This window comes from Antechinus flavipes, chromosome 6 (assembly GCF_016432865.1).
Source record: "Antechinus flavipes isolate AdamAnt ecotype Samford, QLD, Australia chromosome 6, AdamAnt_v2, whole genome shotgun sequence".
NCBI lineage: Eukaryota > Metazoa > Chordata > Mammalia > Dasyuromorphia > Dasyuridae > Antechinus > Antechinus flavipes.
Window position 1 is genome coordinate 52905162 of NC_067403.1, and position 60948 is coordinate 52966109.

At 35.6% G+C, this 60948-nt stretch overlaps 1 protein-coding gene across 2 annotated transcripts; it reads left to right on the forward strand.

The window, feature by feature from the left end:
- The first annotated feature begins 26354 nt into the window (after window positions 1-26354).
- YTHDC1 (YTH N6-methyladenosine RNA binding protein C1) lies at window positions 26355-58660 on the forward strand. 2 transcript variants are annotated; one of them, XM_051966979.1, is made up of 17 exons: window positions 26355-26740; window positions 36912-37013; window positions 37397-37701; window positions 37842-38211; window positions 42161-42250; window positions 42769-42822; window positions 43336-43430; window positions 45494-45602; window positions 45684-45801; window positions 47200-47284; window positions 48450-48616; window positions 51197-51279; window positions 53131-53167; window positions 53242-53305; window positions 53416-53478; window positions 54789-54923; window positions 57003-58660. In XM_051966979.1, the coding sequence occupies exons 1-17, from the start codon at window positions 26713-26715 to the stop codon at window positions 57225-57227; spliced, it is 2130 nt and encodes a 709-aa protein (XP_051822939.1). In that variant the 5' UTR covers window positions 26355-26712; the 3' UTR covers window positions 57228-58660. The 2 variants fall into 2 exon arrangements, with proteins under 2 accessions (XP_051822939.1, XP_051822940.1); XM_051966980.1 differs by lacking the exon at window positions 42769-42822 and having other exon boundaries at window positions 26356-26740.
- The last annotated feature ends 2288 nt before the right edge of the window (window positions 58661-60948 follow it).

Sequence of the window (60948 nt, forward strand, 5' to 3'; positions counted from 1 at the left end):
TTTGGTTCAAATCCTACCTCTCACAATTCTAAGCTAAGTGATCCTTGCCTCCTTCACACTAAATTTCTTCATTTGTAGATGAAGATAATATCTAAAGTGACAATGCTCAGAGTTGTCAGAATGAAATAAAAGAACATACATAAAACATTTTCAACCTTAAAGTGTTGCATAAATGTGTGTTCTTATTGTTTTCTTCTAAATATCACATAGATTCATCCATTGTAAAAGATTAACACATGAGAGTCCTTGAAAATCAAATGAATTAAATATCTCAAAAATGTCTTTGCACTAACTTTAGATAAACTGATGAAACCCTTTTTTAAGCTTCTCTGGCTGATGAGGTTCTGAATGGTGGTTGTGTTGGGCAGAGAGAGATTGAAGAATAGATAAAAATTGGTCCCTGGGGCAGGAAGGAAAAGTCACAGAGATCAGTTTAACTCCTTGGTCCCACTCTCTGGGAAGTTCATCCAGTCAGAAATCCAAGTAACATTAAACCCCCAAGGCTTACCCTCTGTAGGGTCTTGAGAAGCTTCATCTTGCTGTATTCTGTCAAAAATCCCAATCATGTCCCTGAGGTTAAATTTGCCCTATAAAAATCTACTTATGGCCCAAGCCAAACTCACTGCCCTCCTTGGGTCAGTCTGCCTTAGGGCTCTGCCCTCTGGTGTCTTTTCTCTTTCTTCCCCCATGTCACATAGTATCTCTCTTAACCCCATTTCTACTTCTTATCGCTAACTCAATCTTTTGGGGTGCTGAGTCCCTTTCGGTAGTTAGTCTGTCAGCTAAGGGCATGCCCTGACCTCCTAGGCTATTTTCTTTCTCCTGGTAAATGGCCAGTAGGGAACTTGCCCTTTCCATCATTAATTATTAAAACCCCTTTCTATATTCTCCCAACTCATATTTTCCATTCCTGATTTGTATTGTATCTCATCATTTTGCCTGTAACCTCTTCCCCCTAAGTAAACCTATCTTTTCCCTCAAAAAATGGACATTGTGAACTCATTAGATGATGGAACCCTAACAACTGGTACCTACCATCATCTGGCGTCTACACCAGCCACATAAGGCTAATTTAATTTCTTGTATTAAATTGATTAACACCCAGAGGACCACCTCTCATTAATGATGGGGTTGGAGTAGCAATTTCTAGTTTGAAATAAATATATGACAAATTCATAATTCACAAATTCCCCAGGGAATTCACAATTAACCAGGAGAAAGAAGGTACTCTGTGAGGTGGGAGTAAACCACTGACTGGCAGGTAGGATCCATAGAAGAATTTAACAGACAAACCAGAGTTAGCCAGAGTAAGGAGAAAGATAGAGGGAAAGCACTATGCCGAGGAAGACAGAGAGAGTAACCTCATAGTGCTGAAAAGAGCTTAGCAAAAATCCTAATCATAAGCAGATCTTTTAATAGGAGAAATATAGCTATGAGGATTCCCAGGCTAAAAGTGAACTCAAGAGGGAGAAGGGATCAAGGAGGAGAGGAAGTGCAGGAAGCTCAAAGATGGAAATCAAAGAGGAGCCAGATGGAATGTCTGGCAGAACAGGTTCCAGGCCTGTCTAAAAATATGCTAATCGATATCTGAAAAGGTTGTTTTAAGATACCCAGAGGTTGGGGGATGGACAACGGAGATAATAAAGAACTTCATTCTCATGGTCATTATATAAACAGGAAAAACTAAGAATTTGATTATATCTGATAATAGCTTTCTGAGAGGGGGAAAAAATAAATTCAAATCAATTTAGATATCTGTTCTTCAAATACTCTATTACAATTATGTCATTACAATATACTGAATATGTGTGAACTAGAGAACTATTACATCACCATACTAAGTACTAAGTAGTATATATGTGAACTAGAATATTATCTCATTAATTCAACTGAGTTAACACCTTGTTTCAAGTATACTTCCCCAGAGTTCTGGCCCTCTACACCCAACAATCCTGAATACCCCCACTCTCCATGGAGTCCTCTCGCCTGACTAAAGACAAAGGAGTTATCTCCCCCGGAGGGGGCCCACAGAATGACACTAAGAGAGGTGGAGAGAAAATATTAGGAGCAAAGTTCTCATCCTTGGAGCATTGATAAAGTTACACCTGGAAAAAGTGAAAAATAACAAGAAAGCTAGAATGAGGGAGAGAAGGACCCGGACAGTTTCACCCTTCTCTATCCAGTGTGTTTCCGGTGTTTCCAGGGGTCCTGTGGAAGAGTAGTTTCAAGTCCTCCGTGGGTTCACAGGAATATTCAGGAATGTCTGGGGGAAAAGAAGTAACAGAAATACCGCTGTTAATTCTAGAAACATGAAGCCAGCTGGGGAACCTTTTGAGGATGAGTTATTTAAGAAGTGATGGCTAGAGAGGTTTCTGTTATGTTTTGAAAAGGACACCAAAAAGAAGGTTCACTTCAGGCCAAGGGGAACAGGCTTGCAGAGTCACTTGCCCATGCTGCTGCCCTTTTACCCTTGACCATGGCACATTTAATTCCCTAAAACCTCCCCTCTTTCTGAAGCCTGTTCAGAGAAGGGGCATATATGAGGGGAAGACTGGCAAAGTTATTCTATGACAATTCAGGAAGGCATTCCTATTTATGGCATTTTTTTGGAATCATAAGTCACTAACTTACGGATCAGACAATCAAATTCAAAGCTCAAAAGATTATCAGTTACACTCCCAAGAGATTTTATCTCTAACAGCAAACTCTACTAATTGGAGTTTAGGGATAGATACCTTATTTAAAAGTTTACCAGGACTTACACACGAGATTTTTGTTTATCATGTTTTATATGTTTAGACTTACCCTGGTGCAAATCATTAAACAAGCGTATAGATTCTTAGTAAACACATTCCTTGTTTAAAAACTATAAATCCTAAATAGGCTCATTTCTCAGGGCTGATGGCCTTGCTTACTTTGATGGTTTCAAAGAAAACTGGCAAGCTTACTAATTAAGTGGAGTTGACAGAGACCCCAGGGAAGGGCCTGAGTTTGCTGTTGCCCACTTCAACTATTTTTAATGTTTTCATGGGCTGTGCTATTTGATATCTCTCTTCACTCTGTGATGGGGGAATATATTTGGAGGTGAACTGATAAAGCTTTTGACTCATCCCTCTTGTTCCACACACAGTAATTACCAATTTTAGGTTTAACATGATGACAGTAACTCCAAATAACTTAGTTAACAATTTTAGAACTTTCCCAATAGCCAAATAGTCTTAGCTGTAATTTCTATTCCTTCAAAAAAGTTTCCCTTTTGTTTTAGGGAGAAAATAAGACAATTCTTAAAATTGTGATAGAACAGATTTTTAAAATGACTTAATTTTAGTTAATGAAATTCCCTAAATTTTGATGAAATATTCTAGACATACTGAATTGGCATTTGGTTAATTTTCCAATTCACACAAATTATTTCTCTTTTGTGAGTCAGGAAAAGGGTTAAAATGCCAGTTTTTACTGATGAGGCCCTCAGAAGGCTGACTCTAGATATTACAGGGGTCCTCAAACTACGGCCCTCGGGCCAGATGCAGCCGCTGAGGACAATTATCCCCCTCACCCAGGGCTATAAAGTTTCTTTATTTAAAGGCCCACAAAACAAAGTTTTTGTTTTGACTATAGTCCGGCCCTCCAACAGTCTGAGGGATAGTGAACTGGCCCCTTATTTAAAAAGTTTGAGGACCCCTGCTAGAGATAACTTAAAAGCAGATTGTAGCCCAAGTAGCAAACTGCTTTTCTCTTTTCCTAAAGTTCCCAAACACTTCTGTTAACACTATCAGTGCAAATAGATTACAATTTATATATCCTTTTAGTGAGCTTTGTGTGGGTCAGAAACCATTAATAAAACAACTGGGTAGATCTCTAGAAGCAAAGCAAAGTTTACGTTCTCGAGAACGGGCGTCCCACCTATTGAGCAGACAATCGAAGGGAGGAAGCACCGTAGGAGGCAGGGTCAGTGCTTTTATCCCTAACGCAAATTCCCCCTCCCACCACTGACCCTCATCCTTATTGGCTGAGGATCTTACATTCTAAACTCGGGAACTGCCCAAGAAATTGAACTTGACCAATAAGTACATAGTTACCCATATTTGGCTGAAATAGGGAGGATAACAAGAAGGGGACTTAAGTATGCTCTTAGGGGATAACAGGGAGGGGATAGCAGGAAGAGACGTTAAGTATGTCCTTAAGATAGCAGGAGGAGACACTTTAAGTATGCCCTTGACTTAAAGTCCTTCAGGCCTACTCAAACTTTGAAATAGATGAAGCCTTACTCGATTTCACAACTGTCTTGAAAGATCTCATTTTATCTCGTTCAGCTTTAATTAGAGCTCCTTTAACATTGCTCTTACTATCATATCTCAAAAAAATTTCTAAATTACATTGGCAAGTAAGAGAGAATTTGAGTTTCTCTATAGTACTTTAGCATTCTCTTTCCTTAATCTGATACAAGATGAGCAAAGTTAGCAAACAGAGGGACATGGGCTACATTGATCTTGTTAGCAATCCCACAACTGAGATACACTCAGGACCACTCCAGGGAGTGGAATAGAGAAGGTCCCTTAATACCTTCTGGGGGGTTTTCCCAAAGGAGCTGAAGGGGTCTCTGGATAAGATAGGAGTCAAGGAAAGGTTAGCAAAAAGTTACTATTTATCTAATGTGTTTTTTATTTTTCTTTTCTTTCAGAATGAGTTAAATTCCTAGAATTATCCCCAATGTTTCAGGAATTTTTCTTGCAATCCTATAATGACTAAACTTCTTAATCATTGCTCTCAAAACTTTGAGAATCTCCCAACACGTTATTTTAATTTTAATTAGCTAACTTTTTTGTGTAGCCCTCAGCTTGGCCAGAGCTGAATTCCACAAGAAAAAGTTAGGCTCTTTAAGAAATCTTCCCAGCATACAGATTTTTTTATATTATTATTATTAAACTGGTTGCATTTTAAATCTTTCCAAGTAGCAAAATCTAGCTCGCAGAACAACATGACACAGACTTTCTGCACAGAGACACAGATACAGGCAAAAATGACATGAAAGATGACTATCCCATCTGTCAAAAGCAATCCTATAGTGTTTCATCTCCTCTGGCATCCCCGAGAAGGAGAAAAGGTGGCAATGGTTGCCTAGGAATTTGGCCAAAAATGGCAAGAATTTCCAAGTCTGGGCAACCCCAGTCAAAGAAAACTTGTTGAGTGTGGAGCTCATGATGAGCCAGACAAATCTTCTCCCAGAGGCTTGGGGTTTTCCAGCTATAGGATTGAGGGAGAAAAAAAAAACAGGGGGCTTACCTTAACAAGGAGGGAATCAAAACAAGAGAGGTCAGACTCTCCCCATACCGGGCCACCAAATACTGAGGTTAGGAAGGGACCGCAAAAGTTGGGGGTTGCAGACTGATGTCACAAAGTATCTCAAAAGAATTTGCAGGCTTGAATCCATATATAAGTCAAGGGGCAAAGTTTATTGTAATTGTAATGCCAATTGAAGAACCTAAAGCAAGGAGACACATTTATCTACTTCTTCATGTTATCAATATGCTAATTTTATGGCCTACAGGTAGAACTGAGGAGTGGTCTCAGGAATTTGTTTATCACTGACTAGCAGATCTAGAACTATCCTAAAGCCAGAAGACTTTCAAGTCTTTGACAGATAAGACTGTCAGAACAAAAGTTAGAAAGTCTCAGGAGCACTAATGAATCTTTCCTAAAATTTAAGGGAAGAAATAATATATTCCTAGGCCAGAAGACTTTTACAATCATTGACAGAACAATAGCATTCTTAGATCAGAGGGCCTCAGGATCACAGATTCCAAAACCAGAAGATTTAGAATCATTGACAGATTGTTAGAACAGAAGCACCCCCAAGGCTAGGGGACCTTAAATTATGTTATATGTATATATATTAAATTATAACTGGAAGAAGTGTTAGGGATTATTTCCTCCAACTGCAACCATCAAAGTTATGGTATTGCCCAATATTACATGGGTCATACAGTTAAATAAGTGTTTGAGACTGGATTTGAACTTGCATATTCCTGATGCTAGGTTTGGTACTTTATCCACTGAGCACTTAGATGTTATTATTATATTCAAGCACAGGTTCAGATCTTGGAGAAAACCTGAATAATCATTAGAATTCCAACAAGGTTGCTTAGGGAAAAATATGTCAGAGAAATAATTCATTTACTTATTGCTATCTTGTACATTCTTCTTAGACCATAAAGTTAAAGTGAAGTTAGATCCATAACCCTATACTTCCTTTAGCGTCCTAAATGTTGAATAAACTCACTTAAATAGTCAAAACCTCATGTGTCCTCTAAAGAAGAAAATTTTGTCAAACAATAGGTAAACTAAATCAGTTTACCATATGTAAAGGATTAGGCAGATATAACCAATCCCCAGACTATCTTGTTTGTATAGAGTGTCTGGAGAGGAAGAAACTCTCCTCCATTGTCTATCTTTTATCCTCTGTGCATCTTTAAATAACCTTGGGAAATATTAATTAACATATCTTTAGAAAAGTTTGGGACCTGGTCTGCCAGGTGAATTCCATCTGGCTCCTTGATCCCTCCCTCTTAATTCCCACCTTTTCTGTAGTTTCCCTCACTTTTCCCTGAGGCTGTATTTTCCCTATAAAAGATCTCTGCTTAAATTCATTCCAGGTTAATCTCTCTATGAGGCATTTTTCCTCTCCCCTTCATACTGTCTTCTTACTTTAGCTAACTCTACTCTGCTAAACTCTTCTAACTATCTAATCTACCAGTCAATGACTTACTCCCATCTCATCGAGTATTTCCTTTCTCCTGGTCAATTGTCAGTTCCCCTGGGGCACTTTTCTTTTCCTTGCTAACTATATGCTCTCCCAACTCTATTTCATATTTGCCACTCCTGGTGCATTTCTTATTTTACTACTTATTTTCCTCTTATTACCTCCTATTTTGTCAATGATCTCTTCTAAATAAACCTTCCCTTTGGCAAAAGGAATGGCCATTGTGAATTTATTATATATTTCGAACTAGGTATTGCTAGCCTGATCTCATCAAAGTGGTTTGGATTAATTAATTTGATTATGTCTTAATTAATTGTTTTAAATATGAGTTGTCCTCTTATCCAAATATATACATGGGAAGAACACATACATCTGGGATTCTGAAGATGAAACAGTCCAGGCAACACTGACTGGTATCATTATTATATTTATGTGCGCCATATTGAAAGTAATTTATGGGGCACATGGGAAAGATTGCCTATTCATCCTGAGAGATGGGAAGCCAGCTAGCTGCCTATCTAACTTGGCAGACATTCAAAGAACCACTCTTCCACCAGACATTCTATTCTGATAGTTTTCTGTTTGGTAAAAGGTGAATTTCCCTGAATTATCTTTTGACCAAATTCTTACAGAGTGAGCAGTATTAGAAGTTACTCATCTGGTTTTTTGTTTTGTTTTGTTTTAGTGGATAAACATGCTTCAGTAAGAGAGCGGGAAAATTTATTTAGAACAGGGATTCTTACTTGGGGGTCTATGAATCCCAAATGATGAGGTTTAGATTTGGGGTGCCCAAATCAAAATGAGGTCTAGTGGGCAAATTCGGGGTACAGGGAGTCAAATAGAGCTTCCCTGCAACCTCTTTGGATTCAGCGCAAGGATAGGGAGTTAAATGAAGTCTAGTAGAAAAAAAAAAGGAATTGGGGCATTGAGGTAGAATTGAAGGAGAAAAAAGTAGAGGGGGTGGGTGGGTCCTGGTCTCATTAGGTTGAGTTTTTCTGCTTTGAAAGAGACAAGTATGCTGGGTATGTTTTTGCTAGCTGCTTTTTGCCTGAGGGTAGGTGTTAATCCCAAAATTTGAAAGAGAGAAAAAAAGCACTTAAAAGGATGAACTAGTCCGGAGAGTAAGTGGGTGGAGAGATTGGAATTCAGCTAATCTATTCAGAGTTCAGGTTTGAGATGGGGGTGTTTTTCTCCAGCCCAGTGTGTCTCTGCATTAAGAGACAGCTTAAAGGACAATCTCTATGGGGAAAGGATGCTGACCCATCTTTGCGACAAGCTGGAAAACTTTCCAATTCTACGGCATAACCTTCCTTAGACATCTCCAGGAGGGTGAGACAGAGAAACTCTGTTGACCTGCAGGAATTTGTCTGCCCAGGCGTCCTGGTACCCGGCAACCGAACCCGAGCCTTGCTTCGTGGGAGGCTACCAATGATGACCAATGACGAGGCAAGGCTCTCCGGACAGTTCTGCCAGTGACCCCCCCGGGAATTTGAACCGTCCTCCCTCTATAGAAGGGTGATGTGGTGGGCTTGCCTCAGTGAAAACCTAGTGAGAGGGCCACCAATGATGAGGGCAGGGTAGCGAAGGACAGGTGTGGTAGGAATGGGTGTGTTCTCCATTCAATAGCTCCTCGACTAACTAGACAGTATTCATATTCTGTAGCCCCCAGATCCTTGAGCGTTAGTGCCAGAGACACCAGACAGAGCAAGGGAGAATTTGTCAGGGACCAACTATAGAACAGAGAACAAGTCTAGAGAGAGCTTGAGAAAAAGACAACAGGAAAGACAGACCTCTTTCCTTAAAGGTGTTCACCAAATTGAAGTTAAGGAGTTTTGAAAATAGCTTCAATTTCTCCCATTGACTCATTTCCTGCAGCAATCAGGGAATGAGGAGAAAAAAGAAAGAAGCTATCTTTACTCTCTTAACAATTTAATTGCCCTTGAATCAGAATTTTATTCCCCAGCCATCATTCCAAAGGTCTCTCTTGAAGCTGCAACCTGGCCAGGGTTGGAGCCCAGGAAAAAAAAAAAAAAAACTTTAATTGTTGGCAGGGACATAGAACGCCAACTCAGAAAAGAATAGGACAGAGTGTGCTAAGAGCAAAAGGTCTTGGAACTGAGAAAATTAGGAGCGAAAGAGTTCCTACCTGTAAGATTAGGTAAGAAAGTGAGACAGAGACAGAAAACAGAGAGAGAGAGAGAGAGAGAGCCAGGTTTAGCTAGGCTATTCATCTCTCCACTAGTAGCTGAGAAAAAGGTTTTAAGTAGTGCCCTGAGGCTAGGAAAAAACCGAGAGCAGTTTAAAATTCCCAGTCTTTGTAGACTGCCTGGTGAGCATGTAAACGCATAATTTTGAAGCTTCTACAGTTAAAAGGCCATGACGGGAGGCACTGCTCTCATGCAGGATGACCAAATCAGGGAAACTGAGTCCCGTTTTAAAATGTATGTGACGAGCATGCTTCCTGAGGGCAGCTTCCTGGAAGCTGCAGCTCTTAAAGAGGCAAAAAAGGTCTGGGAGGGGCGCGGCTCACTCGTCCATATTGCTAGCAAATTTCCATTTTAAAAGTTGATGGGAAACTTTTCCAGAGATTTGAGAAGATTAAGATTGAGTCCCCAATCTCCCCACTGTATAGTGACAGGATAGGAGCATTTAAATGGCAGGTTGCCACATGGGAGAGGTCTGAAACAGGCCTCGAGTTCTACACTCCCCACTCCATGGGAGAAGGGGGAGGAAAGGCCAGAGCGAGGGTGCCGGAGGAAGAGATGCCATTTTACCCGGCGCGGTGCGTCCCGAATGGCGAGGGCTCCTCTGGCCACTCCTCGCAGGAACTTGGGGGCGGGGTAGCTCACCTAAGCCCCCAAATCTTGCTGGGAGAGCAAGATCTGAAGGAGAGACCGCTCACCCCTGTCTAGAGAGTAGCAGCCGTGGGCAGAGACATTCTCTAAACTTACCCCAGTTCAGAGACCTTTCTCCTCGTGGCTAGAGCCTGACCATTAGAGACTCCATTGCATTTAACAGAGGAGTGGGAGAAGGGCTCAAACACAGCTCCTCTTTTCTCCGGTTATCTCCCCAGAACAGATCAAAGAGAGCGCTGGCTGGGACCCCCGAGAGAGGTGGGGTCCCCAGAACGGCCATGTGTCTCCTTGGTCTGGGAGGGGGTGTTAAAGAGACACTTCCTCTCGAGCCTCCCAGTTCCTGCCTGAGAGCAGGGCTACCTGGTGAGAGAAAAAAAGATGAGAAATGCCTTGAGATGCAAAAGAAGGGCCTTTGTCTCTGGAAGGATTTGGACAGAGGGAGTTTCCTCAAGCCTAGCATCTGCTCAAAGAATGATTTTAGAGGCAGAGACGTTTCCTCAAACTACAGCCCGCAGGCCAGATGTGGCAACTGAGTACGTTTATCCCCCTCACCCAGGGCTATGAAGTTTCTTTATTTAAAGGCCCACAAAACAAAGTTTTTGTTTTGACTCTAGTCCGGCCTTCCAACAGTCTGAGGGACAGTGAGCTGGCCCCCTATTTAAAAAGTTTGAGGGCCCCTGGACTCGATAGTGGACAGATAAAAGCTTTTAGTTTTCCCAAATTCTTGCAGCATCTCTCTTGTGTCTAGATGTCTCTAGAGAGTGAGACAAAAGGAGGCCTTTTGTCAATCCACAGCAATTCACATAGGGTGTCCCTGGGAGAAGGAATTGTGCACAAGCATAGAGCTCTAACAAAAGCCCGAATCTGACCCGGGTGGCTTGGGTGTCCACTGCAGGATAGGGAAAGAAAAAAAGTCTTTTACCTTGTCCAGAGTTCCGGATTTTCTGGTCCTGCTATCTCTAAAAATAGAGTGTGACAAAAAGAGGCCTTTTTGCCTGAAATACAAATACTCTCCACGGGAGACTACTGCCCACAGCCCAGACCCGGTCTGGGTGCCCACCACCTTTAGAGATAAAGTGAGACGAAAGAATGAACGCAGATATTCTTCCCAGAAAAATACTGCACAAACAGCTCAAAACCCAAATCGGTTCTGAGTTCGCCAACTTATGTCTAGGTTTCGGGGATTTGGTCAGGGAACCAAAATGATGAGGTTTAGATTTGGGAAACCCAAATGAAAATGAGGTCTAGTGGCAGGTTCGGAGTATAAGGTGTCAAATAGAGCTCCCCTGCAACCCTTTTGGATTCAGCACAAGGATATAGAGTTAAATGAAGTCTAGTAGCGTCTCAAGAGTCCCTTGTAAAGGAATTTACAGACCCGAAAACCTAGATTGATAAAAGAGGTTTATTATGGGGTTTGGAAGTAAGGTTAAAGTCTGGTTAAAGTCAATTTAAGGAAATGAGTGAGAGTAAAGAGAAGAGGGCACCGGAAACAGTATTTCAGTGGGCACAGACCCTTGGCATGCCAGGTGTAAGGCTGCCATGTTTGGAACCTCTGTAAAGAGAGGGCTCCAATTTGATTCTTTCATAAGGAAAGATTTAGCTAAAGGGGCCCGTGGGTAGAGTCCCAAGTTAGCTCAGATCCGGTGGGGGCTGGAACAAGCCCAGATCTCCTACTGGAATTCAAAAGGGTGCTTTTGACCAGAATTTGTGAATCAAAGGTTCTAGCTTCCTGGATTGATCATGCATCAGCTAGGTGGGGTTGGGAATCAGAAAGGAAGAAATCAATCTGAAAGGACTATAACCTGCTTCACAAACAGTCTGTGAGTAGATTTCAGATTTCCACGAACTTTGATGGAGAATTACATCTTTTGAAAACTCCTAGGAGTTTCCGAACTTCTAGGTCAAGTAGAAAATATTACAAGCATCCAGAAAGACATTGTAGTGGGGAAAGTGTACTTAAGGAGTCAGTGAATTGGGGTTCACCTTTGCCATTGACTAGCTCTGGAACCTCAGGGAAATCACTGAATCTGTCAGGAACTCCTATCTTATCCTTGAAATGTGAAGTTGGAATTCTCTATGATCTGTTTAGCTTTTAATCTATGATCCTATAGGTCTAATATAGAATGATTAAAAAAATACTATTTCTAAAAAAAAAAAGAAAGAGAATTACATCTTTATTGACACATAATTGGCTTACTTTGTATTTTTAGTATTCCAATGTGCAATTAAAGAAATGTTTCTCTGAGGTGTACAGAAGTTTCCCAAAGGGGTCTGTGACACATCAAAATGGTTAGGTCCCTAAAGTTCTTCACAACTTTAATTATTTAACAGACTCAACTGTTCAGGATGGCTTATTTGTTACATTTTTTCCTTATTTCTTTAGATTTTTACTGGAGCTTCAAAGACAGAGTCTATCTCTTATTTCTTATTGTTATCCTGGAACACAGCTCAAGATGAACTGCTTGTGGAGTTTGCCCCAGGGAGTAGATTACCTATGAACCTTTTCCCCACAGACTCATTTGCATTGACTAACAGGAGAGAGTTTGAATATTTTTTTTTTAATGGCAAACCTGTAACCCAGAGCTACTTAATAATTATTGGAGAAATGGTTATTGCCTAGTTATAATCTAGCCTGAAGAAGTAAAGATTTAAATATTTGGCAAACAATGGAGGATCACCATAAATTAGGGTAGGATCTCTAACTCTTAAATTTGATCCTTCTTCCTAATATGGGGCCGGGCCTTTAGGGAGAGAGTTCACAAAAACTTATAAGGAGTAAGTGGAAAAAGGTACAAAGGTAATATATGCCCTAGAGGAAAGTACATTTGTCTTTGATATCTTTCCCGACCTTTTCACATGCAAATGAGATCCTCAAGACTTGATTTAAATGTTTCCCCTCAAAGTTTTAGGTAATAAATAGTTCATTTAAATCTAAAAGTTCACCTTAAAGTGTAAACCCAGTATGAGAGATACATCTTTACATCTACTTCATTGTTTTTGTCAATTGCACCTTGAATGAGTTCTAGAGTATAAAATGAATACACCTTTATCTTTCCATTCACATCTCCTTTCCACCCTGTGAAATCAGATCATAATTTTCCCTTCTATCAGTTACAGTATTTCCACAAATTAAAAACTCCTCAGCATTCAATGTGCACAGTATATAAATCTTTATTAATCTTTTCTACATAATCTCAGCATAGTTATACAAGTCCTTATGTTAATATATATTGTGATACAGAATCCTTTTTGTGAAAAACTATTTGATTGGGTTTTATATATATAATGTAACAACTCTTTTTCTTAATTATTTTTTTAATAGCAAGGCTATCCCGGATTGTTGCATAAGGGAAGGGGAAGATGTTATATCCCTTGAAGAGAGACAGAATAGACATCTCTAGTCTCTTTTCTCCATATTCTTCACAGAAAGGGACCTTATTTCTTGCCAGAAGAGGATACAGAAGGTTGGGGTCCTCTTCATCCCCTTTGTCATTTCTTATTACATAATAGAGGGTACTGGGATAGAATTATATCCTTACATTTTATTAATTAAATTGTATTAGTCTAGGGGATGTGAAAATTTTTTAAATTAAATTTATTTTTTATTTATTTAAAAAAAATCTTCTTTGAATTCTGGATTCTACATGATAAGGTCCTGGATAACAAGATGGGGTTGACAGAGAAAGTCTGAAGTATTGATAAGATTATTCCCTGAGGCAAGCAATCAAGGGAATGGGAAACCTAGGCTGAGGTTTTGGGTAACTCCAATCAGAAAACCAAGTTATGATGCCAAACCCCCAAGGTTAAATTCCCCTATAAATGTCCATGATCCATCTTTGCTGAATCCCTTTTGAGTTAGGGTTCCACTGTGTTCTGTCTCATGGTGTCTTTCTCCTTCCTCCACCCCTCCTCCATGTGTCAAAGTGTCTTTCTCATTTTAGCTAATTCTTTTAGGTTGCTAAACTCTTCAATGGCACACAAAGGCATACCTTGTGGTGTATTCTCTTTCTCCGGGTTAATTGTAAGTTCCACTAGGGAATTGTCTTTTCCATTGTTAATTGTTAATGCTTCAGTCATGTCCAACTCTTCAGTAGTCCCTTTAGGTTGTTCTGTTGTTGGTGGTGTTGCTGTTTGGCAAAGATACTAGTGTGATTTATCATACCCTTCTCTAGCTCATTTTTACAAATTAAGAAATTGAGGCAAATAGGATTAAGTTGCCCATGTGACCATGGTAGTGTCTGAACATGGACTTCAATTCAGGAAAAGGGGTCTTCCTGACTCACAACTCAGGACTCTATGCACTGCACCATCTAGCTGCCCCTTCTATTTCACTAAATATCCATTTTTAACCCTTGAAGGATTAAACTCAGTCTTGCTGGCTAAGTTATTCTTGGTTACCATCTTAGATCCTTTATGTTATCAAAAGATCGTGTAGAAATCAGCAGGGTTGGGGAGAAAGCTCAGGATGAGTTGCTTCTGCCCACTGTTTCCCCAGTTGCAAGCTAGTCCAGGAGGAGTGTTACAACCAATGCTCTTTTACAGTGAGAGAAATATCCTTTATTCAGCAATTCTCATGAGAAACGAATGTGTTCATGGGTGAGACATACCAGATGCAGAATCAAATGCAAGCTTTATGCTTTTAGTTCTGTTCCTTATTCCTTTCTTCAAGCTTCAGATTGGTCAGATTTACAATCAGTTACTTGCAATTGGTTGGATTTATAGTCAGAATTACAATTGGTTATATTTACATTCAGGTTTACACTCCTCTTTATTCACCCATTCCATATGTCAAAAAGCCTGTGCCCCTGTCATTAACCCTAGTTGGTCTGGGCAAGTTTAGGCCTGTGTCCCTTTGTCAGGAACTTGTTGTTTAACCAGTTCATTGATTCACATGGTAATTGGTTGGAGTTATCTTAAAAAGACATTTCACCCCTGCTTTCATCATATTTTGGCAATATTTGTGAAAATCTAATTTTTCATACTCTTCATATTTACTTTCCAGAAAATCTTATTCTAAGCCTTCTGTTCCTCTAATGTGGAAGCTGCTAAATCTTGTGTGATCCTAACTGTGGTTCCGGGATATTTTGATTGTTCACTTTTGGTTGCTTACTATATTTTCTCCTAGACTTGGGGGTTCTGGAATTTGTTCATAACATTCCTCAGCGTTTTCATTTTGGAAACCATTTCATTCAGAAAATGATAGATGAACTCTTTCAATTTCTATTTTGCCCTCTGGATCTAAAATATTTGATCAACTATCCTCTATAATTTCATATATATATATATGATAGTTAAATTGGGGAGGGGGTAGATCATGACTTTCAGGTAGTTCAATAATTCTTATATTATCTTTCCTTTATTTTCCAGGTCATTTATTTTTCCAATGATACATTTCACCATTTTCTTCTATTTCCCTTCATTTTTGGACTTTGTTTTATTGTGTTGTTTCTACTTGCTTGATTGTGATTTTTAAGGAATTATTTTTTTCAGTGAGCTTTTAATCTTTTTTCATTTGGCTAATTCTGCTTTTAAGGAGTTCTTTTCTTCAGTGATTTTTTGTGCCTCTTTTGCCATTAGGCTAATTCTGTTATTTTAAGGTGTCATTTTCTTCAGCATTTTTTCCCCCACGTAATTTTCTTGCATCATTCTTATTTCTTTCCTCAATTTTCCCCTGTCATTTTTATTTTTCTTTAATCTTTTAGGAATTTTTGTTGGGTTTGTGTGCAATTAGCATTTTTCTCTGAGGCTTTGCTTAGAGCTGCTTTCACATTGTTGTCTTCTTTTTTTATTATTATTATAGTTTTTTTTTTATTTACAAGATATATGCATGAGTAATTTTTCAGCATTGACAATTGCAAAACCTTTTGTTTCGACTTTTCTCCTCCTTCCCCCTACCCTTTCCCCAGATGGCAGGTTGACCAATACATGTTAAATATGTTCAAGTATAAGTTAAATACAATATTAATATACATGTCCAAACAGTTATTTTGCTGTACAAAAAGAATTGGACTTTGAAATAGTGAATAATTAGCCTGTGAAGGAAATAAAAATGCAAGTGGGCAAAAATAGAGGGATTGGGAATTCTATGTAGTGGTTCATAGTCATCTCCCAGATTTCTTTCACTGGATGTAGCTGGTTCAGTTCATTACTTTTCTATTGGAACTAATTTGGTTCATCTCATTGTTGAGGAGGACCACGTCCTTCAATATTTATCATCATATAGTATTGTTGTTGAAATATATAATGATCTTCTGGTCTTGCTCATTTCATTCAGCATCAGTTCATATAAATCTCTCCAGGCCTTTCTGAAATCTTCCTGCTGGTCATTTCTTACAGAACAATAATATTCCATAATATTCAGATACCACAATTTATTCAGCCATTCTCCAATTGATGGACATCCACTTAGTTTCCAGCTTCTAGCCACTACAAACAGGACTGCCACAAACATTATTGCACATACAGGTCCCTTTCCCTTCTTTAAAATCTCTTTGGGATATAAGCCCAATAGTAACACTGCTGGATCAAACTGCACAGTTTAATAATTTTTTGAGCATAGTTCCAAATTGCTCTCCAGAATGGCTGGATGTATTCACAATTCCACCAACAATGTATCAGTGTCCTAGTTTTCCCACATCCCCTCCAACATTCTGCATTATCTTTCCCTGTCATTCTAGCCATGTTGTCTTCTGAGTCTTGATCTTGGTCTTCCTTATCAGCATAGTAGGGGAAGAAAAATCTGTACATGTTTTTACAGGGTTTTCTTCTTTCTTAATGAGGATGGAAGGTAGAGAGGGAAATGGGAAAGAGAGAAGGCAGATTTTTGTTGATTGAAAGGAATGTAACTCAAATCTCATAGTCCATTTGACATGGATTCTCTTTTCATTGGGGGGAAATTATTTCCCTATCCCCCTGTGAGTTGGTAAGATGATGAGAGGAAAGAGCTCTAAGCTCTTGAGTTTGTATAGTTTGTTGGGATTCTTGATTCTCTTCAGATTCTGTAGAAAAAAAAAAAAACTCTGTTAAAAAATGTACGGTCAAACAAAACAAATTCCCATGTTAGTCATGATATCTACATAAACATATACATTGTATGTATATATATGTATATATGCATATTTATGTATTTATGATAAATATGCATTTATATATATAAATTAGCACTCTGAGTTCATCATTTCTAAGTCAGAAGACTGTTTCTTCATAAGTCATCTATTATCATGGAAAAATATTTATTATTATTGTTTTAACCTACTTTATGCAGTTAAAAATTATCTAACCCAAAACCACAGTTCATGCTGATGCTAAAGACCTTCCAGAGAAGCTTGAGTACTTGTTTTGAGTCCACTCAGGTCTTAGATCTACCCCAGAAGGGGATTTGGATTCTCCAGTAGTTTGCCCTATTTTTATTGACTATCTACAATTTAGTTACCTGTTGGCATACATCTCAAGTAACCTTATCTAGAAAGTACCCTATTCTGGAAAATAGTCCAACTGCTATATGCCTGTCAGTCATCTATTTGTTCTTATGACCTTGTTTGAATGCTATATAATATGAGGTTTAACAGAGATTAGAAAGGAATCCATATCTTTTTCTAGCTATCTCTTCTGCTGAACTAACTTAATAAAATTCTTTTAGATTGAGGGTTTGGTTTTGACCAATAGTCATTGTATTAATCAGAGTTACTAACTCAAATTGTCATTAGAAAATTCTTGTTATATAAATTATCTTCTTTGGTCTGCTATTTTCACCTTATATCAGTTCATTCAAATCTTACTGGGTTTCTCAGTTCCTTCTTCATTTCTTTCAGAACAATAGTATTTCATCACATTCACAGATCATAACTTATTTAGCTATTCCCCAGTTGATGGGAAATCCCTCTGTTTCTAATTCTTTGTCATTTCAAAGTATTAACTCAACAAATACTCTAAGGAAAATGATTTGCTATACTTTTAAAAAATGATACAAAGGCAGTCCCGAATGGAGAAGAACATTCTGTGTCTACTTGTTAACTGAAACACTTGATATTTGGGTCTGTCAAGAGAAAAAAAAATGAGAGAAAAGCCCCTTAACTTTTGTTTATTGTGAAATAAACCATTGTATAGCTTTAAAATATTTATGACTACAGAGAGAGGAGGAAAAAACAACCACGTTTAAACTATGGTAACACGAACCATCAGCTCTGAATAACTCTGATTATCTGCTCTTCTATAAATACTTATCTTATGTTAAGGAATTTAGCATGGGACAACAGTTTTTGGTATTGGATCAGGATTAGTGGCAGCAGCGATCAACTTTAACTCCTTTTAAAATCTGGTATTTTTCATACTTTCCTGAGATTTTTATGAACCTCAGAGAGAACTAGGATTCTAGAGAGGTAGAAAATCAAATGAAAAGCAATTTTTCTTCATCTGAGAACCATAGGATTTTAGATGTAGGAAACCTAGACATCTCATTTTCCAAAATGAAATTCAGAAGGCAGAGTAACTTGCCCAGAATCAAAGGTATTGAAGTAGTTACAGCCAGAATACTAAAAATCAGTGCTCTTGCCATTGTACCTTCCTAATGCCAAATGATTCATGGATCAAATAAGGGGGGATTGTCTGAGTGATAAAACAAGAAAAAAAGAACAGAATTCAATTTTCCTAATTCATTTTCTTAAGTCACAATGAAGTCATAATGATCTCACATGGCCATTTTCCATGCAAGGGTTGTAGGACTTAACTAAGTGGATTAGAAATGTGTCTACTATTTCAGAGGAATGACCCTGGCTATGTTGTTGTGTCACTGAAGTTGTACCACATGGAATACTGTTCAAATGAGTACCTAAGAGTGAATTCACTAAGCATGTTCTGGAGCTTCCCTGGAAATTTCTGAGAACACATAGCTCAGTGCTTTGACATGAAGAAATCCCTATATTGACCAATAAGTAGGAAGAGTCACAGACTAAATTGTTTGTAATGAAGAAGCAACTGTGGCCTTTAGCTCTCTTTCTTCCTTTGACTCTTGAAGTAACTAATTCATGTTAACTCTGGGACTTTATATAAAGGATGGGAAATAGATGATTTTTGACATAATGGCAGCATGGCAAATAATTCCCATCCACATGCTAGCTAAAGCAGAAGTGCAGGTAGGCAAGCTTGAATCTGGATCTCTGGCTGCTTCTTTCAGCAGAGGTATTTCAACAGAGATCTTGAGATGGACTTTATCTAGCCATGGTAGCAGTGACTCTTCAGGAATTAGGAAAAAATTTGAAAGGAAAGGTGCCTGAAGGTATAAGAATATGAAGGAAGTAGCTTCCAGATGGTAGGAACCTGAAGGATAGAAAGGTGGTTGGAGAAAAAAAGATGGGGCAGATATCAAAAAGCCTTTTCAAGAAAGCACAGATTGGGAAGTCAGCTTAATTGAAATCAGTCAGGTAGTGCTGAATTATGTTTTAGTGTTAGCACTCACTATACAAAGAAAATGGACCAGTGGAAAGGATAAGCCACATAAACCCCAGAGAGAAGAAAGCGAACAGAAAAGCTCTGCGCCTGTATTATCATCACATCCTCCAGAGTCAGTGATTTCAGAAAGTGTGGTGCTCTGAGTTCTCAGCAACTGTGCCATATGAATAGGAAGCACGGTGAACTCATAGCAGGGGCTCTCATTGTTTTACAGCTATTGAATGAGTCCTTTGGGGTTCATTTCTATCTTAAATTAAACCTACTCTATGTTTAATGCCTTTCTTAGCTTTTAGATGCTTTTTCCTGATGAAGCAAAATAAGCTCAATTAATAATGCTCCCTGGAGTGATAGAGATTTATGTTGAAAGACCCTAAAGATAGTAGCTGCCAAGTCAGAAATCTGAGCCTTATACTTACACAGCTTATGTACTTCTTCTGAAATTATGAGGATCTCAAACAAAAAGTCACTACATTATTTCTAAGCCACAGAGATAGTTTTGTATGGTGGAAAGATCAATGAATTAGAAATAATAAGATGTGAAATCAACTTTGGGTATTGCTGATGATTAGTTATGCTACCTTAGGTCATTTCAACTTTCTCAACTTCAATTTTCTCATCTGTAAAATGATGATATTGATATTTTTACTACCTACTTATCAGGATTGTTGTGAAGGGAATCCTTTGTAAATTGTTAAGTAGTTTATAAATGAATTATTGATATTCTAAGAGGGTTTCTTAGAATCTTTTAGCTCAAATCTGAAGCTATTTAAGTCTGTTTCCATCATACCTGCTATATATTTATCCTGCTGCACATTAAAGATATATGTGTAAAATCATTCCCCAATTGATCAGTGTTCAAAGGATATGAGCAGGTAGTTTCCAGATGAAGAAATCAATGGTATCTATAGTTATATGAAGAAATGATCTAAATCACTTTTGATTAGAGAAATGCAAATTAAAACAATGCTGAGGTACCACCTCACAAATATCAGATTAGATAATATGACAGAAAAGGAAAATAAATGTTGGCAAGGATGTGTGAAAACTGGAACACTAATGCACTTTTGGTGGAGCTGTGAACAGATCCAACTAGTCTAGAGAGCAATTTGAAACTTTGCCCAAAGAGGAGTCATTCTGTTTATATCTATTGATCTAGCAATACCACCACTAGATCTGTATCCCATGGAGATTATAAAATGGGGAACAGACCAACTGCACACAAGTTTTATAGTGATTCTTTTTGTGGTGGCAAAAAAATTGGAAATTGAGGGGATGCTCATCAATTGGGGAATGGCTAAACAAGCTGTGGTATGTGAGTGTAATGGAATACTGCAAGAAATGATGAGCAGACAGATTTGTATGAACGGATGTACAATGAAATGAACAGAACCAGGAGAATACCGTGCATAGTAACAGCAGTGCTGTGTGAAGATCAACTATAAATTACTTAGTTCCTCTCAGCAGTATTATGATCCAAGACAGTTCCAGAGGACTCATGATGAAAAATGCTATCCATATCCAAAAGAACTGGTGGAGTTTGAATGCAGATCAAGGAATACTATTTTCACTTTATTATTTTTGGGGGGCCTTTTGGTCTGTTTTTTCTTTCACAAAATGACAAATATGGAGATGTTTCATATGATTACACATAACATCAGATTGTTTTCCATTTTAGGAAAAGGGAACAGAAGGAGGGCGACAAAAGACAAATAATTGGGAAAATAATATACTATTTAAAAAAGAAAGATATGTGTGTGGGAAACAGATTCTTGGAGATGAGGCCAAAAGTCAGTTTACATAGAAGCTTACAGACAACAAAACACTGTCTTTAAAAGACACTACCACTAAGAAAAGTGATAAATTCTGGGTATAGAGAGTTTAAAGTTCTTTTGAAAGAACATATATAGGGGCAGTTACCTTGTTGCCTTTGAAAAAACATAGTCATTATTATTCTGTTTCACCATCTAATGTATTTGGTTACTAGTATTCCTCATGAGGATGTAAGGGAATGAAGGGAATATGAAAGTTTTTAAGCAACCATTAAAGAAATAAATTGGACATACTCATCTGTCACTGATAACTGTTTCAGCTAACATTCCACAGAAGATTGCTACCTAATCATTTTTTGGGCAATTCTATAATGTTTTCTATTTGTGGAATGTTTCATAAATCTTTTTTTTAATAGTTTTTCATACATACACTTTGAAATAGGTTATTCTTAGTTGCCTTCCTCATAAAATGGGAGTAATGAGCTAGGGAATTTGTGACTTGGAATGACCCAAGAGAATATCAACAGGGTCAGAAATAATAATTTCAAGGATTCTATTGGTCACAGATAATAAGTCTTTACAAATGATAGGAAAGCAACAGGTCTTTTATGTGAAACCTAATTGTGCCTACATAAGAATCTGACCCAAAGAGCTACCATGTATTCATCTGTGTTGAGATCAAAATGGTATTTATGATAGTATGGCATAGAATGCAGACAACCTTGGGGCCAGGAAGATCTGGATTAAAGGCCTAATTCTAACACATAGTGGCTCTTTGACATTAGGCAAATCTCATACTTATTTAGGGCTCCTGTCAATTCTCTAAGCCTATCCTATAAATTGCAGAGAAGATAGAGGAAGTTGCTTCATTTGGAAATTCCATAGGTCCACATCTAATCTACTCCTTTATGGATATATAATTTTTAAAATTTGCTCTGTTCTCATGTTACCAAGGACCTCCTAAATATATGGATTCTTTTAAAATTTATATTATTTATTTATTTTTTTCCTTCTCTGCCACTTCCTTTCTCAGCTATGTGATCACTACTGAAAAAAAACAAAAAACAACAACAAAAAAAGGCAATCTTCTTAATATGCTAATAAGGCCAAGGAAAACCAGGTGGCATAGTAGAGTACCAGGTCTGGTGTAAGGAAGTCATCTTTCTGAGTTCAAATCTGCCTTAGAAATTGCCTGTGATTTCATGCAAGTTGTTTAACCCTTTTTGCTTCAGTTTCTGAAAAATGAGCTGGAGAAAGAAATGGCAAACCACTCCAGTATCTTTGCCAAGAAAACCATAAATGGGGTCATAAAGAATCAAGCACAACTAAAACAACTGGATGTAAATTGCTTTAGTTCTACTTATTTTGCTCAGTACTGACCAGAGTACAAGAAAATAGCAAATGCTAATTTCTGGAATGTACAATATAAACAACTCTGAAGTTTCACAATCTTAGATGAAGGTATGAAAGCAAAAATAAAATAAATATTCCTTACTCATTACTCAGGCCCCTATCAACTCATTTGTTCAGTTAAAACTATTTTCTTGTCTTATTCTTAAGGAAGTCACAATAGTTCTGAAAAAAATCGTAACCTCCTTCCTAATCTCTTTTTCATTGGTAATGATGGGGTGAATGAGACCCCAGGAAAAAGCCATGCCCCTGCTAGCAACCCACTTTCTAAGTGGGCCATAAGGAGGGCGTTGACAGAAAAGATTTTTGTTGAAGTGGACTTTGTAGCAATGGACCTTTGCTTAGGGAAATTCGCAAGCTACTGGGGAGGCAAGCAAGATAGGTATTTACAGGTCCCTTTGTTGTTCTTAACTAAGTCTTTGTTGCAATGGGCCCTCATGAATTCCTTGCGTTTGACAAAATTTCTCTCTCCCCCTCTCCTTCTTCCTCTCCTTCCCTGCCCCTCTCCCCCGCCCCAGTATTTTAACCAATCAGAAACCCAAGCCATATTTCTCATACATTGCCTCCTTCTTCTCTCCCATAATTTTCCTCCTATAAAAGAACCTACTGGTACCCCATTTCTTTTTTTTTTTTTTTTTTTTTTAGGGTTATCTTGCTTGCTAAGTCACAATGCCTAACATTTAAGAATTTAACCTATCTCATGGTATGTTCCCTCTTGCTAATAGCCAAAACTCCCTTTTAGAAATAAGTCTATAAGAAACAAAATATCTTATCAAGGATTCCAATATAAACACTTGCTGTCTTGAGGAGGGGGAGAAGAATTTGGAACACAAGGTTTGCAAGGTAAATTATATATTATTATATTATATTATATATTATTATATATTATATTATATATATTATTATATATATAAAAATTATATTTTACATCCTTGCAAGAATGGGTTATCTAGGTTAGTAGAAATACTTTTGGAATCACAAGGACAGTGTTTTATTTCTTATCCAGAAGTGCAAGCCCCTCCCCCAATTTTCCATTGTTACAAAAATTACAAAATGTGAATGTCCACCTCTCATTACATAGCCAGTCCCTGTCCCCAAGGAACTTACTTTCTTATGGGGAAAGATAATCATGAAGGGTAAGGGGCAAAATCCAAAAGATTCTTTTTCAAAACTTAATCCATCACCCCTAATTTCAAAAGCCAGTCCCTGTCCCCAAGGAGCTTTCATTCTTATAAAGGAAGATTATCTGAAGAGGCAAAGTTCAGAGGGCTCCTGTTCTAATCTAAGTTTCACTCCTCATTACAATCTTTTGTGGATTTCAATTTTCTAATTTGTTTCATTTCTCCAATTTAATTTTCATAGTTGTGGAAACTAAATCCCCATCTATTTCTCACAAGTCTGCTACTTAGAAGGGTAATAAAATCCTTGCCTCTTGGAGATGATTTATGCCTACAAATTCTTTTGAGACACCTTGTGATACTGGTCTGAAACTTCTGCACCCTTACAGCATATCACTATCAAAAGTGAGTGGTCAGCTAGAAAACAAGATTTACTTTTATTTTTATATCAGAGACTGTCACTTTATTCTTAGACTGCATGCCAGAAAATAAAATTTTCATTGTCTACTCTCCCTTTGCTCCCACCAACACCACTACCTTGGGGAGGATATGGGGAACTAGAAAGAGGAAAGAAAATTTTCTCCATTCCCACCAAGTCGAAATATTTCCTTTCCTCAGTTTACAGATCCTAAAATGCCACATAAAAGAGCAGTTGTTGTATCCTTTTATATTCCTATATTACTATGTACTTGTTCTCTCCCCTCACTCTGTCAAATATTCTCTCCACCTTTCGTAATGGCCTCACCTCCTATCTCCAAGTTTTACCCTGTCAGAAATTATCCTGTGTTCCTTTACTGGCCAAGAGATTCATTTGCCAACAGTTAAGGGTACCTGGTGTCAATAAATAATGTAAGTCTTGGGATATGAGAAGAGAAAGAGTCTCTGCTACTGCTGCTGGAAGCTAGGAAATGTGCTTTTGCCATTTCAAGTTAGAACTCAATGAAGTTTCCCATAGCATATTAAAAAAAAAAAACTGCTTAAGAGAGTATTGTTAATAGTGTTTCTGGTACAATGTGGTTTAAATATGGTCTGGTGAGCAATTCTGATTATATAACTACTATAACATTGTTTCTTTTAGAAAAGGTTTTCTAATTAACAAATCAAATTGTAACCTAGAAAACTCCCTAATATACACAATGCCTGCCTGTTCCAGTATCTTTTTCCCACTTCCCCACCAGAAAAAGTGTCTTTCCTCTGAGATTACCTTCTATTTGTTCCACACATATTTAATGTGTTCAGAGTTTTTTGCATGTAGTTTCCCTCATTAGAACAGAAGCTCCCAGAATGTAAGGACAATGTTCTGGTCTTTCTTTGTATTTAGAGTTTAACATAATACTTATCACTTACTCTGTGCCTGCTGAGTGACTAAATGGAATAAATGAATGAAAGTGCTTTTATCCAGTGTGGAAACAAATTTAGAAGAATTGCACATGTTTAACCCATATTCCAATATAGATTAAACACTTGCTGTCTTGAGGAGGGGGAGAAGAATTTGGAACACAAGGTTTGCAAGGTAAATGTTTAAAACTATCTTTGCATTTATTTTGAAAAACAAAAAGCTATCATTTAAAAAAGAAAAAGCTTTTCCCCTCCAAAACTGAGGCTGTCTCATCTCTTAGTGCACCAGAACACAGTTAACTTTATAATTTACACCAAAAAAATATTGGCTAGCCTTGATCGAGAGGATAAGCCCCCTTCTTCCTTTGGGTGTCAGGGGCATAATTAACTTGTTACCTACTTCACAGGGTTGCTTCTAAATCATTTTACGAAACTTAATCACTACATATATTTATGTAAAATCACAGAGCACAGCATTCCGACACTTCCCATATCTTCTCAACGATGTTTCCAACTTGACCTGGTTATTCCCTTTTGATAATTTTGTTCTAAATTAGGAGTAAACATCTGGATAGATACACGGTTAAGAAAGTTTAAGCTTTTCCTTCCTCTTCTGAAAAGAAGTTGAGGCAGTTAGAGAGCAGACACTGTGAATTTACACTTTTTTGGTATTACCGAGGGAGTGAATTTCGTTTTGTGCAGATTTGTGATGTCACTGGGGGAATTAATCTTAAATTGCACTAGGGAATGGCACCGAGAACTCCAAGATTGTCCCCCGGGGGCTGGATCAGCACCAGAGCTGGCTTTCAGAGGCCGAGTTTCAGTTTCGGAGGACGCTCTAAGCCCGAGGTTGGAGGATTAAGCGAAACGGCAAAGATCGATCTTGCGTCGGCCGGCCGTAGGGGGATGCAAAGGGAGACCAAAATTGGCCCCGGGCTCAAGGGATTCTAATTCTACAAGGGAGACTGTCACTGTTCAGGAAGGCCAGGCAGTTTCAGTTACAGTCTAAACCGCAGGCCCAGAGAACAAAGCGTGCTTCCTCCCGGGGCCCGGGCTAGACCTGCTAGGCCAGCGGGGACTCCGGGGGCACTCGAGGTCAAGTTCGCCGCTGCGCGCCTAGCCCGCAGCAGAGTCGCCCGGTCAGGATTCCGACCCGAAAGGAAGAGTGCAAAACCCGCTGCAGAAGGGGAAGTGCTTAGGGTAGGGAACAAAAAGAGTAGCCCCGCAGGCTCGGAGAAGCTCCGGCTTCGACCTGGCCCTCTCAGCCCCGCAATGGGGAGGAGCCCGGGGCGGCCAGAACCGGACTCGGTAGCCCGTCCTTCAGCCTACGTCAGAGCCCTGGTTCGGGAGAAGTCAGGAAAGGGCTGGGTGGAGTTCCGAGAAAGGACTGCAGAGGCCAATCTCAGCAGTCCTCCCACTCCCCCCTGCTGATTTTCTGCACCCTCTGGCCCCTCCCCGCGCGCTACCGTCGTGACTAGGCCGGCCCAAGACTAGGGAGATAGGAGGAGGAGAGCACAAGCTTTCTTCCGGAGCCGCCGGGTGGAAAGGAGGCTGCGCAGTAACGTCATCCCCGTCCCACTTTCCTCCGTTCCCTCCCCGCACTGTGACGTTGGCCGAGAGGAACGAAGCGTAAACAGCGCTGGGCATTGTGGGAGCGGGATTGTCTCACGCAGGAAGCCAGGCTCCATTTTAGCGCCGCCCGCAGCCGCCATCTGTTTCCCCTCCCTCTCCCCTCCCCTTTCCCCCTCCCGGCCCGGAGCCCTTAGGAGAAGGTAGCCGCTGAGGCCCTTAGGGGGAAAAAAAGCGGGAGGAGGTAGGGAGAGAGGAAAGGGCGAAAGGAGAAGTCAGCCGCGGGCTCGGGGGGCTGAGGTGGCGGTGGAGGCCCGGGTCTCGTGGGGCGGCCTGCGGGAGGGCGGACGGACGGGTGCGCGCGGCGGCGGCGGCGGCCGCGCGGACAGAGTCGAGGCGGCGGCAGCTGGAGAAGAAGGAGAAGGAGGAGCTGCATCCTAGGGGCAATGGCGGCCGACAGCCGGGAGGAGAAAGGTGAGTGCGGAGGAAGGGGGGGGCGGCGTTTGGAGAGGGGGAACGGGGCCCCCCTGGGAGGGAGCTGGTGTGGGGGCTGGGGGGGGTCGCCCCGGCCCTGAACGCCCCCGTCGTTCCAGAAGGGGGTGGGCTGAGGGTTTCTTCTCTCGGGGAGCTCTGCCCCCACCCCCGTCTCCCAGTTTCCCGGGAGGAAAAGAGGCCTAGCAACTCCTGTTCGGCGTGGCCTTTTTTAGTCAATGTCTCCCTTGTGAGCTTCCTTCCCCTTCCGGTCCTTGGGTGCTCCGAGCACTTTTTGCCGCGTTGGTGCCCAGGGAAGAAGTACGGCTTCGAGGATTGTCCCGGGCCCAGGGGCGGCCCTTGGGTCTCCTGGGGTTGTAGGCCTGCTGCGTAGCTTCTTTTCTGACCTTTCCTTTTCATCCTCTCCTCCATCCGTCCAGACCTCCCTATCCTTTCGCTAAAAAGCGCTTTACAAAGACCTCGGTTGTGCCCGGGAAATTCCTCGGAATGGTTAAATCTGTTTAAATACATGCCTCAGTTTGGAGTATTCTATGCAAACGGGGAATTGGCAGGATTTGGTGCTCTTGGTTTTGTTAATAGTTATTTGTCTGGAGGGACCGATGATCTATATTTGGTTGTGGCTTTTTCCAGCCTGTGGCTTCTTAAAAGGTTACTTACCTTCCTTCCCCCTTCCTACTCTTACCTTTAACCTCCCCTCCCCCAATTTCGTTGTCAAAAAGCCCCTCCCCCCAAGAAAGGCTTAGATTAACAAGGATATGTACGTGGGGCATACAGAGTTTAGGATTTGAGAATTCCTTTTCTTTCACCGTAACTTTTGTGTGTGTATGTTATTTTTGATATCTACTAAATCATCGATTTACAGTTGGAAGGAGAATTGTAGTTATCTAGACCAACTCCTTCATTTTACAGATAAGAAATTTGAGACTCACAATTTCAGTGATTTGTCAAGTACCTTGTAAGTGACAGGACAGGGATTTGAATCCAGAGCTTCTGACTAAATTCAGCTGTCTTCCTTTGCACCTCTTTGACTTTTCTTCTTTTTTGAGGGATGGACATCCTGCGTCTCTTTTTGAAAATAAAGAATATGTTTAACAGAATGAACATTGCATTTGTAGTTAAAAGATCTGAGTTTATCTTTGCTACCTGTAACATACGGAGCAAATCATTGTAGACATCTGCAATTCTGCAAGAAGTAGCTAGGTGGCTCGGTGGACAGAATTAGGCTGGAGCCTAGAAGATCTGAATTCAAACATGGAGCTTCAGCCTCTTAATAGATTGTGTGACCCTGTGCTGGGCAGCCTGCATTTGTCTTAGTTTCCGCCATTGTAAAATTGGGATGGTACAAATGATTATCTCCCATAGTGGTTGTTGAAGATCAGATGAGCTAACACCATTTAACACCATGAGATGGCACTTAGCAAACCTTGTACAAATATTTATTCCCATTACCTTCTTGGCATCATGTTATTGTGCTTTTTCTAATTACCCAACTACTGGAACTTTGCTCTTTCTACTCTTGTTAGTAGACGTCCCTCAAGGTTTTATTTTCTATCCTTTGCTCGCCTCTTACACATTTCCTCAAGAGAACTCATGCAGTTATATGCTTTCAACCTTTTGATTTATACTGAGAATTCCTAAATCTACATCTATCTTTAGTATCCTTTTTCTGATTTTGATGCTTTGCCTCACTTTGCTTTTATTATTGACTCATTGTTGACAGAGCTAATATCAAGTCTCTTAGACTAAAAATCTCGACTTTTTTTCTTTTCAGCATCAAATCTCTTAATCATGGTTTTTGTTCTTGTTTACTAATCCTTTTGTCACAGTACCCTTGTCACTTTAGTTCTTAGTCTGTTGCAAGAATTGCTAGCTGGATTCCTTGGCTCCAGTCTCTTTCCTCTTAACATTTACTGCTAGCAATCCGATCACCGTGAAAACAACTTTAATATTGTTGCTCCCCAGTATTTAAAAAAAAATTAAATATTCAAGACTTCTGTGATGTGCCTCTCCCCAGTCCTATCTAATCTTATTTCATTGCTCCCTAACACAGACCCCGTGGAGTCTCCTTTTGTGTGTCTTCAGGTTATAATTGTCTTTTAACTCATATTCTCCAGTCTTTTTCTTTCATTTGATTGAATTTTAGGCATCCTTCAAGCCCATCTTCTAGTTCCACTTCTTTCATCCAGCTATATTTAACTACTCCTGCCCCCTTTGATTTACTTTTTCCTTTAATGTAATGACATCTACTTTTAGTTTTTTGTATGTTTATTAGTCTTATATCCTAACTGGACTATATTTCTTGAAAGCGAAGCTCAAGTCTTATACTTTTAATACATCTTCATCATAGTGTCTGATACAGTCAATGACAGTTCTTAAAATTTGGAGGTTTTTTTTTTTTTAACATTCTGATAATTGTTTCAATATTAATTGGTTTTCTTTCTAATCATACTCAAGAGTACAGGCTTCACCAGACTACCAAAGGGATCCATTTCATACACAAAAAGATTAAACCTTTCTCCAATCTTTCTCAAATTAATTTTGGCCATTTGGGTGCTTGAAATAAATTCTTCAAACCTATAATTAATGAGTAAATAAGAACTTTGGAGGAAAAGAAATAATGAAACCTCTTTTTAATCCAGAAAATTGTCATGTAAAAGTAGGTTTGCTATTTAAGAGTGTATCACTATCTCTGTCTCACTCAACACACTGTATAGCACCATTTGCGAAACATTGGTTCACTTAGGAAGATATGTCTAAAGTAGAGGGTTTTTTTGCTTTTAAAAGCTAGATGATTTTTGATAATAGAGTGAAATTTAAGTGACATTTGGGTTTTTCTTTCATTACTGTTTTCTGAAATTGTTAATCTCAGATCATTACATTACTTAAAACTTTCTTAAATTTCATCGATCCCATTTAATGTAGAGTTACAACCCCCTTCCTCCCCCCCCCCAAAAAAAAAAAAAGTTTGAACATAGAGACATATGTACTATAAATAAAAGAGGGAGCATGGCACAGGGATAGTAACTGTCACATCAACTAAGTGAGCAAATCATTTTATTCTTTAATGCACCAGTGCTCAGCCCATAAATTACAAATTAGTTGCTAAACCATGTTGGAAGTTGGAAATACACACAACTAAAATTTCGGGTTCTTAGCAAAAGGCAATAAAGCGCTCTGCCTTTAAATACTATTAATTCAACTTAATAAATATGTGGAGAGGTAATGATTATAATTGAAATATGAATTGAATTTTGTATAGTCACAAGTTTTAAATAGTAGTGCTGGATTTAGAAACAGGAAAGGTAAATTTAATACTTAGCACCTAGTTTTGTGCTTACGGGGAAAGTCAAGATCTTTACTAGCTTCTAGTTTCATTACTTGTAAGTAGAGATGATCATGCTTGTATTATCTTATCTCATTGTTATTGTGAATATTAAATTAAATAATATATATAAAACACTTTCAGCTATTTAATTTTAGAGTATGTGTGTGAAGGGTAAAAGGACATCACAAGGATCAATTAAAGGACAAATTGAAATTGATTATTGGACAAGATATTGATGTCATTCTCAGTATAATTGATCAGGCTTTGAAAACTTTGACAAGATTTTTTTGGTTACAGAGATTTAATAGTCTCTCAGATGAATTTGCCTACCTATATGTCCCCCTACATAGGATTTTTTACTTCGTAGACTAATGTTTATAAGGCCACCAGAAGAGGCAATTAAGTTCAGTATAACTTTTACTAGGTTCTTAACCCTTTAAAGCCAAGAGACAGCTTTATACATTGGGAAACTGAAGTAAAGAATAATTATTTAGTTTGGAGCTGGTTGGTTAATGTCAGAGATAGTCAAAATTCCAAATCCCTGATTTTTTTTTTCACTGCCATGTTTGACAGCTGTTTTATTTTGAAGTTATTTAATTCAATAAATCCTTTGATTATCTTAAAGTGCTGTCATAAACCTTTAACAAATCTTATATAAACTATAAAATTAAAGTAATTTCTATAATGCAATTGATATTTTTATAATTCCATATAGTCATACTTTTAGAGGGTATTGAAACTGTTTTTAGGTAGAACAATCGGCTTTGGGGTGATAAATGAATTTCAGTTTCAGCTGGTTTTTAAATAGCAAACCAAACCATGGCAGAGTCTATTAAAAAAAAAATATCGTTATGGGTGCTTAATTTTCTTTTTATTGTATCAGTTATGCTCCATTTACCTGTTTTAAGTATTTTGATTTCATTGGTGTGAACATTAATTCCTAACATACTTGCTCTTCCCCCAACCACCCTTTTTAAAAATGACTTGATATGGTCTTTGAGAATCTTAGGTGCATTGCTACTCTACCCACCCACCCCATCCCCCCCCCCCAAAAAAAAAAAAAAAAACTTAAGCTTAGCAGTTATATACATTGGGGGAGGGGGGAAGAGAAATGCTGGATTGGGAGTCCAGGACAAGGCTCTGCAACTTACAATTTCTGTGAATTAGGGTAAATTATTTAAACTAAGCTTCAGGTTCCTCATTTTTAAAATAGGGGGGTTGGCTTAGATTACTTAAAAAGTCTTTTCCTCTTATTATGAAACAGTGGTTTCTTGACCTTGGGGAAAAAAGACATTCCAGTCCAGGATCCCTAATTGACAAAGTTTTTCTAACTTGATAAGAACTGCCAGAGTTTCATTCAAAAGCCTAGACTTATATCTGAATCATGGTAAGGTATCACAAATAGAACTAAAGGAGAAAAATCATTATTTGTTCATTGCCTCAGAGTAGTAATGGAGAACAACTAAAACACATTTTTCTTAAAGGGGATCATGTATTTTCCTTGTAAATAGAATGGAAGCTGTTCTCATTTTCAATCAATTCCTTTTTATTTTTCTAAAGAATTTGTGATTTATCACTATGGAGCTTAACTTTAAGTGCATTTCAATTATAGTTGCCTATAACAATTTTTTAAAAAATCATGTTTTCATAGCACTTTAAAGTTTTCTGAACACCCCTGTTAATAAGTATTGAAAGTATCTCTTATTTATTCTTTAGATGAGGAAATGATGAGGTTCAGAGAAGTGGTCTGGCAAAGACAGCAAGTTATCTGAGTTGGGGTTAGAATAAAAGTCTCCCTAAACAAATCACTTAACCCTGTTTGCCTCAATTTCCTCATATATAAGATGAGCTGGAGAAGGAATTGCCAAGAAAACCCCAAAGGTCAATGTCACAGGAAACTCCTGTCTTCACTTTGACTCCCTCCCCCCTCCAGTATAATAGGCTGCTGAAGAAATGTATCTTTAAAAAAAGAAAAGAAGCGTTTATTGTTGCCTTTTCTTTTTATACTACAATCTTTAAGCCCACCTCTGTTTGAACCCTTTTTGGTAACAAAGACAAATGTTTTGTAGAGCATTGCAAAAACTGCTCTGGATTTGAGTTCAAGTTGCATGCTACTTAGAGCTACCCCCTGTGGTCTTAGATAACTCATTTCACTTCTTGGGGCTTCAGTTTCCTCATCTGTAAAGTGAGAAAATTGGGCTAGAATAACTCCTAATTCCTTTCCACATCAAAATCATTTGACACTGGGATTTTGACTACCTCATTCATATCCATTGTTCTTTTAGTTCTGCTCATTATTTAGAAACGTCTTCCAATTCTCTAAATTCCTCTTTGTTTCTTTGGGGAGTGGGGAGGGAAAGAAGGGCACAGAAATATCCTCTTATATTTATAAATTACATTTTGTTTATCTGTTCCCCAATTAACAGGCTCTCATTTAGTTTAACTTTTGCCACCTCAAAGGGCACAGAAATATCCTCTTATATTTATAAATTACATTTTGTTTATCTGTTCCCCAATTAACAGGCTTTCATATAGTTTAACTTTTGCCACCTCAAGGAGTGCTGAATGTACAAGAAATAAGGTATCTTTGTGAAAACGATTTTCTCACCTAGTCACAAGTCAGGATTTTACCATGAAGTGACTTGGATTTGGAATCATAAGACCTGGGTGCAAATTCTGGCTCTGCCACTTGCTATCCCTGTTAGTATAGGCAAATCATCTAACTCCCTTGGATTTCAGTTTCTTGATCTGTAAAATGAGAAGAAGTAGATTTGGTTGCATATCTAACTTTAAGCCTGATCCTATGGTTTCCTTAAAACGTGAAGTTATTTTAGTTCTTAATGAGAACTTTGAAACTGAGTGGGAACAAAGAAAGTTATGTTAGAAAAAATGTTAGAAAAAAATTTTATTTCCCCATATCCGCTACCCAGTGTTTAACACATAGTAAGCACTTAGTAAATATTTGTTGATATTTACTCTTCTTTCCTTTTTTCCTTTTTTTTTTTTTTTTAGATGGAGTCAAGTCAGATGTTTAGATCTATTTTGTAATTGTCATTGTTAAGAGCAATATCTTTCCATGTTAGCTCATCAGAATGACTAAAACAGTGGTATAGGGGATAAAAACTTACTGGCATTGGTTTGCCTATTCCCTATGCTATGAAATTGATGCTGAAGTTTTTATCTTAAGGAATCCTCAATATAATGGCCTCTGTGTTTATGCCATGGATTTACCTTATAGATAAGATTGCCTTATTGTCAAAGGTTCATGAGTACTTATTTTATTTTTTTAGATTGTCTGGTCCTTGATTTATCCACCCGCTACAGGTTCTTGTTTGTTGTAGAATTCAAGTGCATTCATTATGAAAAAATAATTATGTTCATAATAGAACTTGAGCTAGGGGAAAAAACTTTCTAGTAGAAGTATAATTAATTTGAAAGAATGCATGAATAACAAAACAGCTATTATTTATTACATTTGGCTATAATTATCTAAGAATGTTTTGCTGCCCAGTATGAAGCAAAAAATTATCAAGCTCTATGTTAACTCCAAATTTTCTCTTTTAAACGCAACAAAAAAGCCTTAATCAGGTAAGATCATATTTCTTTCACAATCCCTGTCGAACCAAATGATTAATGAAATTCAGAGATCTTTGTTATGCTAGGCAGGGTTCTTAGCTATTACCTTGGAATAAAGAGATAACAGTTTTGACCCTAGATCATGATGTGTCTGAAATCGAAAGAGCCTGAGTTTTAGGACCAGAATTCATAGGACCTAGAATGGACAGAACCCCTAGTATGATCAATTATATTAGGTTGATTCATAGTTTAGGATTTTATGGGGTTTTTTGTGATCTTTGTTTTTACATATTCTTCTTACTGAGATAGGTGAATGTGAATCCTATTGGAGTAATGTTGTATATTTGATAATTCGGGTGTGTGTGTGTTGTGTGTGGTGTGTGGTGTTATAGTAGAGAGCTGAACTCCAAACCATGAATATTTGTGTTTATTTTCAGTCACTTACTGATTGATATTGTTTAGGTAACCTGTGGCAAGTCACTTAATCTTAGTGCTCTAGGCAATTGTAAGAATGGAAGATACTAGAGAGTTGGCCTTTATTTGGAGAAATTTCTTTAATCAGATTCCATATACTAACTCAGAACTTACCCTGATTCCTGTGTCAATCAGCATAGTGTGTTGGAGAGAACATTAGCCTAGAAGTCAAAAGATTTGGATTGTAGTTACTGAATTTTAGTTTTATACTGGATTAAGATTGCTAAAAATTTTATTCAAGAGGTACTTCATTTGCTCTTATAGACAGTATACATGGATTTGAACCATGAATCTGTTCCATAATATCTATTAGCTTTAGTAGTTCACTTTACCACTCTGGGCTTCTGTTCCTTGCCTATAAACTGAGGGTACTTGGACCTGAAAGCCTGTAATGTGGTCCTCCCATCTTTATCATTGTATTGAAATTAAAATTTCAATTATCCATTATCATTTTACTCTTTTAAAAAGAAAATGGTTTATTTTAATGCTTCTTTGTATTTGTATCAAATCATTTTCACCCCAACACCTGTACTGGGCTGAGGCTTGAGATAGTAATAGAGTATGGTCCAATTACTATTTTTAGCCTCATGTGCTTGGGACCTCAGTGCATCATCTCAAGCCTCAGCCCATTACAAACACCCATTTTCTGTTGGGTTCTAACCCAAACAAAGGCAAAGGCAAAAGTAGTTTCTCCTTCAAACTCATCCCACTTCTATTTATTTATATATTTATTATATAAGGGAGGAGGTATGTTTCATTACTTTTTTCATTGGAATCTTCATTGTTATTGTGATGGTGGTTTTTTAAAAATTTTTAATATTCAAATTTAAACTTCATTTTAGTAAACTTTTTGTTTATACTCTTGTAAATTACATGTAGTTTTCTTTGTTCTGTTTCAAATTCTATCAATTCATAAATATGTTCCCATCATTCTCTGAATCTTATTATGTCTTAAGGTTGAATAACATCCATTGCATTTATGTACCACACTTTTTTTCTTCAGCCACTTCCCAATTGAGAGGTACTTTGTTTCTAATTCTTTGTTACTACAAAGAAGGTTGCAAGAAGTATGTTTTGGTTTGTGTCTTTGACATTCTTTGGAGTATATGGGGTATTTTATTAATGGGATTGTTGGGTCAAAGAATTGAGAAAGTTTAATTCCTTTTAAAATTCTACATTGCAACTCAGAATGATTAAACCAGTATTACCACTCCAGAAATAGTGCATCAGTTATTCCGTTTTCCCACAATCCTTCTGACTGCTCCTATGTTGTTGTCTTTGCCAATTGGTATGATGTGAGATGAAATTTCAGCATTGTTTTAACTTCCATTTTCGTATGGCTATTTATAGTTTGTAATCTTTTGAAAAATTTCATTCTCCTTTTTACTACTTACCTAATAAAGCATGATGTTATATGTCTGTGTTAGTTTCTTATCAGTGATATTTAATACAAATATATTTCCCAATCTTTAGTTTACTGTCTTCACTGATTTTATTTTTGTAAAGGCTTTATATTGTCACAGTTATGTATTTTATCACTGATGCTTCTCCTGTCTTTGTTGCTTCTACTTTTGTGCCTAATGTCTTCTCATTTTCTAATGTTTTGGGTTCCTATCCATCACACTACCTTTTTCAGCAATTTTGCCAAATTCAGAGGCTTTTTCTCAGCTGTACATCATGATACATAATCAACTGTCTACTTCTTGAAATATTTATTTCATCCTTTGATTCCACACCATTATTCTTTTCTACTCTAAATGGCTTTCATTCATGAATCTTCAGACTTTTATTTTTTCTCCCTTTGAGAGCTCAGTTGTTTTTATAGGCTCTAGTTATCACATCTTTGAGGTGAATACTATCAGTTTCCCAATTATCTAAGTTTGAAGCCCTTAAGCTCATTTTTGAGTCCTTTATCCCGATTTGATTTCAAAGTATGTCCTATTACTATTTCACAGTGTTTATATAACCTGTCTGTTTCTTCCTCTTCTCCTTCCCAGTCTGGCCCTCATTACCTTATACTCAGTTAGCTTCAGTTGTCTCCTAAACTGATGATTCTTATACTATTCTTTTCTAATTTATTGTTTGCTGTTACTTTAACCCTTAATATCTTTTTGTTTTTTACTGTCAAACAATTCCTTTTTGGCTTTCATAGATCATATATTTCAAGCTGAAAAAGATTTTGAAATTATATATTCTAGTTCCCTTGTTTTGTAAATGAAGTCCAGTTTCAGAGTTTTTTTCTTTTTTACTGAATATAAAACTTTACATGAACTAATCTTCCTAATAATTATCTTCCATGTTAAGTCAATAAATTTACTTTGGCAGCACATATAAGTGCTAATTCTTGCCATTATTTTTTGGTCATTCTGCTCCCTTTCCTGGAATGACTTAGTAAATCCCCATTTAAGTCTCCCTATCCAAATTCTGTCCATTTCAGATGTATTTTCTCCTGTGGAGTCTTAAAATATAATTAATCCAGCATTATCATTTAACCATTCTTTTCTTTGAATTACTATCACACAAAAGTCTTTTGTTCTGTCCTGTCCTGATTGTTTTTAATAGTAATTATGTTTTTAATAGTAATTATGGCTCTTCAACTGAGTGATATATAAATAAAAGATATATATATATCTACCCCGAGAGCAGGGATATTGTCTTACACTTTTATTTCCCCATATTCTCTACCCAGTGTTTAACACATAGTAAGCACTTAGTAAATATTTATTGGTATTTACTCTTCTTTCCTTTTTTCTTTTTTTCTTTTTTTTTTTTTTTTAGATGGAGAACTTAATGTTCTGGATGATATTTTGACTGAAGTACCTGATCAGGATGACGAATTATATAACCCTGAAAGTGAACAAGATAAAAATGAGAAAAAGGGTATGGGAATTTTTTCATTGTTTTCTAGGAAATTAACTGTAGTGAAAGCAGATGTAAATGTTTTGATTGCTTAAGAAGAGTTTTGATTTATAACTGGCATTTATTAGAGCCACATTTGAGGGCATGGAAACTACTAGACAAGAATAATTTCCTCTAGATAAGAAATATGTGAAATTTCTCAAAGTAAAGAATTCTTAGAAATCATTTTAGAGACTGATTTTCAGGGTATTTTGAAATAATATGTTTTATTGGACAAATTTAAGAATCCAAAGCTTATTTTACAGATGATTTATTGTTGAGAAGCCTTATTCTTTTTGTTTTTCCCTGTGAAATAAATGTATTACTTTTAAAGTGTTTATAGCTTTTAAAATTCTCTTTTTAAGGTTCAAAAAGAAAAAGTGACCGAATAGAAACTACTGAAAGCAAGAGACAAAAACCTTCTGTACATTCAAGACAATTGATGCCAAAGCCACCTAGCTCATCTATTAGCAATAACAAAAGAATAATTAGTACAAAAGGAAAGCCAGTAACAGAGTATAAAAATGAAGATTACCCGAGGTCTGAACGAAAGACCCGTTTATCAAGTGGCAGTTCCAGAGAGCCATATAAAAGTCAACCTGAAAAGACTTGTGTCAGGAAAAGGGATCCTGAAAGAAGGGCCAAGTCTTCCACACCAGATGGTTCACAGGTAGTAAACATTTTTGCAAGTTTAAAAAGAAAGCAATTCTCTGATGCTTTTGTGAATGAAGCATAATCTTTTAGAACTATTTGTGCATCCTGATGGTATATATTGTATGACTGCTGATTCCCTTTTTCTTTAAACATCAGAGAATTAGGCATGATGTGGATAGACGGCACAGCAGATCAAGCCTTTCTTCTAAAGAAGAAGTAAACTCTGAAGAATATGGCTCTGACCATGAGACTGGTAGCAGTGGCTCTTCTGAAGAGCAAGGAAACAACAGTGAGAATGAGGAAGAAGGAATGGAAGAAGAGGAAGAGGATGATGATGAGGGGGAAGATGAAGAAGAGGTAGAAGAAGATGGAGAGGAGGAGGATGAAGAGGAATATGAGCAAGATGAAAGAGATCAAAAAGAAGGAAATGACTATGATACTCGAAGTGAAGCCAGTGACTCTGATTCTGAGTCTGTATCTTTCACAGATGGTTCAGTCAGATCTGGTTCTGGCACAGATGGATCAGGTATATGCTACAGCTGCAAATGAATTTTTTTTTCTTTTACATTGATTTAGTTAGCTTTTTTTCTTGAATGCATCCAGACTGACTAGACTTCAAGAGGACAATCGTAGTATTTAAATTTAGAACTTGAAGGGATCTAGTCCAACCCCCTCATTTTACAGATGAAGAACTGAGGGCCCACATAGTTCATGTGCCTTGACCAAAGTCACACAGGTAGTAACAGAATTGAGATTTGAAACCAAATCCTCTGACTCCAAATCCATCACTCTTTCCAGTGCACCAGACAGCCTCCCAAATTGACTATTGGCTTACCTTACATGTTATTTCCAGGATATTATCAATTAAGATTTCAGTTTGTATGTAAGTAGATGTAAGATTACATTATGTTATCTTCAAATTATTTTACAACAGTGATAAAGTTTTGAGTGGATTGTTAGAAATTACTCTGTCAATTCGTGTTGACTAAATAATGGAGAGTGCTTTCCTTTTTTGTAGTGAATTGTCAAAGTACTTTAAATATAGCAAGGAGATTTTGTATATATTGTTGCATCTTCATGTTCTAGCTCCTGCATTCTTTAAGAGAAAATGGCTAGATGTTTGAAATGGGTTAAGGTGAGTTGAAGGGTAGTGGCTTTTTGATTGCTTAAATACCTAGTATATCCTATTGCTTAGTTTAGTTCTCCCATTTTCTACCTTCTGTATAGGCATAAATACTTGTAATAAATGAGTGCTTCCCTAAAACAGGGCTTAGTGAATATTCTGTTTGCTATATGAAAGTAGATTTATCGTAAATAATTTTTGTGATCAGTTAAAAAGGAATTTTAATGACCTACTTTGGAAGTAATTTTATTATTTGGAATATGTCAGTATTTAACTTTTTAAAAAAACCTTTATCAAGAAAATATTTCTGGCTTTGGAAGTATACTATAACTTAGTAAACTTTGATAATGAGTCAATTTTAATAGAGTATTTTTATTAGCAATTTAAAGGAAATGAATTCTGGAAAGCTTAATTTTCCTATTAAGGGGACTAATTTGAAACTTCTCTAGGTTTATTTGGTAAATGAAACAGTTTTCCCCACCTGAGACCTCTTATGATATGCAAATGAACCATTTGTGTGTAGGAAAAGATATCTTAGGATGCTTAGACCAAAATCTGTATCAAGCATAATTAGTTTATTTTTGAAATTTCAGTAATTACTATGTTGGCAAAGTTGTTATTGTTGGTTGTGGGAAAGGAGGGAGGGAGGGTGTTTAGTTGAGGATACCAGTTTATCATTATATTTTTGTGAGTGTGTATATTAAAGATTCACATTTTCTTAGCTGAAAAGAGGTAAATATTCTTTTGTCTCTGGAAAAATCTTGTTTCTTAAATTGCTTTTTTAAAATAAAATTTTGCTAGTAGACATTTAAATATGAAGATGTCTTCTCTTGAGTGACACTATTACTAATGTTTTGTCTGATGTTGTTGAGATGCCAAGGGAAAGGGCCATGCAGTTAGTTACCTTATTAATTTTAATTTTTTTTCTTTCACATTATAGTGGAAGTAATTATTAGTACTTTATAGCCACAGATGATTGAAGAAAGGCTTAAAATTTTAAAATTTGTTAATCCTAAGAAAATGAAAGTTGGAAGCTTTTCCACCCCACTCCAAAGAAAAAGAAAAGGGGAGGGAGAGAAGGAAATATGTCTCTGTGTTGGTAGGGGACAGTGTCTTTTTGTGTTTGTTTTTTGTTCTGTTTTTATAAATTTAGTCTGAAATACAGAGTATAATTTTGTAACATTTAGAAAAACTTCCTGCCCCTAACCTGTAAGGCAGAAGTCCTCAACACTTTTTGGTAAGGGCTTAAAGTATAACTTATTTGAAGCTTTTAGAAAGTTTTAGACACAGGGACCTAAGAGACTTTGAGATTTGGCTATTTGATAAGATAGAAGCCACAATACATAGGTAAGAAAGGAAAGGAACTCAGATGAATATTCTGCATTTTTACATGGCATCTTCTTTTTTTCTGGAGTTTATTTCTTAGAATAGTAGGATCACAGATTTAGAGACATAAGGAACCTCTGAGGGCATCTAGTCCAACTCCTTCATTTTAACAGTTGAATTCCAATGCAGTTAAAAGATCCCCAAATGTTAGAGCAAGAATTTGAACCTAGATCATCCTTTCATTCTAAATTGAGCCGCCTTTTCACTGTGCTGTGCAGCTTCTTTGCCTTTCAGTTGTTTTGTTCTTTCAAAGTTCAACTCAAGTACTACCTCTATTTCCTTGATCCTGTCAGTTTACAGGATTTTTGTCTCTTTGGATCTCTCCTTTGCTCTCATCACACACTACTGTTTTTATTATATGTCTTTGTTTATACCTGATCCTTCTTTTGGGGTAGAATTAGTCATTTTTTAAACTTTTGTATCCCTACCATATCATATAGAGCTTTGTAATTGTTGGTTAAACTTGAGATCAGACTGTAGATAAAAACTTAGTTATGAAGCATAAAGCAATTCTTTACTGACAATAACTAAGGTATCTGATACGATTTCACTCATAATATAAAATAGTTCACCCTTGAAATGCCTTAAAACTACCTTTTCATACTTATGCTACTTACTCCATGATTGGAGTACTTTATCAGTAATAGGGCCTTTCTGATTTTACCACTGACTCCCTATATAAATGTGGGCAAGTTACTGCTCTGGGCTTCAGTTCTCTTAGCTGTATTTTGAATGGACTTCCACTACATCATCTCAACAATCCTTTTAAGCTCTAACATTCCATAGTTTAATTGTGCTATGTAGTAATACTTTCATGTTACCACAGGGTACCATTTAGAAGCCAAACCTCTACTTATAGATGTCAATTTTAACTAACATTACTTAAGACTAACATTTCAGGGAGAGGCTTGCTTTACTCCTGCCCTTTCTAGGAAAGGTCAAGGTCCAATAAGGAAAAAAAAAAACCATTAAGGAAAATAAGAATCATTAACATGGCTTTGTCACAGCACACCTTTTTTCTACAAATAGATTTTGTTTATAGATGCCATCAAAAATGTAGGAGAACACAACAGAATAAAAATGACAAAGGACTGAGAAGTCCTAAATTATATAGGAGGAATTGTAGTGAGTAAAAAGGGAATCTGGTACTTTGAAGAGATAAATCATTTATACATATACATGCCATTTGTGGGTTTTTATTTCTGTTTTCTGAAAAACAAATTTTTTTTAAGATGATCTCATCACTTTGGCTAGCTGTCCAGTATTAAGCATTCCAAAGAAACACTGATTTAGCAATAGTTTTTTTCCCCATTTTTGGTAGAACTACTTAGCAATAGCTTATCTTTACTACACTAAGGTTTTCAGAGTGCTTTACACATCCACTATCTTAGTTTCCCAAAGCAATTCCATGAGAAAGATAGCACAAATGATATTAATGTTTTTACACATGAAGAAATTGAGATTGAGCATAAATTACCTAATCACACAGTAATATGGTAAAACTTAGATTTTAAACCAGGGCTTCTGACTTTTCTTTTTTGTTGTGCATGTCACTCTTCCAAGTTTTAAAAATTTTTATTTTTTGCTAATGAAAATTTGCACCAAAAATTTCTAGAACTGTGTTGGCAGATTTCAGTTGATTGAAATCACTCTGTAAGCCTCTTTTCTTATCTGTTAAGTAAGGGGAGTTGGACAAGATTATCTCTTAAGATTCATTCTATCTCAAAATCCAGTGATTCCTTCATATTTTAATGACCTTCATCATTTTCTTTACAAACTGCATATTTGACGTAGACTAGACATTTGGGAAGATTTATGAATGGACAGAAATCACATAGTAATAATGTTTTCTCTGAAAGAACTCTGTAATGGATAGTTAATTTCTTATTGTGTAGTATCTATTTTTGTTTTGTTTTCTGTAATAGACATTGCACTATTTTTCCTAATTAATTTGGAATTTTTTTAGATGAGAAAAAGAAAGAAAGGAAGAGAGCCAGAGGCATATCTCCAATCGTTTTTGATAGAAGTGGAAGCTCTGCATCAGAATCCTATGCAGGTATTTCCCTTTGATTGTTTTTTATGCAGATTATTATCACATTTGTAACTTTAATATATGGACTAAAAATGCAGTTACATAGAAATACTGTGTGGAAACTAGTTTAGTGTGAAGTTTTTAATGTCAGTTAGTTTTGATTTTTGGCATGTTCAATGTAATAAATTACTCTAAGGGAAACTAAGCTTTTTCCTGTATTATTTTAATGCTGTTCTGTTACTGCTTAAGTGATATTTTCACTTTTATTTTTCTTGGAAGATGATGATTCAGTGACTAGTTTTCTGAGTGTGAAACTGTTCAAATATATAGATTTAAAAATAAAACAAAACAAAACCAAAACCCACAAAAGAACTCCAAAAAACAAAACACTCGTGCACATTGAACAGTATTATTTTGTGTGTGTGGGTGTGCAAGGAAGGATAATTTGTCATGAATGAGAATTATATGTGACAAGGCTGTAGAAATTGTGTCTTATCTCTATTAAGGCTCAATCTGAACAAATGTACTTTGGCTAAATACAGGTTCAGAAAAGAAGCATGAGAAATTATCATCTTCCGTTCGTGCTGTCCGAAAAGGTATCATTTAAATTTGAAAACAAACAAAAAACAACTTTTTAATGCATGCCACATCACTAGTCATTGTTTTGCCATGTCTGTACTTCATTAACAATTTATAAAGTAGTAATGTTCCGATATATTTGTAAAAATTGATTTTGCTGTAAGTTTATATATAAAATATTATCTTGATTTGTTATATTATCTTATGCTTTTTTGGCATTAGAGAGATTTATATTCTTATAAATATACAAACCATATTTAACATAATGAAAATCCTTTATAAAGAGTCATCTTTGGCACTTGCAGAAAAAAAGTATATCGGAACATCACTTAGTTTCCTTAGCTTTCTTGTTTTTTTTCTTTTCTGAAGCTTTGCATTGTGTTTTCTGTTGCATAGTTCTTCAGATTTGAGGGGGTTTTCATGATTTTTAAGAATTTAGTTGGGTTCTAGAGGGCAAATTAGAGTAAATTGAATGAAAAACTTAGTATGATAGTAGTTCCATCTTAATAAATTTGGAATTTATTTTTCAGACCAAACAAGTAAACTTAAATATGTTCTTCAAGATGCAAGATTCTTCCTTATAAAGAGTAACAACCATGAGAATGTCTCTCTTGCTAAAGCCAAGGTACAGCATCAGTTCAATTTTTTTTTCTATCGTTTTTCTCTATGTGAATTTGACTTTTCCCTCTTACAATAAAATAATATATGAAATATGCATAAAACTTACTTAAGTACAATATTTATTGAAGATTATATTTTGAGCTATAAAAAATAACATCCTTAAACCAATAAAAATCTTTTTGCTTTATGTAATTTATGTGTTGTTTGTTGAAATTTGTTGAAAACTGGAAGTAGATGGACTGTGTTTATTATTAAAGAACCTATGTTACTAAAAATATTGAACAGTGTATTGTGACGAACGTTTTTGGGCCACATGGCCTTTGTAGTAGCTGTATTTTATAAAGAATTTGAGAACATTGCAGTTAGACTGTAATTTGTAAAACTTCTCTAGTGCTAAATCTGTAGTGAGGAAGACCTGGGTTCAAATTTGGCCTCAGACTATGTGACCTTTTGACAAGTAATTTAACCTCTGTTTGCTGTGGTTTCCTCATTTGGAAAACGGGGATGATAATAGCACCTACCTCTGCAGAGTTGTGAGGATTAAATGAGATAATATTTTTAAAGCACTTAGCAGAGTATCTGGCACTTTATAGGTGCTATAAAAATGTGGCTATTCTTATTATATGCTCTTTTCATCATTATTAATGGAAAGAAATAGGTTAAAGCAGTTGGTAAGTGGTAATCTTATTATTTTAAAAAGACGTACTAAAGAAGACTTGATTTTTATTTTGCATTTGTTCTATTCAGTTTCAGATATTTTGAAAATGAGGTATTAGATGTATTTGAAAACAAAGCTTTTATGTTTTAGGATGGGTAATTGATGATAATAAAATTTGTCAAAAATTGCTTTGTTAGAAAAGTAGTTAATTTGGAACCTCATAGGAGAAAAGAATGAGCCTTTAAGGCCCTTAGTAAACTTGCCCTCTACCCCCCAATTATGTTTTCAGTTACTGCTAAAATATGATTAAAGATAAAAGGGAATATTTCTTATTTCTCCTTATATGTGTTCAGCATTTTATATTTGATTTATTAAATGCTTAAGAAATCTTGAGTAAATGAAGACTGCCTTTCATAGGAACTTTTAAGGACAGTATCATAACAACTGGGAACTTCTTTGTTTTATTTCTTAAGTTCAATGTTATACCTGTCTCATCTGTCACTCTTGAAATCAGAGTCTTCTTTATAAAGCATATGGTAGTTATTGATAGCTAAAGTAAGAGCTTAAACTTTTACTCAGGTGTTTCTGGCATTTTTAATCCTGTCCAATAAGGATTGATAAGTTTTCAACAAAGGGCATGTTGTAACAAGAAGCCACCCTTGAGGATATCTATTGATCCTTTACAGACATAAGAGACTGAATTTAGGTAGTTAACAATATTGTTAACTATATTATTATAACTTTTGTGAAAAGAAGTAAAGATGTATATAGTATTCAGATAGTGTTCACTGCAACTTTGTCTTTCATAGACACTTAAATTAGAATGAGGTATTAAAATCTTTGGTTGTAATACCTTATAAAGGGGCTTTTTACATGATCAGTGTAAATTTAGGAGAAAACACACACACATATACACACTTGTTAAACTTGTTCATAAGAAATTTTGATTTAAAAATTTTAAGCCAAAAAAAAAAAAAAAAAAAAGATTGCAGAGGAAGCCATCTATATGAAATATAAAATATGTTTTAAAAAAAGTTAAGGGACCCCAGGTTAAGAATAGCTTTAGCCAGTATTCTAGTGTCATTTTTTAAAATTAGTGTTATGTTTTGTTTTTCATCACTTTCATTTCTGTTTAAAATCTCTATGCTGATCTCTATTCGGTGAACCAGCTCCTCCAAGCACCTTCCAGCCTCCTCAAAAGGTTTAAAAGGAAGGGGCAAAGTAGTTTCATATCTAGCCGCATTTTAAATGGTTTTGTTTAAATAAAAATCAGATTGTTTTATAATTGCCAATAAATGAAGTTTTCAGATATTATCTTGTGATATGCTAGCTCAAATTACTGTTATTTACTGAATACTTTCCTTGTGTTTTAAATACTCATTTTCATGTTCTTTATATTATTGGTGTAGGGTGTATGGTCAACACTTCCAGTAAATGAAAAGAAATTGAATGCTGCATTCAGATCTGCAAGAAGTGTTATTTTAATATTTTCTGTAAGAGAGAGTGGAAAATTTCAAGGTAAAAAATTTTTTTTAAATTTAGATTATAAAGCCACCTTTTTTGTTATCATATATTTACATTTTAATTTTGGTTACTTAGGATTTGCTAGACTCTCTTCGGAGTCCCATCATGGAGGATCTCCTATACATTGGGTCCTGCCTGCAGGAATGAATGCTAAAATGCTTGGAGGTGTCTTTAAAATTGACTGGATTTGCAGGTAAATTATAAACTTAACCTTTTAAAATTTAACATATTAAATTTTCCTAATTTTGAATTAGCTGTGAACTCTGACAAAATTCTTTAATGTTAATTTAAAAATTATTGTCAAATTGTCACTTTCTTGAAATTTCAGGGCTGATTTGGACAAAAATACTCTTAATACAAATTCATTTTCATAGTTAATTCAGTTAGTATTTTTAATAACAAAGAAACGGAATACAGGAGGACATTCAAAGAATTTAAATGTTGGATTTAATTAGAACTTTTATGTTTCAAAAGATTCCTATGTTAGTATCAGATAACATAGGACAGATATAGAGACATTAGAAATTAGGTACCTTACTTAGTTTAACATCTCTCTCCTGTGTGTGTGTGTGTGTGTGTGTGTGTGTGTGTGTGTGTGTGTATAAAATATAGATAAGAGGTGGTATTTGAATCCAGTTGTTCTGATTTTAGAGCTAGTTATCCCCAAGTGATGAATGTTATATTTTATTCCTTCCTTCCTTTCCCTTCCCTTCTTTTTTTCTTCCTTCCTTCCTTTTTTTCCTCAGATCGTTACGCTTAATATTTTGCCATGTAGAAACCTTCTTGTTACTTCACCTTGGTCATATTGAGAGATTCATTTAGTATTGCTTAATCTTTTGTTACTAAAAGAGATAAAAGCTTTATCAAATGCTGTAAATTCTTTTCAATTTCATTGGTAATCATTCAAGAATTATTTATTTCTACCATGTTGTTAACAAAATATTATAGAGATTTTCAGAAATATAAAAGTTAGAGGGAAAAAAATTTTTTTTTGAGCACTAGAAGGGAAGGCGAGTTTAGAAATCATTCCAGCTGAGAAGTTAAGTAATTTGTCCAAGTTTAAGACTGATGGCAGAGCCATGATTAGAATTGTTTATCAATTTCTAGTACATTGCTTTCTACTTTGTGATTTTGGATTTTAATAATCTAAATAAAGAAATAAGACTTGACATTATAACAGTATGAAAGTAATTTATATATATTCTAAGTTACGTAGCACAAAAATATAAGTATGTCTATATAACTCAAGAAGCATTTTTTGTTGTGTATTGCTGAAGAAATACAATCCGACAGCTTGCTGCCCAACTATGGAGATTGGTGATCACAACTTCTGCCAATTTGTTGACGGTGTTAAAAAAATTTGGTATAGGAAAGTATTTCTGTCAAATGTTATCAGTCATCTGAATGATCTTTTTACAAATCATTATTTTAAAATAATCTTCAATAATTTTTGCATTTTTTTATTTTGCATAAAAGAAGTATGCACAATTCTGTGTAATAAAAACCAGTGTTCTTATTTTTAAATCAGCTATGGGAATAAAAGAAACTATTTTGTTTAAAATAATGTATTTGATGCTAATTCTATATTTAGGCGTGAATTACCCTTCACTAAATCTGCTCACCTTACCAATCCTTGGAATGAACATAAGCCAGTTAAGATTGGACGCGATGGACAGGTTTGTCAATTTACTTGAATTTTTTAATAAAATTAAAGCAACAGATGGCTAGTGTTTTAAGTTGCTGTTTTATAAGTCCTCTTCAAAAGTAATTTTTGTTTCATCAATATTAAAGTATTCTAATTTATATTCATAAAAATAATGTCTTTAAAATGGTGCAAAGGAAAATAATGTATTCAGAACTAGAAAAGATTTTTAGAACTTATATTTATTTTGATGAGAACCACAAATGTTAACTAATGTATTTCTCTTGGATAATACAATGTGGGAAACTTAGGAAATTGAGACTTGAATCAAATTTTTATTTTCTTGAAACTTGGTTACTATTTTTTACTTTTTTATTATCTTTCTATGATACATAAATTCTGTAGCTTCAAATTTAGTAACTAAATTGAAGCATTATGGATTGTATTTATGGTCATTTTTTTAAAGTGTTCTGAAGAGGCATTGAAGAACTCTATTAGGTTTAAATAACCAAAAAAATTCCCATTTTACAAGCAGAAATTAAATTATTTTTAGTCAGTGCTTAACTACTAATACAGAAGTGAATGGTGTATTCACTCTGAATAATTTTTAAAATTTATTTTTCACTATGAATAATCTTGTGTTAATGATCAAAATATAATTTTACATTTTAAAAGTGTAGTTCTTGAATTAGATTGTAATTATGAAAATTTCAGTTAAAACAGACTATTAAAACTACATGAGCTAAATTGACATTCTGTTTTGTGACTGCTGCTCATGAGTTACATTATAAATTTTAGCAAGTTAATGAGATTTTTTTTTTTTCTGTGTTTGGCCTCCATTGTAGATGATAACTTTGACTTTGCATTTTTGTATTTTGCATAAAAGGAGTATTCCTTTTTCTGCAACTGTGATCATAACAATCAGTTATCAACAAAGAACTTGCTGTGCTACTTTAACTATCGTGATCCCAACCAAATATCTCCCCTCCATCAGCGGTCACCCCCTCTAATAACTGAAATACAACTGAAAAGAAATTCTTAAGAGCTGGCAGTTTAATGGAACCACACTTGATCTTTAACCATGGGAGTAAAGCCTGTGTCAACATGTTTCTGTTTATAAAAACTTCAGGAAAATGCTACAAGTCTTTTGAAAGTTTATTCCTATTTTCAGCTTGTAAATCGCTACTTTCCTATTCCAGGAAATTGAGCTTGAATGTGGAACCCAGCTTTGTCTTCTATTTCCCCCTGATGAAAGTATTGACTTGTATCAGGTCATTCATAAAATGCGTCACAAGAGAAGAATGCATTCACAGCCCCGTTCAAGAGGACGTCCTTCCCGTCGAGAACCAGTCCGGGATGTGGGAAGGTTAGAAACGTTCTTTGGACTGATAATAGGCACATGTATCAGAATAACATGATGGAGGAATGTGATTCGTCAAAAGTTTGCCCTGCGGTAAAGAAGAGAGAGAAAATCCTCAAATCAAGCTGCATGGACTAGTTTGTGGCTTCATTGAGGATTTCACATTGTCACCTTGGTCTCAGTCATTTTTCAAGAGGAATATGGGGATCTTTCCTTATGCAGAAAAAAAAATGTTTGCTAAAGAGTGATACCTAGCTTAGATAATTTACAAATAATACAATGTATAACATTGAAATGAGGTAGGCTTTGATTTACTATGAACAGGCTAGAATGGAGGAGGAAGAGAAAGTTTATATGAAAAAAAGTTGTTAATATTTTGTAAAAGCCTTTTCTTTCAGGTGTGTCTCTGGATAAGCCTTATCAGATATGGGACTTTTATAAAGGATCACTAATAATTTTTCAGAAGATGGCGCCTCATTTAGAGGATAAATATTTTAAGTTATTTTGATATTCAAGAGGAGCATTATTGGGACTGTTTCAAATTGTGTCACCGTGATGTGTTAACCCCATTGCCAAATATTCTCTAACATGTAACCACTGAATTCACACATCTTGCTGAGCTTCTGAAAACAATAGGTTCTTTCCAAAGGGGATCAGATCAAGTGGCCCTGGGAGACCCGGCAACAACCCAAAAAGAATGGCTGTTGCTGTGTCTGTTTACAACCTTTCCAGATGCTGGCAGTACTCGCGGACTTAAAAAATATTTTTAGAGGATCGTCATGGTTTATTGATCACTGCTTTATGAACTAAACAGCATTTTCCAGGAAAAAGGGGGTATAACTTGTTACAGAATTGGAGAAGTTTTTGCAAAGGACTGATATAAGCCCTTCTACCAAACACCTTCCCCTGTAGCCACTTTGCATAAAGATAAATCTAAAGTTTTCTGCTAAAGACTGTTGGATGTGTGGTTTGATGGGATGAAACCTTTGGTTAAGTTTCCTTTGGGAGGAAACATCCTGTGGTAGGTACAGATATCCAACAAGAGCCCCTATTTCATTGAGCTTTAAAAGGACACTATCGAATAGGTAGGAGGAAACCTGGCAGAGCCCCCTTATTTTTGGCCTAAAAGGACTGAGCACCAAGATGTCTTTTGAAGTTTTAAACTAAGAGGTTTCCAGTGCAATAAAGTATTTACAAGTGAAGTTTTTACCTCAGTTTTGCAATGGACTGCAAACTATACATATAACACCACCACACCTTCTCTCAAGCCTGCCAGGGCCTCCATTTATGTATGTGGCTTACAGCTTAAAGTCAGTAGTTGGACTACTATATGAACTGTTACTATCATGTTTTATACCGGTCGTAAATGCACTCCCCAAACTACAAGAAAGCGGTATGTTTATTCTTTACACCAGCTTTTAATTTTCTTAGTCATATTTACTGTAGATACAACTGCTTTGTTCTGTTGGGGGGGAGGATTTGGGGTTTCTCAGAGGCTTAAACATTTCTTCACTTTTTTATTGCAGTTTGTATAAATATTGAAAATTGTTATGAGGATGAAAAGTCAGTTAAAATGGAAGCAAATGTTGATTGGTCATTTTCCAGATGGTTGCTGAAAGAAAAAAAAAAGTGTTAGTTGGTTAGAGTTTAACTTACTGATTTTTTTTTTTTTAATATCAAGGAAAAATATAGATGACTCAGTATAACATCTCATGATGTCTGAATATTTGGATAACTATGAAGAATTTTCCCTCTCTCTTTTGAGAGTTATCTTTTAGAGTCACTACCTAGAAGTAAAACAATGTGTTTTGTAATGCCCTGTAATGGTGACTTTGAGAGTTAAGGAGAAGAGTTATACTTCTGCTTATTTTTGTCCCAAAGGAAACCCAACACAATAATCTGCCCATATAGCCTTAATGACTGCTAGACACCTACCCATAAGATAAGTGATCTTTCCAAAGGCTTTGAAGACAAATTTTATTTAGGGAAGGATTTTTTTTTTTTTTTAATTTTTAACCTACCTAAGTTTTCTATTTGATGACTTAAAAGGAAAATAATTTAGCAAATAAATACACACACACACACACAGCCAGTGTTTGAAATTACATCTTTATAAAATAAAATAGGTAGTTTGAGGTATAAGTGGTGGTGGGAAGAAGGGATTTTGAATTGAGATTTTATTTAGATTAGTCGTTTAAAATTAATGTTGAATTTTCTTTAGCTCAGTTTATTTAACTGATACTTGTTTCTGAAATACTAAAATGTGATTTTACATGTTTTGAGCAGGTTACTCTTTCCAAGTGTCTGGTCTTAGCATGAGACATCAGAATGACAAGTAGTTCTGCCTCCAGCAGTAAAGTTTAGGGTATGGTTTGTGATAATACTAAAAGGTTAAAGAAATGAAGATTTAGAAACTTTAGGTCCACTTGAAGCCGACTAAAAATTGAAAAATAATCCCTAAAGGAAACCATGGCCTTATTTTTTTATTTATTTATTTTTTTTTTTTGCTTATTTCTGTCAAATATTCTGCTTTCCCATTTTTAAAACAGGTTTCGGTTTAATGTCTAATGTGTCTAATTTGTATAGGCGTCGACCAGAAGATTATGATATTCATAACAGCAGAAAGAAACCAAGGATTGACTATCCCCCTGAGTTTCATCAAAGACCAGGTTAATATCTTAACAATCATGCAAATATGCTTGACTTTTTAGGATTATATTTGAATTATAGTGGTTTTACAATAGAATTTAAAACTGGAAAAATGCAAAGATCTAAATACTTAAATCTTGGAAATTCTTACTAGTATTTCTTTCTCCTACTGACTTATTTCCCGTCATAATTGGACCCAAAATTCAGAACTAATATAGATCATTATCATAAAAGGAGTATTAGTTTTAATGCTATTTTGTCTTATTAGAAACTTTTCTCTCTATCTGGCAGGTGACATTGACATTAAGATGAAACCTATTTAAAGGCAAATATATATAGTCATATATTAGATACTATATGCCACAGGGGAAAAAAAGACTCATTTTAAAAATCTATAATTTTTTTTTTTTTTTTTTTGGCTGAGGTACTTGGGGTTAAGTGACTTGCCCAGGCTCACACAGCCAAGAAGTAAGTGTCTGGGGCCAGATTTGAACTTGGGTCCTCTGGACTTCAGGGCTGGTGCTCTATGCACTGCATCACCTAGCTGTCCTTACAACTGTTTTGAGAGAGAATGCAGAGGAATTTATAGTGAGAATTACTGTCATATTCTATATAATAGAGGACTAATGAATCCTGAAAAATTCTTAAAACTTTTATGATTCAGAGCATTTGAGTCTAGGAACTAATTTGGAATATTTTTTTTAAAAGCTCCAGTCTCCTACCCCCAAAGTTGAAGGGAATGGAAAGAAAGTAAATGTTTATTATTGAAAAGATTTTACTTTAAAAATTCATATTTTCATATTCAAAGAGTGTTTTCTTAAAATAATACATGCATATAGTCCCACCTTATTTTTATTTTTGGTCCTGACTTATAATGAGGAAACTCTTTTCACAAAATAACAATCTGCAATTTTATATTCTTAGAGAGTTGCTTGGGAGCAGTGAAAAAGTTATGGGATGTGAGCCCAGATTTTTTTGACTCAGTCTTGCTTTTTGATTTACTATCTTATAAATTATTCTGTGCCTTGTTATGCTTTGTAGGAGGAACTAATCCAGGAAATATAAGTTTAGCCTACCAGGAAAATTAACAATTTAATGTTTATTCTAATTTTCTTGGTCTGTAAAATTTTTGAGTTCTTTTAATATTTCTGTTCTAAGATACGACTATTTTTTAATCGATAATTCTCTTAAATTTATCCTTAGTACTTCTGTTAAGAAATTTGAAAAGAATGTCAAAACCCTCACTTTTATGAGCCATAGATTTTGTTAAACTCTGAAGAGCTGGGGAAGGGGGCTTATTGATTATGTAGCCAGCCCCCATTTTTACAGGTGAGTCAACTTAGACCTATAAAAGTTAAGTGACTCCCTTAATGGAATGGAATTCCACTGTCAACGGAAGAGCCATTATTAAAATCTAGTTCTCTTGTCTCCCAATCACTTTATTTCTCCAGCTTTCTCTTCTCTTACATATGTACTATTGAGTTGATAGGGATTATATTCTCTCTCTGCCTCTTTTGAATTTGGAATACAAACATTTGTGTTAAAATTTGATTTAAGTATTTCCCATGCTAACCCTTGATATTGTAACCCACCACTGTTATGAACTGTCCATGTGTTTTATATGAGTCAGAATGTTAATCTGAAAGTGTATTTCGAAGCTTATAAATTCTCTAAACCAGGTAGTTAATTGTTTTCTTAATATCTATTATATCAAAGGTACTCAAGAGACAGTTTCAGTGCTATTGAAATTTCACTGGCAGCATTTAACTTTTAGATATTTGAGAGAATTAAAGTTGAATGGGAAAGGCAGTTGTAATAATAAATATGAAAATTATAAGTTTGATTTACTGAAATGCTTGATGTTTAAACAGGGTATTTAAAGGATCCACGATATCAAGAAGTAGACAGGTAAGTTGGGTTTTTTTTTTAAATTAATTTTCAACAACATTCTAGGAACTGGTTTATGAATTACCCGAATTTAGTTTCACAAATCTTATTCCCAACAGACGATTTTCAGGAGTTCGAAGAGATGTTTTTCTAAATGGGGTAAGTTATTTTATGCTTTAAATTTAAAACTGAGAAAATTAGAATATGATTCATTTGGAGTTCTAGAACATTGCCCAATTTAATATTAACATTATGATCTTTCATTTTAGTCCTACAATGATTATGTGAGAGAATTTCATAACATGGGACCACCACCGCCATGGCAGGGAATGGTTTGTATTCTATATATTTTGATTTCTTTAAAAAAAAAAATTAGCTTTAGTTGCATTGCTAATGTGCTTTTGATAAATAAGGGTACTTTATCAGTTATTTATTTTTTATATACATATATGTATATCACACAAAATTTTGTATAATGTGCAAAAGAAAAAGACTCGTTCTTTTTGGGTGAGGAAAAGAATTTCATATAACTTGGAAAATTAGATATTCCTATACTTTAAACATTGAACCAGCCCTAATTTAAAAGTAGTTGTTCCTGGTGATTAAAAAAAAAAATGTTTTTTCAGTATGGTCACAGTTTAAGTTGTCATAGATGTTTGAGACATTGTTAAACTTATTTTTAGCATAATTGAAGTAAGGTAATTGGAGTGACTTTTATTCCACCGAGATATTTCTTTCTAGTGCTTTATGAAAATACCAAAAAAATAGGAAAATATACATTGGACACAGTTTAGAAATTATGGGACTAAAGGTTTTAGATCTTTGCTGAAAAGATTTTGAGAAGCTGATTTAAAACTGGCTTCATCTTGTTTATTTTTTTTCTTTGATAGTGGTATTTTCATGCTAATCCAGATTTGTGATCTCGTTGGTATAGGAAACTCCAAGTTAAAAAAAAAAATCATTCTACTAATGCAAATCAGCATTTGTTCTATAATTTTTAAATTTTAAGTTGCTTGGAATGCTGAGAAGTAAAGTATTTTGTCAGAGGCTGGGTTTGGACCCAGAGTTCATGACTCTGATTTTATTTAATAAGTCAGAGGGCAGTTGGTAGTGCCGTGGATAGAGTGCTGCTTCTATGGTCAAAAAAGACCCAAAATTTAAATACAGCCTCAGATACTAATAGCTCTGTGACCTTGTCCAAATCACTTAATCATTGTTTATTTCAGTTTCCTCAATTGCAAAATGGGGGTAATGATGGTACTTTCCAGTGTTGTTGTGAGGATTAAATGAGAATATTTGTAAACTGCTTTAGCACAGTACCTGATACATAGTAGGCAATATAAAAATGCTAGCTTTTATTTTAAGCATATTGGCTCACAAGTGTGAGTCTTAATTATTTAAGTCATGACTGTATTCACTTAGATATGGAGAATGGTCTAAGTACTTTAGTAAACTTAAAAAACATATATGAAGTTAGAATTTACTGCACATGAATAAGCTTTAAAAGTTACTGAAAAGAATCCTAATATTTTGGAAAATAAGTGGTGTCATTTGGATTTCGATTAAAATGTCTATACTAGGGTTGAAAAATTAAACATATTTTTTATTGAGTAGATGCTTATCAAAATGTCTTTTCTATTAGCCTCCTTATCCAGGAATTGAACAACCACCACATCATCCTTACTATCAGCACCATGCTCCACCTCCTCAAGCCCACCCCCCTTATTCAGGCCATCATCCAGTACCCCATGAAGCAAGATACAGAGATAAACGAGTAGTAAGTACACTTGAAAATAAACATGTAAGGGGTTGGATGGCTTTGTATTCTGTGGTTGTGGGTAATTTATCCTTTGAGTATATCAGACTATATTCAGCATCAAGCCATTTCACATTTCCATAGTTGTTCATAGTAAGATAGATGCTATTTATTTTGCCACTGTGAATTTTAGATAATTGTCAAGCATGATAAAATGCAAACTGAATGACTCCTGAGATTCAGGTTAGTTCAGATTCCTACTCTTTCAGGTTATTGTTTCTGTTGTTTAATGGAACAATATAATAGTTTTCCATTATGCTTACCAAATAGGTTAGCACTGGTAGAAATACAGTTGATTTGAGCAAGAAGTACAAAAAATGCAGTTAGCTTGATTAGACTTTTTCTTTTCTTTTCTTTTCTTTTTTTTTTTAAATGGGGTAATACTAAGAAGCGTTGATATGGCCTTAAGTTAGAGCAGCAAAGAAAAATAAATGCAAAATTTTGATTATAATAAATATTCTTTATGTTAGTTGTTAGAGTTATGTTATGTTAGAGTCATGTTAGAGTCTTACGAATCACAATGTCGATTGTTGTCAGAAGTCAGCCTCGTTACAATATTCTTAGCTTTTGTTTAGAAGATAGAACCCATGTAATAAGGATAGTTGAGTTTAATATATTTATTATTTATTTGAAAATTACTTTTAAAAAATTCATGATATTTTATTTTGAAAAGTTGACAGTTTTCTGAGGAAAATCTGCAATATACCTTTTATGTTTATAATTGTACTATTCATTCTTTATAAAGATGACAACCCTAAACTATCATGATGACACATGGAAACTGAGGTTTTTTCCCCATTGGTTATGGATTTGTACTGAATCATTCACAATCCCATATCCCATTTTTAACATATTTCATTATAAAAAGTATATCTTTTTTGGTTTCTTGTGCATTTGCCTAAAAGTACATGTGCACATTGCCTATAAGGCAGACCAAGATAATCCCTTTCAAACCCTTTGCACCAAATAGTCTACTTGACCTTGGTGTGAAGGGAGGAAACAAGGAAATCAAGCCAGATAAGTGATTTTGAGAGCCAGGAGGATAAAAATAACAATAGAAAAAGACAGAAGGTTATACCTAACATATGTATCAATTCTATTATCTCCAATATTGTCTGACCTTGACTTTTTAAACTCCTTTTTCTTTTCTTTTTCTGCTTCTGGAGCATTTCTTTGATTTTACTTCATAGTTCCAATGTCATTCCAAATTTCTGTTTGTACCTTATGCCTGAAGATAATTATCTTAAAAATAGCCTAGAATGCTAGAGTTCAGACTGGTTTGATCTGGTCAAATGAAATAAGCTCTTACTTTTAGTGTCTTCATGTGTAAAGTAAGGATAACAACACTTCCTAAGGCTATTGTGACAAAATAAATGTAAATAATATAAACATTGATTAAATGTAAAGAGCTTTGCAAATTTTATAAAACTGTATAAATGCCAATAGATGATGTTGTTATTCTTCATGTTCTTTGTTATTTTGGCATTAGTAGCAGTAGGCTGGCTTTGAAAAGTTTCATGAAAACCACTTTCATGGAGCATCTCAAAGAGTCAAAATATCGTGTGAAAAAAGGTATAACTCTTTGTGGCATAGTGGATATAATTAGATGAAAAAAGAAAAGCAAACTCAAAGTGGTTACAGACTGATCAAACTGAAATATTTCACTTGGATTCAATGAGGGAATTTATGAGTAGTGATGGAAGAGGATTTTAGGTTTTCATTTTAAGCATAAAGTTTTAGAAATGATAACATTGGATGTGTTTCTTGAAATTTATTGGGGAATGGAATAAATATTTTAGTAAAGAAAACATTATATGATCCATTTCCCAACAGTATGGTATGCAAGAAACATTTCTTAAGTACTTGTACATTTGAATCCTGGTTTTAGCAAATTGTCAGATATCAGGTTCTATATGTTAATAGAAAGTGAAGAATTCCTAAAACCCTTCTCCTCAAAATTTTTTCCATACATTAAAACTTTATTTTTTCTATCCCAAGCCTTCAGATTTACCTAAGTTTAAGATATTATCTTCTTTTCAGCATGATTATGATATGCGGGTAGATGACTTCCTTCGTCGAACACAAGCTGTTGTCAGTGGCAGAAGAAGCAGACCCCGTGAAAGAGATCGAGAAAGAGAACGTGATCGTCCTCGAGATAACAGAAGAGACAGAGATAGGGATCGAGGACGAGATAGAGAAAGAGAGAGAGAGCGATTATGTGATCGGGACAGAGACCGAGGGGAGAGAGGACGATACAGAAGATAATGTGTCTTGAAGCACTGATTGTTTAAAAACAACAAAAAAAATTCTTGTATTTTTTTTGTGTGTTTACAAGTAGTAAATTTATTTTCAGATGTCTACTTAAAGTTCATTGTGTAAAAGGTTTTATTATGACCCTCTTTGTTCCAAGCATGCAGTATATAAGAACTGGAAAAACTCAAATCAGCCAAAAAAATGCACAAAGTTGACGCTTGAGTTGACACTTTTATTGGGGCAGAATGGAAAAGTCAAGAATGTAGATATTGATTCATTCTCCATAAGTGTTCATCTGCTTATATAGTGTGTTCATCCTAGAGTTTTTTGTTTTGTTTTTATTTTTTATTTTGTTTGTTTTTGTTTGTTTTTTTGGATATTGATGGATAACTGCCATGATATTTTGCTTTGACGTTTTCCTACAAGTAGTTGCACACAGTTCAGTGAAAATAATGCTGCTATCAAGTATGCAAATATTGAAGTATGATGGTTTGACTTTATGGCAGTGTTGTAGCAGCCTCTTGGGTTTTTTTCGGTTTTTTAAAACTTATTCTGTAAAGTCAGTCACATTTTTTATTTTTTTTTCAGTCTTCAATGATGAAAGCAATATTAAGAAGACATTATTGATATCTAATTTTTAACCTTTTTAAAGAGAATCTTCCTATGTTCAGTAGCATTTTGGTCAATGCTATTGTTTAGCTTTCTCCTCCAAAATGTATACATTGGCTTGGAATGTTCACAACCTGCGTGTATGGCAGCAGAAGAAACTCCTGTATTTTACATTGCTACCTTTTTTTTTTTTTTTTTTTTTTTTTGTTTTGGGTTTTTTTTTTTGTTTTGATTTTTTTTTTTTTTTGTAAAAAATAAATTGGTAAAGATTGACACTTCTGTTGTGTTTATTTCTTAGCTTTTTGAAAGTTATTTTTTAACATTAAAAGAACATAGCTTAGAGGCTAAAGTTTCTAAGTTTGCTATTTTAATTTCCTGTATCAGGAACCTTTTCTTGCCTTTTCTGTTTCCAACACTAGAAATGTAACCCAAGCTAATTCATATATCTCTGAAGATAAGGAATACTCTTTTATTTGAAGTTTGATGATGTTTTGGGAAACTACTGTATTGCAGACTAATTTATGGTTTGGTCTGTTCCCAAGATAGTTTTCTTATAGCTGTCCTTCCTTGCTTTTGTAAGTACAATTGCCTAAAGCGGTATACTAATAGACCATTCTAATTTGTCAGGTAGTTATTGCCAGTTTCCATATTCTAGATTTGTATTAACTTCTTGATTTGACATAAAAACACATACTCTGTTGCACTTTATTCATAACTGAGTAATGTAGTGCAAATATTCGTTTCCCTTTTAACAAATGTAGAAACAGGCTCAAAGAATTACAGTCATTACTAGCCCAAGGTCACAAAGCTAATAAACTGTAAATCTGCAACTTGAACCTTGTTTTCTGACTTAATATATATCCTGTGTTCGTTCCACTTTAATTAACATTCTTGCCTTTTCATTCCTACTAATAGTATTAATAGTTTTCATTTTTAATTGTGGGATTTCCAGAAATACTGAAAAATGAACAGTTTTTTTCTCAGAAAACTACTGGTCATCTAGCCCAGTGATAACTCAGAAATGGGGTCACTAAACCATATATAAGGCTCTCTGGTTTGCATGTTGACTTAGTTTTGAAATGTAATTTTATCCAGGCTTTATTGTATTAAGTATTTCTAGATTACATTTTAAGTGGTTCATGTTGCATTCATGAGTACTGTATGCTGACTGTTAGGAACTTGATCTATTCCAGTTTTATTTCCCAGATGATGTTCTGAAGGAAAAAAAAAAGCTTCAAGAAGAATGGAATGCTCTTGTGTTGTCATATGCTACGCAATTGTCAAGAAATAGGAGGGCAGCAAAAAAATCATTGGATTTAGCAGTGAGTTAAGAGCCACTTTGAAGAGAGCTGATTAAATTCTGAGAGCAAAGACCTTGGAAGTTAAATGAGAATCTTAAGAAGCTTTTTCTAAAAATATGATGTGTAAAAATCCTGAGTATAAAAGGAAGAAAGAGCAATGATGGGTGGTAGCATCAATGCAAAGGTTTTCACCTACTTTGGAACACAAGTGAACTAAAAAAGTTATGTTGACCCCGAATTGGTTTTGTTTTACCAAAATCACAGATTCTTGGGGACAAAGAAGGTGAGAAATTATCTCTTACAGATTTGTAGAATTTGGGGCATTTAGGAAGGATTTAGAGATCAGTATGCATAGCATTGGTTCTTTGTTTCTTCACAAACTTAAAGCTTTCCATTTAAAAAATTTTTGATATTACATATTCTTTATGCTCAAGGTAACATTGGTTTACAAATGCAATGGATTTTTCTTAGGTAGCATTTGGAAGAAAGGAAAAGGAAGAGAGCAAAAACTTGAATATGAGAATCTAAAGTGGAAATGATTCCTTAAGCATCAAGTAAACAGAAAGGAGTTAATTGAGTATATAAGTAGTCCTAGAAAGAAAAGGAAAAGAAAGGTTAGTTTGATAGTTTAATGTATTTTCAACCAGATAGCTCCACTGAACCAGAAGAGTATCAGAATAATAGAGATCTTATTGATACCATTCTCTTTTATATTGTCCAGAGTCTTTGTTAGTTATTTAGAAGCTAAACGTGCTATTTCTACCCATCCTCAAAAACCCCTTGAATCTGCCACCTTATCAAATAACTGCCTTTATTTCTTTCTTTTATGGTCAGACTTTTAATGTATTAAGCCCACTGCCCATACCCTCTCACCAACATTCTTTCATATCTTTTGTGATCTTAACCTTTTCCACCATCACCAGCACTTTCCTAGGTTATACCTCTGCTTTCTAATATTTTCTACCATTCTACATTTTCTGTATTCCTTGTTAGCCATAATATTTTTGCATTCCATTCTCCTATGTTTTCAGGTTCTTGCTGAATCCTCCCCTTAATATGCCTGCAATATAAATATTCCTTACATGTTTTCCTTTTGGCAGTTTCCTTTGTATACTTTGTTTTGATGATTTCATCTATTCTCTCTTTAATAATGGCTTTTTATTTTTTCTAGATACATGCATAGTTTTCAACATTCACTTTTGCAAAACCTCATATTCTAAATTTCTCACTTCTCCCTCCCCTAAACAGCTTAGCAATTGATATGGTTAAACATGTGCAATTTTTGTAAGGAATATTTCCATATTGGACATGCTTCTCAAAAGGATTCAGATCAATAGGGAAAAAAACACAAAAAAATAAGCAGACACCCCCCCCCCCCCAAAAAAAAAAAAAAAAATGAAAGTACGCTTTGATTCATGGTCAGTCTCCATATCTTGCTGAAGGTGGGATTTTAGCTAAGACAAAACTAGGAAATAGTAATGAGGAAGCGAATTTAGTCGTGGGAAATGACCAATAAAAATTCACAGAATCCAGAAATGGAATGCTTCTTTAATGGAAAGAAGAGCAGGGAAGCCATTATTGGTGTATGTAGAGACAACTGGAAGGGTAGAAAGGGGCTAAGTAACGGAGAGTTTTGAAAGCCAAACAGGATACATATGATTTTGAAGTAGGGAGCTACTTAGTTTGATTGAACAGGGAGGGGAAGGCTAAGTGGGAGCTGGTGATGCAAGGTTAGAGGTCAGGAAACAGGATAGGGTTGGAAAACATTTCTTAAAAGGGGATGATAATCATCTAGAGAAATAGAATGGGAGAAGGCTCAGGAT

Excerpts from the sequence above, each read along its gene's own strand:
- YTHDC1 (XM_051966979.1), top strand. The coding sequence starts at position 26,713 with ATGGCGGCCGACAGCCGGGAGGAGAAAG. Across the intron at positions 37,702-37,841 it reads CCACACCAGATGGTTCACAG|AGAATTAGGCATGATGTGGA; the intron begins GTAGTAAACATT and ends TTTAAACATCAG. Across the intron at positions 53,168-53,241 it reads CGATATCAAGAAGTAGACAG|TTTCACAAATCTTATTCCCA; the intron begins GTAAGTTGGGTT and ends ACCCGAATTTAG.